Genomic DNA, 72,089 nt, shown 5'->3' on the forward strand with positions numbered 1-72,089 from the left:
AGTCTTCCTCTCTCCATCTCTTCTCTTTCATCGCCCGTTTATTCAATCTTTTAGCAAAAAACACCAATTTTCATCTCTTTTCGCTTCCTTTTACCTGTAACAATGGCGAAACTTCCAAGACCATTCCACAAAAGGAGAAAGCTTCTTCCTCTTCTTCTCGGTCGGCCGGTGACAAGACGCCGGTGGAATCGCTCCTTCACGAAATTGTTCCCGGCCTTTGTGTCCTAAAAACCGACTGTAAAGTCGAGAATCCTTCGTCGGTCCCCAGCCGATGTAAACAAGTATCGAGATATATCTGCTCGATCACGGTAAAACAGCTCGAGACTGTGAAGGAGGACTGCAATTGGGGGCCCGAGGTCGTGGTACATGTCCCCGCCCCGAAGAAAGTATCACCAATCACGCGGAAGGGTTTCTAAGCGTTTACACTTACCCCTTCACATTGGGTCCTTTTAACCCAGTTATCGTTGATTTTTGCAAGATGAACCAGGTTACCCTCGGCCAAGTGCATCCCTCGTTCTAGCGCATAGTGATTATGCTCTACTTCTTCTCTGGTAAGGCCAGGGGGTTGGAATTCACTCTCAGACACCTCATACGGCTATATCGACCTCAACTTTATCGAGGATTAATCAAGCTTCAACGCCGATCAACGAAGTCCTTTTTTGCAAGTATCGATGAGGACAAAGATCGAGGTTGGACGAGCTGGTTCGTGCGGGTAAGGACCTGCGACCTCACCCCCGAGGAGAAACTGTTGTTCCCCGAGAAGTGGAACCCCGATCGTAAGTATTAGTCATTAATATTCGTACTTTATTTTTTTCTTTGTGTAACACTTTCATCTGTTATGCAACAGTTTCTTGGATGCCTCACACGTTCCCGACCTTGAAGAGTGGGTTTAGAAGCTGGCTGCAACTTCCTCCCATGCCGAGCGCTGCTAGCGTGACTTGGCAAAGGGCAGAAGGGAGGCCAAAAATCATGGTAACTTTATCCTGTATGCTTACGACGTCCTTTTCTAAAACATTTCCTTTTACACATACTTGACTCCCTTTTACACAGGCCTCGGGGATGTTGCTGAATTGAGGTCGGGCCTGCCTGGGGAAGAGGTGGTTCCCAAACCGGCCGAGGACAAAAATAAGAGAAGGGACTCGCCTTCTAATACCCCGGAGCCTAAAAAGAGTAGGGCTCGTAAGCCGAAGGATGACTCTGCTGCTCTGTCTGCCGGCATAGCCCAAAAGCTACGAGTTAAAGAGGAGGAGAGGGAGGATGCCGGTTGTGAGTTGTTGCCTCGAAAGAGGGGGATCGAAGCTCCAAAAATATTTGGGTCGGTGATGGTCGAGAAGACTCATTGTCGGACCGAGAAGATCTCGAAAGGTACTCCGAACAAAGTCCCCATGCCATTGGGGGCCGAAGATATTTCTTGCCATGATGAACAAATGGCGAGTGTGCCCGAAGGGGCCGGTAGTAGGGCTCTTCAAAAGGGGGAGAGTGCCCTAAGTAACTTTCTTGGGGCAATCACTATTGATGATTCGCCGCCCAACCCTGAATTTTCTGAAGGGCAATTTCAGGCGGCTAGGTCCATGAAGACCCCCGATGTGGGAACGACCCATGACAGGGAAGACATATTTCGTGGCTGCCTTGCGGGGGTCAATGATGTTTCCGACCTAGATGCGATGATGGTTTTTGATGGGGCCCATCGTATCTGGGACCAGGTAAAATTCATCCCCCGTTATTACGTTTGCTTATATTTCCTTCTTGCTAATTTCTTTCCTTTCTCCATAGCCTATGGAGCTTCATCGAGAAGCGTTCTCCAAGCCCCAAGCTGAGTTGAGCTGGTGTGAGGCCGATCTCAAGAAGCTTACTGAGGAGAGAGATGCCCTCAAATGCCTCTATGTGAAGAAAGAAGAGGAGATCAGGGACCTCCGAGCAGACTTGGCCCGGGCTCGTAAGGAAGAGGCCGAGCTAAATATGGTGGTAACTATCCTTTTGAAAGAGTACGGTCTCAACTCAACTGTGGAGGCTAACACTTCAATATCTCAGTTGCAGCAAAAGCTGGAAAGAATCGAGCTACTCCGAGGGGAAGTCGATCATATCAAAGCCGACTGCAATTGGTGAAAGGAGAACATGGACCGCCTTGCTGCGGAGAAAAAGGCTTCCTTGGCCAAATTGTCATCGGCCAAGGTCCAACTTCAGGGCGTCAAATAGAAAAGTTCAGCCCAAGCCAAAAAGGAATTGAGGAGCTCGAGGTCGAGCTTGCTGAGGCCAAGGTAGAGGTTGGGAAAAGGAAGGTCGCGGCTGATAAGTCCATATCCGTGTACTTGGCCGATGGTGAGGCTGCTCAGATGCAGCTAAGGGAGGCTTCCGATCGAAAGTGGCGGAGCAATGACCTGGCGAAGTGCCAATCCTAGAGGGAAACCCTCAAAGAAATCCATGTTCGAGGTTTTGACCTCTCTAAAGAGATAGCTCAAGCTAAGGCGCTTGAAACTGACACCAGGTTGCTTGTCTCCTCTGATGATGATGACGATGATGAGGGCAGCCAAGGCGGATCCGATAACAACGAGGGGACCGAAGGAGAAGCTGCCCCCGAGGGAGAAAACAGCCCCGAGCACAGTTAGGATTTTCTTTTTCTTTTTCGTAAGACCTTTGTCGGTCTCTTGTACATATCCTTCTTCATCAATATATAAAAGAAAGTTTCTCTTGAATGCCTTCTCAATTTTTATAAACATGATTTTGCCTTGTAAAATTTTCAACACAACCCTATGCTTTGAACGGTGCATTCGAGACTTTGGTTTTGGGTGACTTCCTCGAAGTCACCATGGTCGAGTTCGAATAAGGTTCGAACTTGAGGCATAGGCTCTTTAGGGTTTGTGTCGGATAATGATGAGTCCCCGAGCCATAGTCAAGTTATTTTTTATTTGGTCTCGGGATAGTCGAACCCTTGGGTTCCTATGGAGTCAGAACAAGATCTAGAACTCTAAGTATATTGGCCCTTAGGCTCTTAAGATCCGGCCGATACGGCCTCTAAAAGATGGCTATTATTCCCCCTTTTCAGCTTAAATACTTAGTGAAAATTTCTTTATGCCTTAGCATGTATATTTTTACCGTTGCATTTTTTGAGGGTTCGATGTTGATTGAAACCCCTCTGCTTTTTGTGCCTTAGCACGTTTGTGTTAAGATAATTTGATACCTCTTAAGGTTTTTTGAGGGCTGATTTTATCGAAGCCTTTTGATTATTTGCCGAGGGTAGCCTTTTTTAACCGGTTTTTCAAAGAATTTGAAGGCTTACTGTGATTGCGAGATTCGGACGTCTCCGAGCCGCATTAATTTGGATGTAACCTTTGGGTATGCCTCTTGGGCTTATTTCCCAATAACATTCCGAACTTGTTTGAAGTGTTAGTCCCCAAGAATGATGGACTTGGCCTATAGATCAAGGGTGCCTCTTTGAGGTCTTATGAATTCGAGTTTAGATAACTCGAATATGTCGATCGTCGATGATAGTCCCCGAGTGTTCGAGGTATATTTGCGCTTGTCCCTTGAGCCATTTCTCACAAAATCATAAGTACGAAGCTCATGTAGTAGAAAGTTTTCTTTGAGACACAAAATGTTTGATATACAAAAAATGCTTCTTGAAATAATTTATACATGCATACATATTTTGCCATCGGGGCTAGACTATTCTATATGGACACGGTTCATTCAATTTGGACCATTACAAAGTTTCCCTATCGAGACCCTTTGACAGGAAGTATTTTCCTCGAAAATATAACCTCCGAGGGTGATGCCCCCCAGTATTCGAGTTTGATTGAAAAGAAGCCTTGGATACTGTTGAATTTTCCTCAGGTAGAACATGATTGTTGCTTCATTAAAAACCTCGTCGGAAAAAACCCATTTGGGATAAAAACCGATCTAAGGGAAAAAGAGTGCAACGCGTGCTTTAAAACCTAAGGTCCTCATGTTGAAGAGTTTCTCGACGTCTTCGATCGAACACCTGTAATAAGTTAGTATCAAATACAAATGGAAAGGGAGAAAGTCATACCTTAGCAATAATATCGTATGAGGAGTGTTACATTCCAATTGTTTGGCAATTGTTCGCCTTCCATTGTGCCAAGTTTGTAAGATCCTTTTCCGATGATACCGAGGACCCGATATGGTCCTTCCCAATTCGGGCCTAGTTTCCCTTCGTTTGGGTCTCGAGTGTTGAGGGCGACTTCCCGTAGAACTAAGTCCCTGATTCCAAAGTGGCGAAGGTTGGTCCTTCTATTATAATATCTCTTGATTCTTTGCTTTTGTGCAGCCATCCGAACAAGTGTAGCTACTCGTTTTTCATCCAATAGCTCGAGGCTAGTATTCATAGCCTCGTGATTTGATTCTTCCATTGTATGTCGAAATCTGGCACTAGGTTCCCCGACTTTAACCTGAATCAAAGCCTCGGAACCATATACTAAGGAGAACGGGGTTTCCCCAGTACTGGACTTTGATGTTGTTCGATATGCTTAAAGGACTTCGGGCAACATTTCTCTCCACTTCCCCTTAGCGTTGTTCAACCTTTTCTTTAAGTTTTGAATGATAGTCTTGTTCATCGATTTGGCTTGTTCGTTCCTACTAGGGTGGTACACTGTTGATAGTATCCTTTTTATTTTGTGCTCATCGAGGAATTTTGTTACCTTGTTACCGATACATTGTTTTTCATTGTCACACACTATTTCGGCAGGTATCCCAAATCGACATACGATGTGATCCCAGATGAAGCCTATAACCTCTTTCTCTCTTACTTTCTCGAACGCCTGTGCTTCAACCATTTAGAGAAATAGTCAGTCATAAATAAAATGAACTTAACTTTACCAGGGACCATTGGTAGAGGGCCGACGATATCCATCACCCATTTTATGAATAGCCACGGGGATAGGACCAAAGGAAGTTGTTCTCGGGGCTGATGGATCATCGGTGCAAACCTTTGACACTTATCACATTTTTGAACAAACTCCTTAGTGTCCTTTGCCATGCTATCCCAATAATATCCTGCTCTAATGATTTTGTGAATCAATGATTCGGCGCCGGAGTGGTTCCCATAAGTGCCTTCATGGATCTCTCGTAAAACATAATCGGTGTCCCCTGGTCCCAAACATATTGCCAATGGTCCATCAAATGTCCTTCTGTATAATGTTACATCTTCATCTAATGTGAATCGGGCAGCTTTGGTTTGTAGGGCCCTCGACTCTTTAGGGTTCGATGGGAGCTTTTCGTTCTTCAAGTATTCAATATATTTATTCCTCCAATCCCAGGTCAAGCTTGTAGAGTTTATCTCGGCATGACCTTCCTCGATCACAGATCTTGAGAGTTGAATGACAGTCCCAGAGCTGATCTCATCTTCTTTGACCGATGATCCCAGATTTGCAAGTGCATCGGCCTCACTGTTTTGTTCTCCGGGTATGTGATGTAAAGTCCATTCCTTGAAATGGTGCAAAGTTACTTGCAGCTTGTCAAAATACCTTTGCATTCTATCCTCTCGAACTTCAAAGGTTTTGTTTACTTGGTTCACCACTAGTAAAGAGTCACACTTGGCTTCAATGACTTCTGCTCCCAAGTTTTTAGCTAGCTCGAGACCTTCAATCATGGCCTCGTACTCGGCCTCATTGTTAGTCAACCTAAAAGTTTTGATAGACTGCCTAATAGTGCTACCCGTGGGCAGCTTCAAAACGATTCCTAACAGGGATCCCTTCACATTCGAAGCACCGTCTGTGAAAAGGGTCCACACCCCCGATGACGTGCCTGATTTTAACAAAAGTTCTTTTTCAACTTCGGGTATGAGGGTTGGCGTGAAATCTTCCACGAAGTCCGCCAAAATTTGGGACTTGATGGTTGTTCGAGGTTGATACTTGATATCATACCCACTGAGTTCAACGGGCCATTTGGCTAATCGGCCCGATAGTTTGGGCTTGTGCAAAATATTACGAAGTGGGTAAGTGGTTAATAAGCATATAGGGTGACATTGGAAGTATGGTTTTAACTTTCTAGAAGCACTTATCAATGCAAGTGCCAATTTCTCTAAGTGTGGATACCTAGTTTCTGTTTCTCCTAAGGTTCGACTTACATAATAAACGGGAAATTGTGGACCTTTCTCTTCCAAAACTAGGACACCATTTACCGAGATTTCCAATATTTCCAAGTACAAGTAAAGTTTCTCATCTGCCCTTGGAGTGTGAAGTAGTGGTGAGCTCGATAGGTATCGCTTTAATTCCTCTAATTCTTGTTGGCACTCTGGGGTCCAGGTGAAATTGTTCTTCTTTTTGAGCAAAGAGAAAAATTTGTGGCTTCGATCCGACGACCTTGAGATGAATCGGCCTAAAGTAGATATCCGTCCAGTTAGCCTTTGCACGGCCTTTACACTGTCCACAATGGTGATATCTTTGATGGCCTTGATTTTATCGGGGTTGATCTCGGTCCCTCGATTTGACACCATAAAACCCAGGAATTTGCCTGAACCGACCCCGAAGGCACACTTCTCCGGGTTGAGCTTCATGTTATATTTCCTCAAAATCATGAATGTTTCCTGCAAATGAGCCAAATGGTCCTCTGTATGTAGGGACTTAACTAGCATATCATCAATATAAACTTTCATTAACTTACCTATTTGTTCTTCGAATATTTAATTTACTAGGCGTTGGTAAATAACTCCTGTATTTTTTAGCCTGAAGGGCATTATATTATAACAATATGTTCCATACTTGGTGATAAATGAAGTCTTTTCCTGGTCTTTCGGGTTTATTTGAATTTGGTTATACCCGGAATATGCATTGAGAAAGGTAAGGATCTCGTGGCCAGTCGTGGCGTCGATCATGCGATCGATGTTAGGCAATGGAAAAGAATCTTTGGGGCATGCCTTGTTTAAATCTTTATAATCTACGCACATTCTAAGTTTGTTCCCTTTTTAGAGACTACGACTACATTTGTTAACCATTCGGGATATTTCACCTCCCGAATGGACCCTATTTTGAGAAATTTTGTTACGTCATCCTTTATGAATAACTTTACCTTAGACTGGGGCCTTCTCTTTTGTTTCACCGGTTTGAACATGGGGTCAAGTCTTAGCCGATGCGTCGTTATCTCTAGTGGTATCCCTGTCATGTCTAAATGGGACCAAGCAAAACAATCTATGTTATCAATAAGAAATTGAATAAGCTTTTTCCTAAGTTCGGGGATTAATCCCGTTCCTGGGTATACCTTTCGTTTGAGCAAGTACTTGATCAATATGACCTATTCCAGATCTTCGTCCATTGATTTGGTGGCGTCAGAATCTTCGGGAACAATGGAAGTTCGAGGAGTTAGAAAATCCTCTTCTTCTTCTATCCCCTGCTTTCCTGATTCAGTCGAGGTTGGTTGTTGTGATTGCTATTTGGCTTCCTGTTTACCTTTTATGCTCAACCTTTCCGAGGTGGATAGCGTTGATATCGGTGTTACCTCATCAACTGCAAACATTTCCTTTGCGGTGCTACTCCCCGCATACTGTTTTTACACCGTCCGTCGTCGGGAATTTCATCATTTGGTGGAGAGTCGAGGGGACTGCCCTCATGTTGTGGATCCAAGGCCTACCGAGTAGGGCATTATACCTCATGTCGCCCTTGATTATGTTGAATTTGGTATCTTGAATGGTTCCAGCCACATTCACCTACAAAATAATCTCCCCTTTAGTTGTTTCACTGACTATGTTGAAGCCGTTTAAGACCCGAGTTGCTGGCACGATTTGATTTTGTAGACCAAGTTGCTCCACGATCCTCGATCGAATGATATTCGCCAAGCTACCTGGATCCACTAAAACAAAATTAACTTGAACTTTATTTAATAATATAGAAATTACCAGAGCGTCGTTATGTGGCTGAGAAATGCCTTCCGCTTCTTTGTCGTTGAATGATAAAGAGCCTTCGGGCACATAATCTTGGGTTCGTTTTTCCCTAGTGATTGACACCTTAGTGCGTTCGAATATGGGTCCATGTGGAACATCGACCTCACCGACGATCATATGAATGACATGTTGGGGTTCCTCCTGTTCATTTTTCCTGTTGGTGTCCCTTTCTCTTAAATCATTCTTAGCTTGATCGCTGAGGAACTTTCGAAGGTGACCCTCATTGAATTGATGGGCTACCTCTTCCCTCAGTTGCTTGCAATCAAATCCTCAATTTTGTGACCATGCATGCCATGATACTTGCACATCAAATTTGGGTTTCTTTGGGAAGGAATGGTCTGTATGGGTCTGGGCTACCTAGTATCTTTGATCCTTTCGATTGCCGATACAATGCCCGATGCATCGATGCCAAAGTTATACTCCGATAACCGAGGTGCCTCTACTGGATCAGCATGCTTATCAAAACCACTTTTGCTCATAAGTCCCTGAGAATTCTGTCCTCGATCGCTTCTTCGATCATTCCGGGAGGGATTGTGTCCTGAACCATTGTTCCTTTGATCCGCGGTATATGGTTGATATCGTTCTCTGTTTGACCTTGTCTCCCTGTCTACATCCCTCGGGATTTTAACTGCCAACCTTTTTGGATGTACTGAACTGGAAAGGGCTCCTAATTGGTCATTCTCGACCCTGATCTTCGATTGATATCGATGATGCACACTGCCCAAGTTACAGCTGGATACTCGACCAAATTTTGTTTCAACTGTCGTGATGCTATCAAACTCCGCTCGTTCAACCCTTGGGTGAAAGCTTGAATGGCCCAATCATCTGTGACTGATGGCAACTCCATGCGTTCCATTTGAAATCGGGATAAAAACTCCCTCAACATTTTGTTATCCCTTTGTCTTATCTTGAAAACGTCTAATTTTCTTGTTATGACCTTTATTTCCCCAGCGTGTGCCTTCATAAAAGAATCTACTAACATGGCAAATGAGTCGATGGAATTTGGTGGCAGGTTGTGATACCAAATCATTGCTCTCTATGACAAAGTTTCCCTAATTTTTTTCAACAAAACGGACTCGATCTCATTATCTTCTAAGTCATTTCCTTTTATTCGGCATGTGTACGAAGTGATGTGTTCATTAGGATCGGTGGTCCCGTTGTATTTAGATATGTAATAACTAGGGATTTTGACGCATTTTATGCTCCTTCTTGCTTGCGCTTTGATTATAAGTTCATACAAAATAATCCCAAAAGGCTCATAAGTTGTGCTTGATTGCAGGTTTGATCAACAAAATGATAAGATGTCAAAGATCAGCTCAAAAAGAGTGAAACTTGCACAAGTACCAAAAACAAGATAAACTCAGGAAAAATAGGCCTAGTGCGACCGCACTACACTTTGTACGGTCCACACTAGAGAGGTTCAGAGACTCAGCATTTCAGGCTTCGAAGCAATGCGGCTGCACTACACTTTGTGCGGTCCGCGGTGGACCTAAGTGGCCGCACTCCCATTCTGTGCGGTTCGCAGAGACAAGGTTCAGAGAGATGCCAAGTTCAGAGGTTCAAGCCTGTGCGGTCCACGGTCGAGTTTGTGCGGACCGCGCTAGAAGCCTCCGTGGCTGCAGTCCATTTTGTGCAGTTCGCGGAGCCTGGGTTCAGACAGTCAAGATTGCAAGTTCAAGAGCCTAGTGCGACCGCACACCATTTTGTGCGGTCCGCACTAACCCCGCAGGGGCAATTTTGTCCAGTTTTTCCAGCTTAGTATAAATAGAACCTCTTTCCATTTTTTTGGCATCAGATATTATCAGACATTAGCTGCGCTCGTGAGAAGACTTTTCTTAGCCATTTTGGGCATTTTTACTTAGTTTTTATCATTGAATCTTTGTATTTACCTTAGAAATTAATTAATATGTCTTTATCTTCATCTATTTCTCTATTTTTCTCTTCAAGCATGAGTAGCTAGACCCATTAGCTAGGGTTGTGGCTCAACCCTAGTGTGGGTAATTGATGGGTGTTGTGATTTAAGGTTAGATTGACTATGGGTGTTTGTTATTTGGGTCAATTTCATGGTTTAATCTATGAATTAGTGGTTGCAAACACTAGTTTGTGCTAAGTTGACTTGGGTTCTTCTTGAGAAAGAGAGCCTAAGTCTCCGAAATTGACCCAACAAGGAATTGGGATGGACTCAAGAGAATTGATAGTCCCAATTAAAGGGTTAAACCTCGAGAGAGTAATACCCGACTTGAACCCCATATGCTTGAGCAAATTTGCCTACTCTATTGGTCTTGAGAAAGTCAATTAGGCAAAATCACTCTCTCTACCGAGAGGTGTGAGAGCGAGTAAAATTGTGCAACGGTTATAGCATATTCCCCAATCATGTCAATTGTGCCTTAGGTTCAATTACCCATCAATTGGCCACCTAGGAGGATGCCACTACCCTAGTGCCTTTTAAACTATTAGATACAACTTGTAGCAATTTACTCGTAGTTAATCTAGTAGCAATTATAATTTGTAGTTTGATAATAGTAGAATATAAAGATAACCCCAAAATGATTAGAAGTGATATTTAGAACAAATACGCAATTCCAACCTAAATAGATACTCGACTCCATTCCAAGCTCTCTGTGGAAATCGATCCTGACCCACAAATCGGGTAAAAGCTATTGCGACCCTCTCTTCCTACTTTTTAGTAGTGTGGAGTAGGTTGCGATCACTTTTTGGCATCGTTGTTGGGGAGCTAACGGTTTTGGATATCTATTTAGTTAGTTTTGTGTATTGTTCTTCTTTCCTTCTTTTTTACTTACTTGTTTGAGTCATTACTCGGGTACCAACATGGCTTTAAACAATGCTAATGACCCTCTTGGAAATGTGATAGCGGGGGAGGAGGTAGATGATCTTGAGCAAGATGAGGTGCCTCTTGCACCTCAAGGACAACACAGAGGCCGCAATGCCAATGCGAATCCAAATGACAATATTCCAGACCCTCCTCCACCACCTCCAAGAGTGGCTCCCAGAGTACTTCCGAACCAGGGTTATTCAAGTGCTATTGTCCCACCCAGAATCCAGGAGGGCAACTTTCAGATAACCAATGTGATGTTGACCTTACTTGAGCAGCGTGGGTACTTTACGGGCACTGCGAATCAAAATGCCTACAAACATCTCAAGGGGTTCTTAGATACATGTTGGGGGAGCAAGCAGACGAATGTGTCCAAGGATGCGCTGAGATTGAGACTTTTCCCGTTCTCACTTCGGGGGAAGGCATTAGACTGGCTCGAGAGACTCCCCAACAATTCCATCACAACTTGGGATGAGTTAGCGGATAAGTTTATTGCCAAATTCTTCTCTCCTAGTCATATGGCAGCACTTCGAGATGAAATATTAGCCTTCAAGCAAGAGCCAACGGAACCTTTGCATGAGATTTGGGAGCGGTATAGGACAATAGCGAAGGAGTGCCCAAATAATGATATGACCAAGGCCATGATCTAACAAACCTTCTACCGGGGCATAAATACTACAAATCAATACATTGTGAACCAATTGGCCGGGGGCAATTTTATGAAGCTTTCTTATGATGAGGCATGTGATGTACTTGATGAAATGGCGGACACTTCTTCAGCATGGCAGAGTAGAGCAATGTACCTCAAAGTGACCCTACGGTTATCCATTTGCACAAGGAATTACATGATCACGGGCAAGCGATAGCTGAGCTTACTACTACTACGAACCAATTGGCTAAGGTGCAATTGCAACAAGTTCAGAATCCTCGCCAAGTGAATGTCATGGAAGGTGTTAGTATGCTTGTCAACAAGAGAAGGCAAAGGAGGCAACAAAATCAAGGGAATTCTGAGCAATATGATGATACATGTGATGGGTTTCAAAATGATGGTTATGATGATCAAAGTGAAGAGGTACAATATGTCAACAGCTATCAAGGCAATAGAGGTAACTCTTCAAACCAACAATGGCGACCCCAATGAAATTGGGGCAATCAACAACAAGGTGGTAGTAATTGGAACAACAACAACCAAAACAACAATTGGGGTAATCAAAACAACAACCAAGGCAATTGGAATGGAAATAACAATAATTGGGGCAACAATAACAATCAAGGTGGGTGGAACAATAATGGAAACCAAGGCAACCGGGGGCAAGGCTTTCAAAGGCCCCCAATGTACCAACAACCAAACAATCCACCCCTTTTCCCTTCTCAAGGTCCTAGTTCTTCTGGAAGTGATTTGGGCAGAATTGAAATGATGTTCGAGCAGATGATAAAGAAGAACTAAGATTTCGATGCTCAGTTAGCTTCTCACAATACCTCTATCCGGAACTTGGAGGTGCAATTAGGCCAAATCTCTCAATCTTTGAACACTTGCCCTAAGGGTGCTCTAGCAAGTGATATGGTAGTGAACCTGAAGGGTGGGAACAACAATCATGTGATGGCAGTTACAACAAGAAGTGGGAGAGGCGGTGATGTGAATGCCTCGAAACAAAAGCAAGTTGTAGGTGATGATGTTGAGTTGCAAGATGATGACATACCATTGGTAGTTGAAAATGTGGTTGAAGAGAATGTAAACAATGAGGTGAGGATTGACATTAATGAGGATGAGGTGGAAACTCAAGATGTCGTGAACCCGTCTAGGGAACACGTGATTGACATGCCCGAGCCGGTTGTGCCAAAAGCCAAGGCACCTTTGCCTAGGTCACCTCCACCTTATCCTCAAAGGCTCGCAAAACAAAAAAATGATAATCAATTCAAGAAGTTTATTGATATAATGAAGAGCTTGTCCATCAATGTGCCTTTGGTGGAGGCTCTTGAACAAATGCCGGGATATGCCAAGTTTATAAAGGATTTAGTGACAAAGAAGAGGTCTATGGATTGTGAAACAATAAAAATGACTCACCAAGTTAGTTCTATAGTGCATTCAATGGCACCGAAGCTTGAAGACCCCGAAGCTTTTACTATCCCTTGTACAATAGGGAGTGCGGACTTTGCCAAAGCTTTATATAACTTGGGAGCTAGTATCAATTTGATGCCCTACTTGGTTTTCAAGACCTTGGGTATCGAGCAACCTAGACCAACTTCAATGAGACTTCAAATGGCGGATCGATCGATGAAGCGACCTTTGGGCATTATTGATGACGTGCTTGTTCGGGTGGACAAATTCATATTGCTGGCCGACTTTGTCATTTTGGATTGTGAAGTGGACTATGAGATTCCTATTATCTTGGGTAGACCTTTCCTTGCAATGGGGAAGGAATTGGTTGATGTTGAAGCGGGTGAGCTCACTTTCCGAGTGGGTGACGAAAAGGTCGTTTTCCATGTTTGCAAGTCTATGAAGCAACGCAATAGCACCAAGGTGTGCTCATTTGTAGACCTTGTCACAGCTGTGATTATGGATGATACCAGTGCTATGATCAACGTGGAGGATCCTCTTGAGGTCGTGCTATTAAATCTTGATGTCAATGAGGATGCAAGTAGAGTGGAGTGTGTGAATGCCTTACATGGGATGGGCTCTTATTTATATGAGCCTAGAAAATTGTCTTTAGATCTTGAAAACAGGAAAACTTCACCAACAAAACCAACAATTGAGGAGCCACCGGTGTTGGAGTTGAAACCACTTCCTCCACACCTCAGGTATGAATTATTGGGCTCAAACTCTACTTTACCAGTTATTCTTTCTTATTGCCTTACTAACATGCAGGTTGAGGCCACTTTGGCGGTACTTCAAAAGTGGAAAAGGGAAATTGGATGTACTCTAGCTGACATCCGTGGAATAAGCCCTGCATTTTGTATGCACAAAATTATCTTGGAGGATGATGCATAGCCTTCCTTGGAGCATCAAAGAAGATTGAATGAGGCAATGCAAGAAGTGGTGAAGAAAGAAGTAATCAAGTGGTTGGATGCCGGTATTGTGTACCCCATTTCTGATAGCTCATGGACTTCTCTGGTGCAATGTGTACCGAAAAAGGGTGGTATGATTGTGGTAACAAATGACAACAATGAAATTATTCCCATTCGGACAGTTACCGGATGGAGGGTATGTATGGACTATCGGAAGCTAAACAAAGTGACTCGAAAGGATCATTTCCCATTGCTATTCCTTGACCAAATACTTGATCATCTTGTGGGGCGTGCTTTTTATTGGTTTTTGGATGGATACTCGAGGTATAATCAAATCTTGCTTGTTTCGGAAGATCAGGAAAAGACCACATTCACTTATCTGTATGGCACATTTGCTTTCTCTAGGATGCCGTTCGGGTTGTGTAATGCTCCAGCGACCTTCCAACGATGCATGATGGCTATTTTCACCAACATGGTGGAAGATATCTTGGAGGTATTCATGGATGATTTCAGTATGGTTGGTGATTCCTTTGAAGAGTGTTTGAGAAGTTTGGATAGAGTATTAGCCCGATGTAAAGACACCAATCTCGTGCTTAATTGGAAAAAATGTCACTTCATGGTGGAGGAAGGCATAGTGTTGGGCCACAAGATTTCAAATCATGGAATTGAAGTTGACAAAGCCAAGATAGAGGTGATTTCAAGGCTTCCTCCCCCCATTTCCGTCAAGGAGGTGAGGAGTTTTCTTAGGCACGCGGGGTTCTACCGGAGGTTTATAAAAAAAATTTCAAAGGTGGTAAACCCCTTGTGCAAGCTACTAGAAAAGGATGAAAAGTTTGTGTTCGATGAGGGATGTATGCAAGCATTTGAGCTTCTCAAGCTTAAGTTGACCACTACCCCAATCATTACAGCACCAAATTGGAGCTTGCCTTTCGAGCTCATGTGTGACGCAAGTGACGTTGTGGTTGGGGCTGTCTTGGGTCAAAAGGTTAACAAGATATTTCATCCGGTGTACTACGCAAGCAAGACCATGAATGAGGCTCAAAGAAACTACACGGTTACCAAAAAAGAGTTGTTGGCTATAGTATTTGCAATGGAAAAGTTTCGGTTGTATCTTATTGGGGCCAAAGTCATAGTGCACACCGATCATGTCGCCCTTAGGTATTTGATGACAAAGAAAGACTCCAAGGCAAGATTGATGAGATGCGTGTTACTACTTCAAGAGTTTGATATAGAAATTGTGGACCGCAACGGTAGTGAGAACCAAGTGACAGACCACTTGTCCCGTTTGGAGGAGGAGGGGAGGCCTTCTGATGGCCTAGAGATTAATGATTCAATTCCCGACGAGCAACTCCTTGTGGTGTCAATGAATGATATGCCATGGTTTGCCAATGTTTCCAATTACCTTGTGACCAGAATAATCCCGTATGAGCTCTCTTCTAACCAAAGGAAGAAGCTCAAGCGGAATAGTTTGAACTTTTATTGGGATGAGCCATATTTGTTCAAGATTTGCACAGATGTTATGATTCGTCGATGTGTCCCGGAGGAAGAACAATTGAGTATCTTAGAGGCTTGTCATTCCTCACCCTATGGTGGCCATCACGGTGGGGTGAGGACCGCCTCGAAAGTTCTTAGTTGCGGGTTCTATTGGCCAACCCTATTCAAAGATGCGGGTGATTTTGTGAAGAGGTATGATAAATGCCAAAGAGTGGGTGGAATTTTGAAAAGGGATGAGATGCCTCTCAATACCATTCTTGAAGTGGATATCTTTGATGTTTGGGGCATCGATTTCATGGGTCTATTTGTTAGCTCTTATAGGAATACTTACATTCTTGTGACGGTCGATTATGTCTCAAAGTGGGTTGAAGTCGTGGCTCTGCACAACAATGAAGCCCGAAGTGTTGTTGCATTTCTTAAAAAGAGCATTTTCGCAAGGTTTGGCACTCCTCGCGCGATTATTAGTGATGGGGGGTCTCACTTTTGCGATAAAGCTTTCGACACGTTGCTTTCCAAGTACAGTGTCAATCTCAAGGTTTCTACCCCCTATCATCCCCAAGCAAGTGATCAAGTGGAAGTCTCCAACAAGGAAATAAAAAGTATATTCTCAAAGACAGTCAATGCTAATAGGACCGATTGGTCGAAGAAGTTGGATGACGCTCTATTGGCTTATCGGACGGCTTACAAGACTCCGATTGGTATGTTTTCGTATCGGTTTGTGTTTAGGAAAGCTTGCCATCTTCCGGTTGAGTTAGAGCACAAGGCCATGTGGGCTTTGAGGAAGTTGAATTTGGAATGGGATGTTGCAGCTAATCTTTATGTTGAACAACTCAATAAACTTGATGAATTTAGATTCCATGCCTACTCCAGTTCGTCCTTGTATAAGGACAAGATGAAGTATATTCATGATAAATATGCTCATGGAAAGGAGTTCAAAGTTGGTGATTTGGTTCTCTTATTCAACTCTCGGTTTCCGGGAAAGCTCAAATCCAAATGGAGTGGACCGTTTGAAGTTGTGTTTGTGACCCCTTTTGGTGCTCTTGATTTGAAAAACAAAAATGGTGAAGTCTTTAGAGTTAATGGGCACCAGGTCAAGCATTATCTTGGAAAGTTTGATGACAGCCACGTGGTGGCGCTTCTTCATCCCGAATGATGTGGCGGTAACATGTATCGTGCCGCGACATAAAATCAGGCGCTTTTTGGGAGGCAACCCATGTGTTTTTCTTCTTGTTCTTTTCTTTGATTTTCTTTGTAGTATAGGATTGATTTTTGGGCTAACTGGTTGTGAGATTTGCAGGGATTGTGTTGATGCAGTGCAAGACATAATGAAGAAATTGTTCAGTCTCTGAAGTTGCCAATGCGGACGCACTATACTTTGTGTGGTCCGCACTGGTAAAGGCCAAAGTGATACCTCTTTGAAGTTGGCCACTGCGGCCGCACTACACTTTGTGCGGTCCATAGTGGACCACTGCGGCTGCGGTCTGCTTTGTGTGGACTGCAGTGGGATAATTGGCCATGTTTGATCATAACAGCTCAGTGCGGACCGCGGTCCATTTTGTACGGTCCGCACTGGTAGGTGAGAATGGGCCCCAGGGGTTTTTCTATAAACAGACCCTGAGGGCCTCCTTTTTATCCTTTTCACAAAATTGAACCTCAGAGACTCTAAATATTGTTCCTCTTCTTCTTTGATCATAATTGTTTGATTGCCACTGTTTAACTTTACTTCATCTCATAATCTGGTAACATTACACTCATTTATTCTTTGTTTAATTTTGTAATTTTGTTTAATTTCCATTTTTCTTAACTTTTGTTCTTCTTCCTCCCGTAATTAGTTTGATTTCTAGGTTAGATTAGTTTAAATATTGATTCCTATGGACTTAGTAGTTTAATGGACTGGGTAATTAATTAGGGCCTCTAATTAGATGGAAATTTGACCTTAAAAGCAAAATCTCAAGCCCTAACTTAGTGCCACTTCTGGGCACCCTGTGCGTACCGCGGTCATTTTTGTGCGGTCCACGGTGCCCCAGTGCGGTCTGCAGTATCACTTTGTGCGGACCGCACTGATGAACATCTGAAAGATAACCCTTAGGCAGTGAGGCCGCACTACATTTTGTGCGGTCCGCACTGGCCCAGTACGGCTGCAGTACCATTTTGTATGGGCCGCACTGTCAAGATTCAGAGGGTGGGTATTCTGAACCCCACCCCTGTGCAGACTGCACTACCATTTTGTGCGGTCCGCACTGGGAAGCTTTTGAGGACTGTCTGCAACACTTTGATTCTGTTCTGCAATTTGTTCTGCTGTAATAACTTGAACTGCCTTGATTGATACTAACAAATACATTAAATGATGTTTGCAGACAATGGTAAAACAAAGAGGTAAGGGATCAAAACAACCCGGGAGAGGTGAATCCTCCCGGGGGAGGGGGGGCAAGGGCAAGAAGATGATTCGATTCACTCCCCAAGTGAGAGAAAACATAAAAAAGATGAGGAAAGCAATAAAAGCAGCTGATCGAGCCTGTGATCAGTCGGGGAGTGAATATGTGCCCTCCCAGGACATCTCTTCAGATTCTGTGCCAGAGTATGTGGAAGATTGCCCGGGCAGATTTAGACAAACAGATGATACTCCTCCACCATCACCCACTGCCCAAGCACCAGGGCATGTTTCTACTGAGTCGTCTGATGGCTCAGCAGCCGGCAATGGTGAATACTCCACCTCCTCCACAACTTCATTATCCGGGGAGGGTGCAGGCGGAGGTGAGGAGGAGGTACAAGGAGATGAGGAGGCAGCTGGAGGTGGTGAGCCTCAGGTGGGAGGTATTTCCAGAACAAGAAAACCTGATGTCTGGAAGGATAGGTTCGTGATCGAGGTGGCGTACCACAAATTTTGGGAGTGGTGGCCGGTGAGGAAGTTGATACCGGAGCGGAGTTTCATTGACACAGATCTACTACCCCACAATCCCAACATGCAGAGACAGTTTAGAACTAGAGTGGGTTGGGAGCACTTCTTAGATAACTATGTGGACGCCAACAAGCATTTGTCAAAGAGCTTTATTGTAATGTAGCCCACATCAAAAAGAGCTCCAAAGTGACCAAAGTTCGTAATGTGAAAGTTTTGTTCGATGAGAAGTCAATTAATGAATACTTGGGCTTCGATGAGGAGGATGAGACTCTATATATAGCGAAGATGGAGATGGGCGAGGAGGTCCGTCCATGGTTAGCTCAGTACCTGGCAATCCCAGGTACCATTCCTGATTGGTTGACAGCTGGGGTCAAAATATTGCGGAGGACCCTAAACTTTGAGGCGAGGGATTGGGAGACCTTTGTTTGCAGCCGGTTGGACCCGACCACTCATGACTATACCCTTCCTCTCCACCAGGCTATTTTGGTTGCTTCCATTATGGCGGGGTACCCCATCAATGTGGGGAATGTGATGTCTAGAGTTATCACCATTGTGGGAGCAGACCGAAACTACCCTTTCCCCAGCTTCCTCACTGAGTACTTCACAGATCTTGAGGTGGAGCCAAGGCAATATGACATCAAGGTCAAGGCGACAGCCCCATTTTCCTGGTATAGCTTGAAGGGGAATGACAACCCCAAGGATAAGAACTACAAAGCCCCTGTTTTTGCCCCAACTGGCCAGTCTGAAGAGCCAGTTGTGGTAGAGGTCCCTGCTGAGCCTACCTCCACTTCTGCTGACTTACCCCCTAGACCTTCCACATCTTCATCCATTCCTCCTGGCCCTTCCACATCTTCAGCCATTCCTCTTGGCCCCTCCACATCAGCAGACCCGGAGATCCCATCTACCCGGACCCATCCCATTACTGCCCACCGGCTGAGCCAGGCCCTGCTGAGTATAAACAACTGGATGCAGACTGTCTCATCCAAGTTGTCCACATTGACTACTATTGTAGAGGCTCAGTCGGCACCTCAACCAGCACAGGTCCCACAGTCGATAGAGGATGCTTTGAAGGAGATACTTGAGAACCAGAAGAAAATCCTCACCACTCAGGATGCATTGGCCAAGGCAGTTGATTCACACAGCAAGGCTCTCAAGGAGCTTGCTCGGGAGCACAAAAAGCTTAGGAAGACACAGGCCTCCAAGGAGTCCGTGAAGGAGTTGCGGGCAGATATAGATAGACTGAAAGCAGACCAGCTGCCTTTGGACCTGTTTCTTGATGATCCAGTCCCAGCAGCTCATCCACAGCCAGAGCAGACCTAGAGGCCTCCGAAGAGGAGGAGGATTCCTAGAGAACATGATGTCATCATCCAGTTGGCGGACCCACCGGAGACTTCCTCCAGTCAGCCACCGAATATACCAGTTCCACAGCCTGTCGAGGTCCAGGCCCCGGTCCTAGTAGCAGCAGAGCAGACCACCAGGAACCAGTTTGAGGTTCCCGAGCACACAAAGGACCCAAGGACCACCCATGATCCTATGCAGACAAACATGGCTTAGGGAGTCTTCTATATCCTTTTTCTCTATATTTTTGGTGCTTAGTCCCCAATGCCAGCTTTCATTTGAGGGGGTGAGCCATACATTTTTTTGGATGACTGTATATATTGATATATTTTTAGGTTTTCTAGATTTTCACATTTGGTCTGTATATAATTTGATATTTAGTTACTTTTATCGCACTTTTTATCTTTCTTTGGGTTTGTATATAAAGTTAGATCGCATTGTATATATTCATCCCTCATTGTATATTCAAATCCCCTATTGTATATATTCATTCTATTTTTCGCAAAAAAAAAATTCATTTTTAGCTTCTTATTTATGTTCGTGGCTTTTTGTTTTGTTTTGGACGTTTTCAATAAGCCTTTGGTTTTTTTAATGTCACGGTTCATTCCAAAGGTGGAGTGTTGTGTGAATCGGGTGGCTCTTCCCAATGATGGATGGTGTGACAACCTTCTTAAGGGTTTGAGTCTGTTTTTCTTTTTATTTTAGTAGTTTGTAGCATGGGTGTTAATCGGGCCGGGCTGCCCCTTTTCAGCCCGCTTCAACCCGAGTCAGCCCGGTTCAGCCCGCTACTGTTCACATTGGGACGGGTTGGGACGAGGGCCGGGTTGTGTACGTTCACGTTTAGACTAACGGTGCCCCGAACCCGTTAAACCCGAATTTCCTTAACGGGCTGCAGCCCGTTAGCAGCCCGGTTTCCGTTTGAATTTTTTTTTTAATTAAATTGGACTGTTCCCAATGGTCAAATTCAGAAATGACCATTGGGGAATGGCCAGAAATTGCAGAAATGGCCAATTTCGGCCCCCTATTAATAATATAGTCCTCCCACCCCAAAATCTATAAATAGCCCCTCTTCTTCTTCATTTTTTCTCACAAATTCACTCTCTTACTACTCTAATTCTCTCTCAAGTATCAAACTCTCAATTCTCTCTTGATATTATAGTTCTTAAATTCTCAAATCTCAAATTCTCAATTATTTATTATTTCAAGTTTCATCAATTATTTAGTTTAGCCATTACAAAATTATTATTATCAAATATCAATTATTCAAGTGAAGTGTGGTATCAAGTATTCAAGTATTATCAACTATCAAGTTTCGGTCTATCAATTGAAGTTTGAATTTTGATATCAAAAATTCAAAATTAGTGCGGCATAAGGAATCCGGTACACTCGTTCCATCTCTTTCTATTATTTGGTGTACACTTATTTTATTAATTAGTTTCTTAATTTAGTTTCTTAATTTAATTTCTTACTTGAATTTCTTACTTTAATTTCTTACTTTAATTTATATAATGGATTTACTTAGAGCGGCCAAAAAAGCGTGCACTAGAGGTGGTAGTAAGAAAACTTCAAAAAGAACAAGAGGTGGTGTTGGTTCTTCTAGTAGCTTTACACATATTTCTGAAAGTTCACCTGAAAATTTAAATGTAGATTATGAGCGAATGCAAGAAAATTATGGTGTAGATGATGATTTAGATGCTTTGTTAGATGATATTCAATCACCCGATAATCTTGACACACCACCACCTACACCTGGTAATGCTAGTCAAACTCAAAATGTTAGGGGTGCAGGTGCAACAAGTAGGCCTCCTCTCCCTATTAAGAAGAATCGACGATTAAGAAGTAAGTGTTGGATGTTTTTTGAAAGACTAGAAGATCAAAAAAAATATGTAAAATGTAAAATTTGTAGTGAACATTATAAACATGAGCCCGGTAAAGGAGGGGGAACGGGTCAACTTCGTAGGCATATGGAAGAGAAACACCCTCTTGAATGGGGAGTAGATGAGTTATTTGGGCAACAAAGACTTAACCCGAGTACTGGTGGGTTATTTGGGAAATACGATATTAAGAAAGATCGGGAAGAATTAGCTAAAATGATTGTTTTAGGTTGTTTACCTTGATTCTTCACTGTATCTTGTTACTTATATTCAAAGAATTTATAACCCTATGTTTAAAGGTATTCCTAGAAGTACTTGTAGAGCTGATATCTTTAGGCTTTTTGGACAATATCAGACATATATACGTTATTTGTTCGCAAGTCTTCCTTGTAAAGTTTCTCTTACTTCTGATATTGGTCGTGCTGTGAATGGAAATGATTATTTGACTGTTACATGCCATTGGATAGATGATAATTTTTGTATGCAAAAACGTATTATTGCTTTTAAATATGATGAAGATCAAAGTCATACTGGTGCATTTATAAGTAATACTATACATGAAGTTGCTATATTTTATAATCTTGCAGAAAAAGTTTTGTGTATGTCATTTGATAATGCTTCTAACAACACTGCTGCTATTACAATATTAAAATTGCATCTACACCCACTAATTCCTGAAATATTTCATGTTAGATGTGCATGTCATATTTATAACTTGATTGTGAAGAGTGGCCTTGAATTATTTAGAGATGAAATTACTTTAATTAGGAGAGCTATTGGTATAATTCAAGGAAATAATAGAAGTGCTAGATTAAATGCATTTAAGGAAAAATGTGTACACTATGGACTAAAACCAAGACTCATGCCTGAAGAAATAGTTACTAGGTGGAATTATACTTATTTGTTCTTAAGATGTTGTTATAAATATAGAATGCCTATAACTGAAGTTGCTAATTCTCATTGTACCGATCCTAACCGTTTGTTAACATCTAGAACTTGGGAAGTCATTCATGATGTTATACAATTTTTACAAAAATTTTATGTGGCTACACTTGAGTTTTCTGGAGCTTATTATCCTACCATTTCAAATGGTTTAGTTCATATTGCTGAAATTTCTCTTTTACTACATAATTTGAAGCAGAAAGAAGGATATGCTACTGTTGTTGAATCTATGCTAGATAAGTTTAAAAAGTATTTCTACCCAATTCCCTATATTTACCTAATTGGTGCTATTTTAAACCCTACTGTCAAAATGATAAAGTGTCGCCAATTAATTAGAGCTTTATATACTTATATGGATATTGGCCCAACTGAAACTTCTGATATTGACACTTGTATTTCTGAGCTACACACACATTTACAAACTTTATATAATTATTATGCTAACATTGTTGATGCTTCTTCGGTTGTAGATGCAATTCCTTCAACTAATCCTTCAACATCTGGAACAACTATGGATGATGATGATTGTGTTCAAGATTATCAGATTTGGTCTACACTAGGAGAGCATCAACAAACCAGTGGCAGGAATATTGATGAACTACAATTCTACTTGCAAAAGTCACCAGAGCCCCTCACAAAGGATTTTCTACCGCTGAGATGGTGGAGGAGCAACTCAAATCAATTTCCTGTTCTTTCGGCTATGGCTCGAGACGTGCTAAATGTGCCGATTTCAACAGTCGCATCAGAGAGCGCATTTAGCCAAGCAAGGCAGCAGCTAGGAGATACCCGTCATTCATTGGGCAGCAACGCTTTAGAAATTCTAGTGTGCTTCAGAGATTGGATAAGATCATAACGGCAAAATCAAGGGCGTGACGAGGTAGACGAAGAGGAGGACCAATAAATTGGAGATATAATAATTTATGGTTCCGATTCAACCAATCCCGGAAACCAAGAACCTCATGTTGACATGGAAGAACTTACAAAAATGATGCAAAGCATGTGATGTACTATTTCTTATTTTTTATAATTATTGTAAACTTTTAAGTTTTAATTTGCAAGTTCAAAAAAAATCAAAAAAAGAACTTGCAAATTAATTTGAAATATTAAAAATTTAAATGAAAGCCTTCGGAGTTTGTTATTTACATTTCCTTATTGGTCTTATACTCTTATTAAATAATTTTTTGTAGCCACTTACTTTCCAATTTCAATTTTATAATTATAAAATACAAATTTCAAATTTAAAACTTTAAACTTTAAACTTCAAAGTTTAATTCTAACCCTTAAAAGTTTGCAAATACTTAACTATCAATAACATTGAATAAGAAAAATAAAATTTAAATTAAAAAAATAAGAAAAAAAAATTGAGCCCGGCCCGCCCGAGCCCGTGTGAGCCCTAACCCGTACAGGCCCACGAAAACCCGAAAAATCCCAGCCCGTTATCCCCAGCCCGGTAACAGCCCGCCCGCTAACCGAACGGGCTGGGGGTTTTCCCGTTCAGCCCGTCCCAGCCCGCCCGATAAACACCCATAGTTTGTAGTTAAGGGTACCTCAAGCAAAGCTTCACTTGGGCCTAGTACATTTGCCTTTGATCCCATGGTCAAAGACAAACTGTTGTGTTTAGGATGGTGAAAGTCATGACCTTGAGACTCTTGTATTGACCGATAATCATCAAGTGATTTTTCGGGACCATTGTGTGCTCAAATCATATCTAAGGTCGTTGTGGGCCCCCGACTATATGTCTTTAGCAATCCTTTAGCTTGTGTGGTGAGTAATTGAATTCCAAGTCCGAGTCCCAAGCCATTGGTCTAGAACTTGCCCTGAATGTTTGTTGAGGCGAAATCATAAGTGAATTTTGACTTGAGGCATGATTATAAGCTCTCCTTGATCCAAATGATAGTTTGAACAAATCCATAGCCTACCAATGATATGATCCCTAGTTAACTCTTTTGAGCCTTAGACTTTCATCTTTCAAGAACCATGATACAAGCCTATACCCGTTCTAAAAGATACCCTCTCTTGGCACCCGATCTTTCCTTTAGCACATGGCAAAAGTATAAGTTTGGGGGGAGAGACGAGGATGGCAACAAAGTGGTAAAAAGGCACAAAAAATGAAGAAAAGAAAAGGCAATGAAAAAGAAAGAAAAGCAAAAGACAAAAAGAATGATCAATGTGAAAAGGAATGAAGAGGGATTCAAGAAAAGCAAAGAATGAAAGGTGTGGAAAAGTTGAAAAAAGAGAAAAGGTTTGAAAAGCATAAGAAAGAGTGACAATGTGTCTCTCTAACCCCTTAGAAAAGAAGTGAAATAACTCAAAGAGTCAAGAGAATGTTTGTCAAATGAATCAAAAGAAGTGCTTAAGGGAAGATGGAACCCACTTAGACCAAAACATTTCCTACCCTGAACCAAATGCCTTCACAATGACTCCACAAAAGCCCTATATGATCTTGAGTTGAATGAAGCTTACATTAGTGGATACTCACATAAGGGGCAAGCATATGGTACTTAGAGCCGGACTTGTGATTTTTTCTTGAGAGTGATGAGTGAATTTCTATTAACCTCGATTTGTGTGCCAATATTCTAAAAAGGTGAGGTTTGCTTAGGAAGAGTTGAGGATGTGTGAGTTTGGGTTCCACAATGACCAAAGTAATTGAAAGAGTTCTTTGATGTGTTGAGTCAACTCTTGATGCTCTTGTGTCGCACTTTATCCATAGTTTTTCAAAGGTTAAATGTTGTTAATGATTCATTTGTATTGAGGGAAATTGTTAGTCCCAATTGATGCTAGTTGAGGTTGCTTTAGGATAGCTGAAAATTTCTTGGATTTTCCCTTAAGGGGTGGGTCTTATTTTATTTGCTTAAGAACAAGCAAAAGCTTAAGTTTAGGGGAGTTGATAACTAGGGATTTTGACGCATTTTATGCTCCTTCTTGCTTGCGCTTTGATTATAAATTCATCCAAAATAGTCCCAAAAGGATCATAAGTTGTGCTTGATTGCAGGTTTGATCAACAAAGTGACAAGATGTCAAATATCAGCTCAAAAAGAGTGAAACTTGCACAAATACAAAAGACAAGACAAACTCAGGAAAAACAGGCCTAGTACGGCCGCACTACACTTTGTGCAGTCCGCATTAGAGGTGTTCAGAGACTCAGCATTTCAGGCTTCAAAGCAATGCGGCCGCACTACACTTTGTGCGGTTCGTGGTGGACCTCTGCGACCGCACTCCCATTTTGTGCGGTCCGCAGAGACAAGTTTAGAGAGATGCCAAGTTCAGAGGTTCAAGCCTGTGCGGTCCACGGTCGAGTTTGTGCGGACCGCGCTAGAAGCCTCCGAGGCCGCAGTCCATTTTGTGCGGTCCGCGGAGCCTGGGTTCAGACAGTCAAGATTGCAAGTTCAAGAGCCTAGTGCGGCCGCACACCATTTTGTGCGGTCCGCACTAACCCCGCAGGGGAAATTTTGTCCAGTTTTTCCAGCTTAGTATAAATAGAACTTCTTTCCATTTTTAGGGCATCAGATATTATCAGACGTTAGCTGCGCTCGTGAGAAGACTTTTCTTAGCCATTTTGGGCATTTTTACTTAGTTTTTATCATTGAATCTTTGTATTTACCTTAGCAATTAATTGATATGTCTTTATCTTTATCTATTTCTCTGTTTTTCTCTTCAAGCATGAGTAGCTAGACCCATTAGCTAGGGTTGTGGCTCAACCCTAGTGTGGGTAATTAATATGTGTTGTGATTTAAGGTTAGATTGACTATGGGTGTTTGTTATTTGGGTCAATTTCATGGTTTAATCTATGAATTAGTGGTTGCAAACACTAGTTTTTGCTAAGTTGACTTGGGTTCTTCTTGAAAAAGAGAGCCTAAGTCTCCGAAATTGACCCAACAAGGAATTGGGATGGACTCAAGAGAATTGATAGTCCCAATTAAAGGGTTAAACCTCGAGAGAGTAATATACGACTTGAACCCCAGTTGCTTGAGCAAATTTGCCTACCCTATTGGTCTTGAGAAAGTCAATTGCGAAAAATCACTCTCTCTACCGAGAGGTGTGAGAGTGGATAAAATTGTGCAACGGTTATAACATATTCCCCAATCATGTCAATCGTGCCTTAGGTTCAATTACCCGTCAATTGGCCACCTAGGAGGATGCCACTAGCCTAGTGCCTTTTAAACTATTAGATACAACTTGTAGCAATTTACTCGTAGTTAATCTAGTAGCAATTATAATTTGTAGTTTGATAATAGTAGAATATAAAGAAAACCCAAAAATGATTAGAAGTGATATTTGGAACAAATACGCAATTCCAACCTAAATAGATACTCGATTCCATTCCTAGATCTCTGTGGAAATCGATCCCGACCCACAAATCGGATAAAAGCTATTGCGACCCTCTCTACCTACTTTTTAGTAGTGTGGAGTAGGCTGCGATCAATATGCCCGACATACAGAACTTCTTAGGAATGGGCTTCGAAGCCGCACTGTGAGGAAAAGGTTTCTGCACGAACTTTTTTGAATCCAAACCCTTTAGGATTGGGGGTGCACCCAGTATCTGATCAACTCGGGAGTTGTATATTTCCACTTTTTTATCGTGATCTTCGATTTTCTTCTCTCCCGACTCAATTTTTTTGGTGAACTCCTCGAGCATTTTCATTATTGCAGGATCAGTTCCTGATTCATTACCATTCGGCCTTTCTGGCACTGGCTCGGTACAGCGAGTGATTTCTGGCTCGACCATACTTGGAGTCCTATGTTGATTTTGCAATTGAGTAATAGCGGCCTGCTAAACCTATAGCATCTTGAATATTACCCGGAGGCTAACTCCTCCGCCTTCTCTGCACTGTGTACCTTGGCCACCAGATCGGCCTTCCCTGCGTACACTCTCTTCGGGGTCTGCCCCTAGGTCCGCATTTAGAGCAACGTGCGAACTGATATCGACTGGATCGGTGACCGGTGCTTTCCCGAGATTAGCCGGTGGCACCCCGGCTCCTGGAGCAATTACATTATCGTTTTCCCCGTGAAATCTGAGACCATCATCACCATGTACGGGTGCGTTTTGTGAGTTTGACATGCTTTAACCTAAGAGCAAAAATACTTGACAAGAACAAGTGTGAAAATAACGTGTGTTATCAGAATCAGCATTGAAACAATCACTATTATCCTTAGCTCCACGGTAGACGCCAAACTGTTTACCCTAAAATTTGAGTAACAATAACTTATATTGTGCTTTTAAGGATATGTGATTTAATCTAATACCAATTGATAAACAAGGAATTAAATAGACGAATTAAAGAATAAAGTAGATCAAACTAGTGCGTAAGCTAAATCTCAACCTCAACCTGTGATAGTCTCGAGGTATGATGATGGGAATAACAAATGATAAAACAACTCTAATGAACAGTAAGTGAAATAACAAGAGAGTAATGTGCGTATATTTTCTTATCGGTGAACAATGAAATCTTTACAAATGAATGTGATCCCTCTTTATATAGTAGGGGAGTTCTAAATAAGATACACTTCTAATTATAGTAGAAAATCATATTTGACAACTATTTAACCGCAAAAGACCAATCCATTCTGAAATTCACGCCGTGATCTCCGGCCCGTCGCAGGTATCTCGCTCTTTCCGTTACTGAATTATACCGGCATCATCTCTAAGCATGCTTTCTTCTTACCTCGGTAAGTGTTATCGACCTCGACCGCGGAAAGGAACTTCAACCCCGAGCTCGACGTCCTGGTCTTTCGACGTGGTATCACTTTTTTCATCGAAGGACGAAATCGGATAGCCCCAATTTCTACCGTATACACACATGCCACTCTCTTTCCAACATATCCTTTTCTTCTCTCCTACTAAACTTAATTATTTAAAAATTTGGTTGAGAAGACAAGTTAAGGCATGAATTTACAATGTAAAGATTATTACTGCATAAATTTCTGATAATTAATAATAAAAAAATTATGATGCAATAATTAATATCGAGACCTTTATTAAATGTGGAGATTCCTTGGTGGTTCAGAATGTCACATTTCAACTTGTTAACCTAACCTACTTGACCAACTAAAATTTATGAACGGTCACATTTGCGTCTCAACTATCATACTATTGTGTTTTGCCCAATATTTAATTTTCTCCTTTTACAAGACGACAAAGGTCAACTACGCATATTCTCTGCTTCTCATAGTAGTACAGTACCTTTTGGGACAAGTATTTAAACTTGTGTGGAACACAATTCCCTGAACTAACTTTCATCTCTTTTTCATTGCCGTCGTAGAACTACAATTTTTAACCCCCTAGAACCAATGGCTGTCTCCAGCTTTGCTAGGGTAATTCCGTCATTCGAATGCCGTTCGGACCCCGATTTCTCCGGCAGTCTTCCTAGCCCGGAAGCCGGCGTTCGATTCTCCGGCAAGGCTAGCTTCTCTGATTTTCAGGTTTCCTCCGAACTTCGCGAGGCAGCTGTTGCGGAAGCCAAATGTATGTAGTGTGAATAAGTCACAACTACTATACCAAAAATTATGACAGCCACCAAATAATAAATAAGACAATAAAACAACAATAAAGGAAACACCAGAATTTACGAGGTTCGGCTAATTTTGCCTACTCCTCGGACACAACCAATATTTTATTCCACTCCAAAAATACAAGTGAAATAATACTAAAGAGAGAAGATACAAATGCCTTAAACAGATGAGAAGGCAAATGAGAGGTGTGTTTCAATCCTAAACATTAGGCCTTCTTTTATAGGGGAAAAATCCCCCCCAAACTTAACTCCCAACCAATGTGGGACTAAAAATTTGTCAAACTTCAACAAATCTCCACCTTGGCAAAATTCCACATCTTCAATTTTCTCTCAATAACAAATTTTGATTGTGTCTTCATCTTTAATCTTCAGTTTTCAACAATGTTGATCAAATCCAAACAATGTTGAAACTTGACCGCAGTCACCACCTTTGTCAGCATATCAGCAGGATTCTCTGTAGTATGAATTTTCTTCACTGTGACTCCACCTTCTTCTATGATTTCTCGTACGAAATGATACCGAACATCAATGTGCTTCGTCCTTGCATGATAAACTTGGTTCTTCGCTAATTGAATAGCACTTTGACTATCACAAAAAATTGTGATACCTTTTTGTTCAACACCAAGCTCCTTTAGCAATCCTTGAAGCCAAATTGCCTCTTTCACAGCCTCTGTAATAGCCATGTACTCTGCCTCTGTTGTAGACAAAGCAACTGTTGACTGCAAAGTAGACTTCCAACTAACTGGTGCCTTTGCAAAAGTAAACACATAACCAGTAGTTGATCTTCGTTTGTCCAGATCACCCGCAAAATCTGAGTCACAATATCCAACTACAGACTGATTGTCTTCCTGCTCAAAAACTAACCCGACATCTACAGTATTATGAATATACCGTAGAATCCACTTCACAGCTTGCCAATGCTCCTTCCCTGGATTGTGCATATATCTGCTAATAACTCCAACAGCTTGTGAAATGTCAGGCCTTGTGCAAACCATTGCATACATCAAGCTACCAACAGCATTTGCGTATGGTACCTTTGACATATACTTTCGTTCAGCTTCATCCATTGGCGACATAGTAGTACTTAGCTTAAAATGGGAAGCAAGTGGAGTACTAACTGGCTTAGTCTTGTCATCTATGCCAAAACGTTGAAGTACTCTCTTCAAATATTCCTTTTGAGATAAACAGAGTTTCTTTGAACGTCTATCTCTAATTATCTCCATGCCAAGAATTTTCTTTGCCTCACCCAAATCCTTCATCTCGAACTCCTTCTTCAGTTGAATCTTCAACTTATCAATTTCTTTCGAATTCTTGGAAGCTATCAACATATCATCAACATATAGGAGAAGATATACAAAGGAACCATCTTTAAGCTTGTGCAAATACACACAATGATCGTATTTGCTTCTCTTGTACCCTTGCCGCAACATAAACTCGTCAAATCGCTTGTACCATTGTCTAGAAGATTGTTTCAATCCGTACAACGATTTTTCAAGTTTGCACACCATATTTTCTTTTCCAGCAACTTTGAATCCTTCTGGCTGAGTCATGTAGATTTCCTCCTCCAAGTTTCCATGTAAAAACGCAGTTTTTACATCCATCTGAACTAGTTCCAAATCCAATTGTGCTACCAAAGCCAACATAATTCTAATGGAGGAATGTTTTACAACTGGAGAAAACACTTCATTGTAATCAATTCCCTCCTTTTGAGCATATCCTTTGGCCACCAATCTTGCTTTGTAGCGAACATCTACTTGGTTAGGAAATCCTTCTTTCTTTGCAAATACCCATTTGCACCCAATTGCTTTCTTTCCCTTCGGGAGATTGGCCAATCTCCATGTATGATTCTGATGAAGGGACTGTATTTCATCATTCATGGCAATCCTCCACTTATCTTCTTCTGAACTTTGGACAGCGTCTTTATAAGTGGTAGGAACATCATCAACTACAATTGAGGTTGCACAAGCAACCGTCTCTATGAGACGAACAAGTTTCGTTATTGTTCTTTTTGGCCTGCTGGTTGCTATTGATTCAAGTTGTTGTTGAGGTTCCTGAGTTGGAATCTCCTCTACTGGCTCTCCTTCCAGAGGGTAATCTTCATTTGTTTCCTCCTCTGTTTCTTGTGTAGGAAAAATAAATTTTCCCTCAAACTCCACCTGCTTAGAAGCACCTTTATTTTGTTTGGTATCTTCTGTTACCTTATTTACCATAGCAGATTCATCAAAGGTAACATCCCTGCTGAATATTACTTTCTTTGTCATAGGACACCATAAGCGATATCCTTTGACTCCAGAAGTAATTCCCATAAAAATAGCCTTCTTTGCCCTTGGATCCAATTTTGACTCCGTCACATGATAATATGCAGTTGAGCCAAACACGTGCAAAGAGTTATAATCTACAGCAGGTTTTCCATACCATTTTTCAAATGGTGTCTTGCCATCAATAGCAGCAGATGGTAGACGATTAATGAGGTGGCATGCATATGTAATTGCCTCAGCCCAAAATTCTTTGCCCAAGCCAGCATTGGACAACATACACCGTACCTTCTCCAGCAAGGTCCGGTTCATACGTTCTGCCACTCCATTCTGTTGTGGTGTATGTCTAACAGTGAAGTGTCGGACGATGCCATCATTTTCACAGACCTTATTGAAATGATCATTTTTGTATTCACCTCCATTGTCTGTGCGAATACACTTGATCCTCCTGCCTGTTTGATTCTCCACCATCGTCTTCCATTTGAGAAAAATTCCCAGCACTTCATCTTTGTTTTTCATTGTATACACCCACACTCTTCGAGAAAAATCATCAACAAAGGTTACAAAATAGTGCTTCCCACCCAATGAAGGTGTTTTGGAAGGACCCCAAACATCAGAGTGTACATAATCCAAAATGCCTTTAGTATTATGGATCGATGTACCAAATTTAACCCTTGTCTGTTTCCCTTTAACACAATGCTCACAAAACTCCAAGTTGCAAGCCTTGACTCCTTTTAACAATCCTTGATCGATAGAGTTTTCAAGGATTTTCCTCCAGCATGTCCTAAGCGCATGTGCCATAGCTTGGTTGCTTCTGCCTCTTTGTCGTCACTGGATGTCACTGTCGCTGTCCCAATAACTGTACTGTCACGATAGCGGTACATATTATTATTCTTCCGATTAGCCTTCATTACCACTAGTGCACCGGAGCATACTCTCATCACTCCATTTTCTGCAATGATTTTGAACCCTTTTGATTCAAGGGCTCCCACAGAGATGAGATTCTTCTTCAAATCTGGTACATATCGAACATCTGTTAATGTTCTGATCATTCCATCGTGGTTCCTTAATCGTATTGAACCAATCCCATATGAGGTAAGAGGGCTGTTATCCGCTGTGTGAATAATTCCATATTCTCCTTCTTGAAAATCCACGAACCAGTCCCTGTTGGGACACATATGATAGCTACAAGCCGAGTCCATCAACCATATGTCTGATGATGTTGATGACTCTGTTGTAACTAATGAGAAGTCTGAATCATCACAATCAGCTACATTTGAATCCATAATGGCCTTTCCATTATTATATTTGGCCTTATTCTTCAACTTCGGACAGTCTTTCTTCCAGTGCCCTTTTTCTCGACAAAAGGCACATTCATCTTTGCTGGGTCTGGATCTTGACTTGGATCTTCCCTTCTTTGTCCTCGTTTGATTTTGAGGACGACCCCTCACAAATAGTGCTTCTCCTTCTCCGCCCTTCTGTTTTTCTCGCTTTCTTTGTTCATAGCTGTACAAAGCCGAACAAACTTCTCTGAGAGAAACTTCGTCATTTCCATGGAGTAGAGTAGTTTCAAGGTGCTCGTACTCATCAGGAAGTGACGCCAACAACATCAAGGCCAAGTCACCATCTTCATAAGTTGTATCCATATTTTGCAAATCTGTGACCAACTTATTGAAACTGGTGATATGTTCATTCATCGTGGTACCAGGAACATAGGTGAAGTGAAACAGTCTCTTCTTCATGTACAATTTATTTTGACTATTTTTCTTCAAAAATTTATCCTCCAGTGCTTTCCATAATTTACTTGCAGAAGTTTCCTTTGTGTATGGATATTTCTGCTCTCTAGCAAGGTAGGATCGAATGGTACCGCAAGCAACACGGTTGATAATTCTCCAATCTTCTTCTCCAATAACATCTGGTTTCTTTTCTTCAATGGCCAGATCTAGCCCTTGTTGAAAAAGGACATCTAGAACCTCGCCTTGCCACATCCCAAAATGTCCGGACCCGTCAAATATTTCTACCGCAAATTTCGCATTTGACACAATTCTTGTCATAAGCGAAGATGCCAATGATGACGTATTGTTGACACTTGATGTAGATTCTTCTTGTTTATTGTCTCCCATCTTTGACACAAATATTATTTAATAGCTGACGACACAAATCAAGATTATTTCCTTTCTGGTGTGGAAGATCAGACTAAGCTGCAACCACAGAGCATACTCAGACAGAACCTTGACTCAGTTACCAAGATAAATCTTTTCTGATGTGGAAGATCAGACTATGCTGCAACCACAGAGCATACTTAGACAGTACCTTGGCTCTGATACCAATTGTTGCGGAAGCCAAATGTATATAGTGTGAATAAGTCACAACTACTATACCAAAAATTATGACAGCCACCAAATAATAAATAAGACAATAAAGCAACAATAAAGGGAACACCTCTCATTTGCCTTCTCATCTGTTTAAGGCATTTGTATCTTCTCTCTTTAGTATTATTTCACTTGTATTTTTGGAGTGAAATAAAATATTGGTTGTGTCCGAGGAGTAGGCAAAATTAGCCGAACCTCGTAAATTCTGGTGTTCCCTTTATTGTTGTTTTATTGTCTTATTTATTATTTGGTGGCTGTCATAATTTTTGGTATAGTAGTTGTGACTTATTCACACTATATACATTTGGCTTCCGCAACAGCAGCTAAGTATTAAGGCTCGGAGGAACTGCAGCAACAACGGCGTGGCTCAAGTTGTGGCAGCTTCGTGGTCTAACAACCACGCCGTTCCTGACTTCACTCCGGCGGCTAATGCCGTCGATTCCTCCGCCTTTGCTCCGCTGGTGGAAAATGCGGCTTGTAATGATGAAAATGTACAGATTGAGGGTTTGACAGGTGTTAATAAATACGCTTCGTTTTTGAATTCCGATGGAAGCGTCGCTATTCATGCCGGTATAGTTTTATGGCCCTCTCACTTTGCCGTCTAGTTTGTTCTCGGTTTCCCCTGTCGTTATGCCTTGGTTCGTGGATTATATTCTGAAAACTCTGATTACTATTACTGTCCGTTCCAGTTTATGCGACAACATTTCCTTTTCTGTTTGTTCCAAAAAGAACAGCAAGTTTCTAAACTTGGAAAGCTAACTGTTATCACACCTTTTAAGACCACAAATTTCAAAATTCATTTTTGTAAACTCCGTGCTTTCAACTTTTCCACATAATGTGGAATGCCGGGAGCATAAAATAGGACGGTCCATCATCCATGCAATGGCGTGTAATGAATATATTTTATCTTATAAGGGTCTCAACAGATATAGAGAGGAAGGGATATAGAGAATTTTATAAAGCATCTGGGATTGAGGTGTAGTTGATTGATTAATTGAATGGTTTAAACCCATAGTTTACTTGACAATCTTGGAAGAGATGCATGAAATGAAATTTGTCTCAGGCCTTATCAGTTTCCGTTGATGTTTAGACTGAAGATGACGAGTCACAGTGAAGGCTCTCAAATTGAGGATAAAAGTATGTAGCACTTCAAATTAAAATTGGATAGATTTTTTTGGATATAAGGGCTTGAAAATAGTTCAACTTTATCTATCAGTTTGTTGAATTAGCTCATAATGCTCAGTAGAATTGAGGTTCTACCAATTCAAAAAAAGAAAAAGAATTAAAGGTTCGACTTTGCACTCTGAGCCAAATTTCAAGGTATTGTGAGTGTTACTGTGTTAAAATAAAAAATTAGAAAAACTGTTAAAAGAATAAAGAAATGTATAAAATAGTAAAGAATCAGAAATATTCCGAGTCCACAATTTTCTTGTGCGTCCTTAAGGAATTTTAACCCCCTCACACGTTGTCAAGGTAATGGATTAAATCCTCCCAGGATAAAACGGAATAAACCTTCCTGCAACAGTGGCAATACAAACTGCAGGATACCAACGAACTCAAAGAACGGAGCAAAATCACACTTACGAATTTGAGAGAGAGAGACTGCGAATTAGGAAGCAGTATATTCAGAAAGAAAGAAGTTCTGGAGTGTTTTTCGTATCTAGAAGATGCAGCCTTGCCTCAGAATTTATAGGCAAATATCAGAAGAGGTGTCTGGAAAGGTGCCTTTTCAGAAAATACGCGGCCTGCCGCGGTCTCTGAACTTTCAGCAGTGATTTGGTCCGAAGCCAAAGCCGAGCGAGCGACGACGACGGCGCGAGGGTTCATTCTCTTCAACTCCTTTTAAGAGCTTTAAGAAGTGAATCTATATATAAGCACACAAATGTGAGGGACAAAGTGCAAGACAAAAGTTCACTTCTTCAAATTTTCATTTTCCCTTCATTTTATTTCCCTCCATTTCCAATTCACACTTCTTCTGCTTTAAAGCCCAATGGCTTGAGGTCCAACAGGTATTGCAGTTAAAATGTCATATCTGCTGAAAAATATTGGTGTCTTGGCTTAAGGATGAATCTCTTTACATTTGCTACATGCGAATTCTTGCTGTATGTGTTTATGTGGGAAGGAAGAGAAGGAGGAAATGAGGGTTTTCTGTGTATTCCCTCCGAACTTTTTCTTTTACCCTAACTCTTTATTGGAAGCCAAACCCAATAAATAATGGTGGGTTGGAGTGGAAAATGAAAGAAGTGGTTCTTTCATTTTCCATTCCAACCACCATTTCTGACTTGGATTTTGATTTCAACACTGTTAATTCTGTCCTTTTCCTCTTCTAGCAAACCACAACAAAATGATAGAATGAAAAAGGAATCTTGTTCCCTGAATATTGTTGCCCAAATGCATTGGGGTTGTTGGGTTGCCTCCTGTGACAAAAAAAAGTTTCTTTTGTCGAATAACATATACGTATTTTTATGTATATTCTCTTCTTTGAATGAAGAATATTTCAAGAATTACCTTTGTATAGTGCAACTGGCAACAATAAGGTTTTGAGAGGATGGGAGTAATTCTGTGCTTTCATTTCAGCTGTGTGAATGGAGATAAAAACATACTTTGTTTGTTCTTGTTCTTCTTCAGGTGAAAGGTTGGGACGCGGTATTGTTACTGATGCCATAACTACCCCAGTGGTTAACACGTCTGCTTACTTCTTCAACAAAACTTCTGACCTTATTGATTTCAAGGTATTTTTTTCCATCGATTTCAAGGTATTTACTGTTGTTGTATTTGATTCATGAGTTGAGTTAAAAATATATTCTCTCTCTAGTTCCAATGAAGAGTTCCTGGCTTGAAAGGGGAAGTCATAGCACAGCCCTAGCCACTTGCTGTCACCTTTTGTTAAATATACCATCATATTGGTAAAAGAGAATATTAAGCACATTTTTTCAGCAAGCTGAATTTGTCTTTATGATTAATTTCACTTTATGATAATTTGGCAGGAAAAAAGACGTGCAAGTTTTGAATGTGGGCGCTATGGTAACCCCACTACTGTTGTTCTAGAGGAGAAAATAAGGTTAGCTTTATCTTTGATTAACTAGTTTTTCATTTTTTTATCTGTTCTTTTTACTTTCTCTAGTTGTCTTATGGGATCGTTACTAAGTGGCGATGTATTCTAGTAAATGAGGTATTTGTATCTCTAACAGTGCACTTGAGGGCGCTGAATCAACCTTGGTAATGGCATCTGGAATGTGTGCCAGTACTGTAATGCTGTTGGCCTTGGTTCCTGCTGGTGGCCATATTGTAACAACCACAGATTGTTACAGGAAGACCCGTATTTTTATTGAGACGATACTGCCTAAAATGGGAATTACGGTACTTCCGCTAATCCAAATGCTTAAGATACCTGTCATTCTAGTTTTAAGTGTAGAGATATTACAAGATTTCTTGACAAGAGAAAAAATTGTTATTCAGAATTGAGGAGTTGTCTTTATTTGGTAATGAAAATGAATGACATAAATTCATTCTAGACAACACTCTAAAAGCTGCTGGCGAATAATATAATCGAACCATAACATTTCTCTTCCCTTAATTAATCTAAGGGGGAAATGCTGAAGTGTTCCATTCCTGCAGGCCACAGTCATTGATCCAGCGGATATTGGAGCTTTGGAGTTAGCACTAAATCAGAAGAAAGTCAGTATGCAGACACACTGTTGCTTATCACTCAACATTTCTGAACTTAAATAGATAGAGAAGTGAAGATGGTTCCCATTGTCCGGTACCTTGTTCAATGCAGGTGAATCTTTTCTTTACCGAGTCTCCAACAAATCCATTCCTGAGATGTGTTGACATTGAGCTGGTTTCAAAGCTTTGTCATGAAAAAGGAGCCTTGGTTTGTATGGATGGGACGTTTGTGACTCCTCTCAACCAAAAGGCCCTTGCTCTAGGTGCTGACCTTGTTCTGCATTCTGCTACAAAATTCCTTGGCGGGCACAATGACGTAAGTGTTGCGGAAGCCAAATGTATAGAGTGTGAATAAGTCACAACTACTATACCAAAAATTATGACAGCCACCAAATAATAAATAAGACAATAAAACAACAATAAAGGAAACACCAGAATTTACGAGGTTCGGCTAATTTTGCCTACTCCTCGGACACAACCAATATTTTATTCCACTCCAAAAATACAAGTGAAATAATACTAAAGAGAGAAGATACAAATGCCTTAAACAGATGAGAAGGCAAATGAGAGGTGTGTTTCAATCCTAAACATTAGGCCTTCTTTTATAGGGGAAAAATCCCCCCAAACTTAACTCCCAACCAATGTGGGACTTTGGCATTTTGCCAAACTTCAACAAATCTCCACCTTGGCAAAATTCCACATTTTCAATTCTCTCTCAATAACAAATTTTGGTTGTGTCTTCATCTTCAATCTTCAGTGTTCAACAATGTTGATCAAATCCAAACAATGTTGAAACTTGACCGCAGTCACCACCTTTGTCAGCATATCAGCAGGATTCTCTGTAGTATGAATTTTCTTCACCGTGACTCCACCTTCTTCTATGATTTCTCGTACGAAATGATACCGAACATCAATGTGCTTCGTCCTTGCATGATAAACTTGGTTCTTCGCTAATTGAATAGCACTTTGACTATCACAAAAAATTGTGATACCTTTTTGTTCAACACCAAGCTCCTTTAGCAATCCTTGAAGCCAAATTGCCTCTTTCACAGCATCTGTAATAGCCATGTACTCTGCCTCTGTTGTAGACAAAGCAACTGTTGACTGCAAAGTAGACTTCCAACTAACTGGTGCCTTTGCAAAAGTAAACACATAACCAGTAGTTGATCTTCGTTTGTCCATATCACCCGCAAAATCTGAGTCACAATATCCAACTACAAACTGATTGTCTTCCTGCTCAAAAACTAACCCGACATCTACAGTATTATGAATATACCGTAGAATCCACTTCACAGCTTGCCAATGCTCCTTCCCTGGATTGTGCATATATCTGCTAATAACTCCAACAGCTTGTGAAATGTCAGGCCTTGTGCAAACCATTGCATACATCAAGCTACCAACAGCATTTGCGTATGGTACCTTTGACATATACTCTCGTTCAGCTTCATCCATTGGCGACATAGTAGTACTTAGCTTAAAATGGGAAGCAAGTGGAGTACTAACTGGCTTAGTCTTGTCATCTATGCCAAAACGTTGAAGTACTCTCTTCAAATATTCCTTTTGAGATAAACAGAGTTTCTTTGAACGTCTATCTCTAATTATCTCCATGCCAAGAATTTTCTTTGCCTCACCCAAATCCTTCATCTCGAACTCCTTCTTCAGTTGAATCTTCAACTTATCAATTTCTTTCGAATTCTTGGAAGCTATCAACATATCATCAACATATAGGAGAAGATATACAAAGGAACCATCTTTAAGCTTGTGCAAATACACACAATGATCGTATTTGCTTCTCTTGTACCCTTGCCGCAACATAAACTCGTCAAATCGCTTGTACCATTGTCTAGAAGATTGTTTCAATCCGTACAACGATTTTTCAAGTTTGCACACCATATTTTCTTTTCCAGCAACTTTGAATCCTTCTGGCTGAGTCATGTAGATTTCCTCCTCCAAGTTTCCATGTAAAAACGCAGTTTTTACATCCATCTGAACTAGTTCCAAATCCAATTGTGCTACCAAAGCCAACATAATTCTAATGGAGGAATGTTTTACAACTGGAGAAAACACTTCATTGTAATCAATTCCCTCCTTTTGAGCATATCCTTTGGCCACCAATCTTGCTTTGTAGCGAACATCTACTTGGTTAGGAAATCCTTCCTTCTTTGCAAATACCCATTTGCACCCAATTGCTTTCTTTCCCTTCGGGAGATTGGCCAATCTCCATGTATGATTCTGATGAAGGGACTGTATCTCATCATTCATGGCAATCCTCCACTTATCTTCTTCTGAACTTTGAACAGCGTCTTTATAAGTAGTAGGAACATCATCAGCTACAATTGAGGTTGCACAAGCAACCGTCTCTATGAGACGAACAGGTTTCGTTATTGTTCTTTTTGGCCTGCTGGTTGCTATTGATTCAAGTTGTTGTTGAGATTCCTGAGTTGGAATCTCCTCTACTGGCTCTCCTTCCAGAGGGTAATCTTCATTTGTTTCCTCCTCTGCTTCTTGTGTAGGAAAAATAAATTTTCCCTCAAACTCCACCTGCTTAGAAGCACCTTCATTTTGTTTGGTATCTTCTGTTACCTTATTTACCATAGCAAATTCATCAAAGGTAACATCTCTGCTGAATATTACTTTCTTTGTCATAGGACACCATAAGCGATATCCTTTGACTCCAGAAGTAATTCCCATAAAAATAGCCTTCTTTGCCCTTGGATCCAATTTTGACTCCGTCACATGATAATATGCAGTTGAGCCAAACACGTGCAAAGAGTTATAATCTACAGCAGGTTTTCCGTACCATTTTTCAAATGGTGTTTTGCCATCAATAGCAGCAGATGGTAGACGATTAATGAGGTGGCATGCATATGTAATTGCCTCAGCCCAAAATTCTTTGCCCAAGCCAGCATTGGACAACATACACCGTACCTTCTCCAGCAAGGTCCGGTTCATACGTTCTGCCACTCCATTCTGTTGTGGTGTATGTCTAACAGTGAAGTGTCGGATGATGCCATCATTTTCACAGACCTTATTGAAATGATCATTTTTGTATTCACCTCCATTGTCTGTGCGAATACACTTGATTCTCCTGCCTGTCTGATTCTCCACCATCGTCTTCCATTTGAGAAAAATTCCCAACACTTCATCTTTGCTCTTCATTGTATACACCCATACTCTTCGGGAAAAATCATCAACAAAGGTTACAAAATAGTGCTTCCCACCCAATGAAGGTGTTTTGGAAGGACCCCAAACATCAGAGTGTACATAATCCAAAATGCCTTTAGTATTATGGATCGTTGTACCAAATTTAACCCTTGTCTGTTTCCCTTTAACACAATGCTCACAAAACTCCAAGTTGCAAGCTTTTACTCCTTTTAACAATCCTTGATCTGATAGAGTTTTCAAGGATTTTCCTCCAGCATGTCCCAAGCGCATGTGCCATAGCTTGGTTGCTTCTGCCTCTTTGTCGTCACTGGATGTTACTGTCGCTATCCCAATAACTGTACTGCCACGATAGCGGTACATATTATTATTCTTCCGATTAGCCTTCATTACCACTAGTGCACCGGAGCATACTCTCATCACTCCATTTTCTGCAATGATTTTGAACCCTTTTGATTCTAGGGCTCCCACAGAGATGAGATTCTTCTTCAAATCCGGTACATATCGAACATCTATCAATGTTCTGATCATTCCATCATGGTTCCTTAATCGTATTGAACCAATGCCATATGAGGTAAGAGGGCTGTTATCCGCTGTGTGGACGACTCCATATTCTCCTTCTTGAAATTCCACGAACCAGTCCCTGTTGGGACACATATGATAGCTACAAGCCGAGTCCATCAACCATATGTCTGAAGATGTTGATGACTCTGTTGTAACTAATGAGAAGTCTGAATCATCACAATCAGCTACATTTGAATCCATAATGGCCTTTCCATTGTTATGTTTGGCCTTATTCTTCAACTTCGGACAGTCTTTCTTCCAGTGCCCTTTTTCTCGACAAAAGGCACATTCATCTTTGCTGGGTCTGGATCTTGACTTGGATCTTCCCTTCTTTGTCCTCGTTTGATTTTGAGGACGACCCCTCACAAATAGTGCTTCTCCTTCTCCGCCCTTCTGTTTTTCTCGCTTTCTTTGTTCATAGCTGTACAAAGCCGAACAAACTTCTCTGAGAGAAACTTCGTCATTTCCATGGAGTAGAGTAGTTTCAAGGTGCTCGTACTCATCAGGAAGTGACGCCAACAACATCAAGGCCAAGTCACCATCATCATAAGTTGTATCCATATTTTGCAAATCTGTAACCAACTTATTGAAACTGGTGATATGTTCATTCATCGTGGTACCAGGAACATAGGTGAAGTGAAACAGTCTCTTCTTCATGTACAATTTATTTTGACTGTTTTTCTTCAAAAATTTATCCTCCAGTGCTTTCCATAATTTACTTGCAGAAGTTTCCTTTGTGTATGGATATTTCTGCTCTCTAGCAAGGTAGGATCGAATGGTACCGCAAGCAACACGGTTGATAATTCTCCAATCTTCTTCTCCAATAACATCTGGTTTCTTTTCTTCAATGGCCAGATCTAGCCCTTGTTGAAAAAGGACATCTAGAACCTCGCCTTGCCACATCCCAAAATGTCCGGACCCGTCAAATATTTCGACCGCAAATTTCGCATTTGACACAATTCTTGTCATAAGCGAAGATGCCAATGATGACGTATTGTTGACACTTGATGTAGATTCTTCTTGTTTATTGTCTCCCATATTTGACACAAATATTATTTAATAGCTGACGACACAAATCAAGATTATTTCCTTTCTGATGTAGAAGATCAGACTAAGCTGCAACTACAGAGCATACTCAGACAGAACCTTGACTCAGTTACCAAGATAAATCTTTTCTGATGTGGAAGATCAGACTATGCTGCAACCACAGAGCATACTTAGACAGTACCTTGGCTCTGATACCAATTGTTGCGGAAGCCAAATGTATAGAGTGTGAATAAGTCACAACTACTATACCAAAAATTATGACAGCCACCAAATAATAAATAAGACAATAAAACAACAATAAAGGAAACACCAGAATTTACGAGGTTCGGCTAATTTTGCCTACTCCTCGGACACAACCAATATTTTATTCCACTCCAAAAATACAAGTGAAATAATACTAAAGAGAGAAGATACAAATGCCTTAAACAGATGAGAAGGCAAATGAGAGGTGTGTTTTAATCCTAAACATTAGGCCTTCTTTTATAGGGGAAAAATCCCCCCAAACTTAACTCCCAACCAATGTGGGACTTTGGCATTTTGCCAAACTTCAACAGTAAGTGGCATCAGCTGGAGTTTGGACAATTAAACAACTATACCGCCATTAGCAATATCAAACTGACTGCTTTGCTGTGTACTTCATACAGGTTCTTGCAGGTTGCATTAGTTGTCCTTTAGAATTAGTTTCAGTAGTTCGAAACTTGCATCACATCCTGGGTGGTGCTATCAATCCAGTGAGTTTCCTTACTGATGTCTTGCTTGACTTAATTCCGTGGCTTACTATGCTGTATATGTGTAAGTTAAATTTGGTGAAGGAAAAATTGCTCTTAAAGTGGACTTTAGTACTAGTACGGTATTTGGGTTGTTTAAAAATGTATGAAGTGTATTCCCGTAAAATAAATAAATAAAATGTATGAAGTCTAGGTATTAAGGCCTAGTCATGTTGATCAACTTACTTTAGGTCCAATATTCACTAGGCGCCTTTTACTCTTGTTAGAGATTTCTGTGCCAGTAGAAAATGTATGAGAATTTTCAGCTTTAGAGAACCAAGAACCTATATTTTTCAATATTGGATCGAGACGGGTCTAAATGGAGTGACATGGATAGAGAGTATTCATAAAGCTGGGTCAACTAGCTTGGGATTGCGGCATAGTTGTTGATGTTGTATGAAGTGTAGTTGGCATTTTAAGCTTGTATTGTATTGTATTGTATTGCAGTTTGATTCAATTTTCCCATCTACCAGAATGCTGCATATCTTATCATCCGAGGCATGAAGACGCTGCATCTTCGTGTACAGCAACAAAACTCAAATGCATTGAGCATGGCCGAGATTTTAGAGGCTCATCCCAAGGTATTCTAGGCTTCAGTAACTCCATCAGTCATGATTTGAAATTCAAACTTGGAACAGAGCACAATCACCTAATGGATACGCATGAGATTTCATATGCATGAGAAAAGTAAGAATGTTCCACTTGATATTGATTAAAGCAAATGCCAATCTTAGGAGCCTAACATCGGTCGGTATCAGGATCTATGTTCTCTTACCTCTGTAAAATTCTACATCATACCTGCTTGACTTAAGCTGTAGAGCTTCTATTTTCTTATACTCCTGTATAATCCACCTTAAGTCATGTAGCTACTTCGTCCTAATGCATGATTGCCTGATTAATGAACATAAAAGTTGCTGTCATCCCGCACTTTTCTTTTCTTTGTGCAGCTCAGTTGGAGTTAAGAGGTCTTGTTTTTCCTGCTCTTCATTAGGATCTGTGCCGTTCTTGGAAGTGCTGTTATATCTGAAAGAAATGAATTGCAGGTGAAACATGTCTTTTCCAGGGTTGCCGAGTCATCCAGAATATCATATTGCAAAGAAGCAAATGACTGGCTTTGGTGGTGTGGTCAGTTTTGAGGTTTGTATTTTATGATGAATCTATGATCCTTGGTCAACCAAGTATTCCTTTCATTTCCTTTTTTACGTGCAGTAAATCAAAAGGCTACATTTTTTGTTAGGTTAACTACTGCAAAATTTGTGGATGCTCTGAGAATTCCCTATATTGCTCCATCATTTGGAGGTTGTGAAAGCATTGTGGACCAACCAGCAATAATGTCTTACTGGTATGTCAATATTTTATTCCATGGTTAGTTATCCAAAATATATATTATTCTATTCTAAGGCTGGTGGTGTTGTGTCTCTGTTCCCCCTTTACCTTTCTCCGAGCATGTTTGGCGAAACTTTGGAAACTCAAAGAAGTTTGATATCAAGGATTAATATCTTGAGAGGTGCAACAATAAAAATAAAATAAAATCATTGATACAAGAGAAGTCAAGGTAAATTAAAAATGAAAATATTTTGTAAATAATATTGTTGTACATTCCGAAAACAGGGATCTTTCCCAGTCAGATAGAGCTAAGTATGGGATCATGGACAACTTGGTTCGGTTCAGCTGATGTTCTTCAGGCTTTGGATTCCATATAGGCTATTTCACCTGCAACGATTTTCCTTTTCTTTTTATTGATTTGAACTTCTATTATTGTTGACTTTCTCACTTGACCAATGGTTGGAATGTAATGAAAGGATCGTCAAGTAGATGATCCAACCCATTAGATTATCTGGATAGGTTAAGGAAAAATTTACTTGGTGAATGTGTCGGTATTTTTCGTAACAACCTCCTTTGTCCGTACATTTTGATGCCTTTCATAGCGATTGGCTACTACTCCCTTTGTCTTAATTTGCATGATTTAAGTCAGATTCAAATATAATAACATATTATCATATTTAATAATCATTTAACTTTAAACTTTTTATTGATTTATACCGAGAGAATCTTTAAAGCTCTATTTGGATCACAAGTTTTAAAAATCTTTCTTTCATCCTTAAATTTTAGGCCTAGTCAAAAATTATGACATCAATTGGGATGAAGGGAGTATACAACTTAACAACATTTGACTTTTAGATTTTATTTGATTGTTTTACACAAAAATACCCAGGAGCTCCTTTGTTCAATTTGTTTATATACAAAAGATAATAAAAATATTTAATTTTATAATCTCAAATGATATCCATATTATACTAATTACACTTTTAGAAATGCTAGTACAATATTAATGAGGTGAAGTGTGTGGAAAAATGGCAGAACACAAAAAGTCTCAAACTTTATCTCTCAATTTCTCATTCCAAGAATGAATTTTTGACGTTCCATATTCCTGGTTGAAACTTACAGATTTAGTTAAAGTTATGTCTCAAATAAATATTTTTTGGTTATAATAAACTAATAAATAATATAGATATTTGAGTAAGGTTATTATAGAGATAATTTTGCAAAAATTATACCATTATAATGACAAAATATTGTTGTTATAAGTGAAAGATAATTATAAAAAGGTAAAATATAATATAAAACGTCGATTTCAAAAAAGAAAAGTTTCTTTAATAGTGAAAATAATATTATATAATTATAGAAAGGTTTGAATATATTATAATATTATGAAAATGGAATAGTGAGAAATAAACGAGCATTAATTGTACGGGAGACTCACAGTTAGCACCAGACCAAAAGTTTTGATGTATAATAATGTTTATTCTTTTAAGGAAAAAATCTTTTTGAGTAAATTATATTCTTAAAATCCTTCTTAATGAAAGAATTTGCACTTATTCTATTATCTGATTCATAATTTTTGGGATAATTTAATAAATTTGTCTTCATGTTTGGCTTCATAACCCTAACCAGCTCCTTTGTCTTTGCAATATTATGCTTGCCTTCTGTATTTTGATTTATTTGTAATAGTTGTTTAAAACTATTTATAATTAATACAAATATTATGCTTGCCTTTGCAATGACAATTGAGATTTTGAATAATGGTATCTTGAACTATTTTATGATTTGACATTTAGTTCTCTTGAAATGATTGTACCTTCATTAAATACTTGACGGTGATTTTGATAAACTCTTATCTAGAGTTTATTCCTTGTATTTCTTACATAGTTTACATTTCTTTTATTATAAAATATTAGGTAAGTTTATGTCACTAAGCTTTACACTTAACGATAGTTTGTCACTATTGTAGGTGATGTACCGGGAGAGACTTGAGGGTGGCCATTTGAAGTAGACTCTTTGGTTGCATAAATGAAGATCACACTTGCATAAGCGTATGTATTCTTTTTGTAGACTTTTGGGACTTGTATATGATCCATATAATACACTTAGATATGCACTTTTGAATGATTATTCATGACAATATTATTTTGGTAACTTAATTTTAGTGAATGATTTGACTATTTTGGGGATATTCTGCCCAAGTCTTGTAATATATTAAATTTGGTATTTGAATTGAACTTGAGAACAATGATTGGAGACTTAATAGTTATATCTGAGTCTTGGAGTTGAGTTTTCTGCTGAGTCCTTAAAGGTATTGTATGAAAAATATCCATCTTTTAACTTCTAAGTATTTGATAAATTCTAAAGTATTGATTTAATCTAAATAAGTGTTGCCATTTTCTTTTTCTTTTTTTATAGTTGCATTTTGCACTTTTTAAGGAGATTTTTAAGAAAATTTTCTAAGTTGAGATGTCGTATGTTGAATTTTATTTATGGGCCTATTTTTAACCAATAGATTATAATAACAATTTGCTAAACTAGTTTCACAAGTCTTGAATACTTGAATTCTTTGCCCAAATCTCATGGAAGTATTGAAATTAGTTCTTCTTTTTTTTCCTTTTTTTTTGTTAGTTTATTTTACAAAAGTAAATGTTTAACTTTATAAGTATTACATTGATATTTATAAGTGGCATCCTACTAGGGGGTTGCTACAGGAACCATCCAAACCCCGATCCGGGATTAATTACGCAAAAAGTCAAATTTGGTTAATTCTCCCAACTTAAAGCTTCTAAATGAGAATCATTCTTCCAAATTAATTCCGAGTCGTCCGAAATTGACCATACATGCAAGTCATAATACATCATACAAAGCTACTCTAGATCTCAAACTACCGAACGGAATGCTAAATCTCAAAACGACCTGTTGGATCATTCCAGAGGTTATTTAACCTATAAGCATTCCAGTCATTTCGAGCTCTTTATCGATCATTATATGAACATACCGAGTTAAGTATTTTGGTGATGCCTAAACTTGTCCACATATGCGCCAAGAATGATCGACAGAAGCCAGCAGTAAATCTGTCAATGAAGTTTGAGTGGCAATCTAGAGCAACTGCCAAAGAGAATGGGCTAAAGTTTGCCAAGAAAGGCCAGAAAAGAGAAAAAAAAAAGTTGCGATGCACTAAGCTTCCGCTGTGCGTGATGTTCGAGAAAGCACAGGACTGCAAGGGTCTATATTACGCAGCCAGATAAAAGTAAGCATTTTTATTATTGTACCCTCTTACTTGAGAGTGCATTCTCAGTTAGCCTAAGTGGCAATCCTTTTAGAGTTTAGAATGTGTCTTCTTCAGCTGCGTCTTCTTCGGAAGATGAAGTAGTTAACTCACTTATATATATAATTACATGTTAATTGTAGTAATTAATATTTTACAAATTTAAAATTTTCAAAAAATAATGAAGTTTAAGAAAAGTATCACAATGGGACTTTTAAAAATTTATTTTGTCTTTACCTTTCTGTTAAATTAGTTATCATCTCGTTAAACCTTATAATATTCAGAAGTGTACCATCATACACTTTGTCAACTGTTTTTCAATAAAGTGGATGAAACAGATGTAATGACCCGACTGGTCGTTTTGCTTTCTAGAACTCTATTTTCCCTGTCTGAGTTTTTACTGTTTTATTACTTGCGGGGATGTTTGGTTTGGGTTTGGAAGGGTTCCGATCGAAATCGAAACACTTGGTTCCTTAATAATGACCTAACATGACCAAGTTTGACTTGAGTCAACATTTTAAGTAAAAGACCTCGGAACCGAGATTTGATGGTTCCAATAGGTTCATATGATGATTTTGGACTAGGACGTGTGTTCGGATCGAGTTTTGGGTGATCCGGGAGCGTTTTGGCGCTTAATGTTGAAAGTTGGCACATTGAAGGTTTTCAAGTTCTTTAAATTTAGTTTGAGGTAGACTTCAGTGTTATCAAGGTCCGTTTGGTATCAAGATATACTTGAAACACAAAATTTGGGGTGTGATTCTTAGTTTCGATATTGTTTTATGTGTTCTGAGGTTCAAGCAGGTCCGTATTATATTAATGGACTTGTTTGTGCATTTGGACGGGGTCCCGGGCGGCTCGGTTGTATTTCGGACCACCCAGAGCTAAGTAAAAAATTTGCAGAAAATGCTGTTTTGATTTCCTTTTTCGCGAACGCAGAAGGACCATCGCATTCGCGATGAAGAATTTAGGGACTAGGTGATTTTGTTCTTCGCGTTCGCGAAGTAAGGGTCACGTTCGTGAAGGCTTGGGACCAGTGACCTTCGCGTTCGCAATTGCCTCACTGAGTTCGCGTAGAAGGTCTGGGCCTGGGCAAGTCAGATGCCCTTCGCGAATGCGAAGGGAGGCCCGCGTTCATGATGAGAGGGCGGCTCAGTGCATCGCGTTCGCGTAAGTCTTCTCGCAGTCGCGAAGAAGACTTTCAAGGGCCTGAGTAGTTTTGCCTTTGCAATCGTTAGGGCATTTTTGCGATCACGAAGGACGAAAATCTAAGCAGTGATTGTTTTAAATCGGGACTTAGGTTCATTCTCTCATTTCACTTTGGGTTAGCCGATTTTGGAGCTCTTGAAGCGGGATTTTTCACCTATCATTGTCAGATAAGTAATTACAACTTAGTGTGAGTTTAATACACAGATTTTGGGTAGATTTTAACATGTAAATTGTGAAAACTATAGGATTTTGTTAAAAAGCTAGATTTTGATAAAAATGGGATAGACCACGAAAATGACGATGGAATTTAGTAGAAATTATATATTTGTGTTCGTGAGATTATGGGTAATATTTATTTACGAAAATTTCCAAAACCCGAGTATGTGGGCCGGAGGGCGAATTTTAGTTATCTTCCAATTTGGGTTGGTAATTACTCTAATAGTTAAATTATAAACTATTGAGCATATATTGATTAATTTGTACAACATTTGACTAGTTTTGGATTGCGTGGCACCGATTTTAGGCTTTTAGTGAGAATTGTGGACCGGGAGGAGGGCTTAGAAATGAGGTAAGTCTCTTGCCCAACCTTATAGGAGAAAATTATCCCTGTAAGTATTGTAAATGGTTATTTGCTAATAAATGTGGGTTCTACATGCGCACGATGTGACAAGAGTCTGTACGTAGCTAACATTATGCTTATGTCCCGGGAGTTTTAGGACTCTGCCATGTATTATTTGCACCCAACTTGTTAGTTTAATTACATAAATATATACTTGAAATTGGATAAAAGACTTGTAAAGACTGAGCTTTATTATTTTAAATTTTGTCGGGATACTTGATAGTAAACAGAATTTACGTCTTCTTTGAGTATTATCCTTATGTAGTAGTCATTAATCGAAGTTTGTAGAGTATTCTCTATTCCCGTGGATCGGGCCGAACGCCTAGGCAGTATAATAGATGTATCTATGGTTCGCGCCAATCGATCCTCGACAGTGTACACACTATTCTGGATCGAGAAATACGACCTTGGCATAATCGTGCGTGATATTGCTCGGAGTCCGATTATACTTGATATTTCTTCTTGATATGAGACTAGAAAATTACTTGGTGGTTCTTATGTGTTTAATACTTGGCCTGTGATAGTTGAAGACTTTAGATTAATATTACATTTAAGAATTATAAATTTTTGTTTCTTATATCACTATTATTGCTGTATTTCATGCCCACTTATGATTTCTATATTTTATTTATTGACTCTTAGTAAGTGTCGATATGGACCCCCCGTCACCACTTCTTCGAGGTTAGACTAGATACTTACTAGGTACATGTTGTTTATGTACTCATGCTACACTTCTACACTACTCGTGCAGAATCTGAGGCAGGTGCATCTGGTGGCCAGTCAGACGCGTACTCCCGTTAACTAGAGACTTAGTGGTGAGCTGCTCCCTATGCTCCATTCTGCAGCACCCAGAGTCTCTTCCTTGTTGTATTTATTTTTCTGTCTATCTTACTCCAAACAGTAGTATATGGGCTTTATATATTCTACTGGTTTTTCTGTATACTTGTGTCACCGAGTTTTGAAAAATTCTAGTAGATATTTCATGATTTTTAATTATTAAATTCACTATTTTACTCTTTCGTTTATTTTTATGCTTTACATCATTACGGTCACCTACTAATCGTTTACTTATCAAATAAAATCAATGACTTTAAAAATATTAAAATGAATAATTAAATGGATAGTTCACCATTGGCTTATCTAGTGGCGACGTTGGGCTCCATCACGGTCTATAGTGGGAATTAGGTAGTGACATCTTGGTACTCTACGCACTTTTCGCATCCATTGCTCCAATATCATTGGTATATATCGTTCTTTTATGGGGTAAAATTGATTGATAACAGTTAGTCGAATGGTGAGGTGACACGTGGAATCGAAGACAGGTGAAAAGTGAACCAACACATAGCTAATACCGAGTACGGGTGTGACTAGTGCAGGATGTATCCCAAAGGGAATATAAGCTGACAATTAAGATTCGAAGGTTTGATATCGGATAGCATTTAATGAGCAGTCGTTACAGAAAATATGTGCATTCAAAGCCAGCCATTATGCACCCATCAATGGTGATTTTATTCTTATTCAAGAAGAGCTTGATTTTAGGATCTTGTCTCCCTAAGTAAGGCTATAAATAGGAAGATTAGCATCTATTATAGGACACGAAATACTCTGTACACAAAAAACTATACTCTATTACGCTCAATTTCAATACTTGAATATTGCATCGACGCACGTCATCGGAAAGGCTAAAGTTCTTAGTCAGGATTGTTTAATTTCATTTGATAATTCTATCTCTGTTATAATTTACTTATTGTTTTTGGATCAAATTGATTCACTTATTTATAAACCATGCTATAATTCAATTATAATATTTTACGGATAAACTATTTGGCGCCCACTGTGGGGCATAGAAAACTACATAATTATTTTGATCCATTCGTTTGTTACTAACAAGTTTTGACTTTTTCCTTAGTAAAAGTCAGATATGGAAGCTAATAATGTCAACTCTCACAACGTTGGAGCACAAGATGAATGAGAAGAAGTGTCCAAGCGTGATGATTCCATCAATAAAACCCGCAATAAAGGGGATGAAACAACCCCAGTTCGCCAAGGACAATATCCTCCACATGTGCGGTGCCCAACTCATGATGATGCGGAGGATGAACACGTTGCTAAAATGGTTAAACTCCTGAGAGAACATCAAAGAGCAATCATGGACCACCTTTCGAGGCAAGATCGTGTGATGATGGAATTGAAGAAAGCATTATCGGGTGCTTCCAATAATGCTAATGAAAGGGCTCTGGTTCTTCCTAGAGCTCCCACAAATCAGACGACACAAAGGACTGATAACAACACTCCAAGGGATGAGGTCGGTTTCGACGAAGCTGGAGCGACCGGTAGTGGATCTGGAATAGGTTGAATTATCCTTTCAAAATAGAGCTCATAATATTCATGAGAGAGATGAATAACCGAATGGATCAGAATTCGAAGGAGATTAACGCCCGGATGGATCAGATTCTGGGCGCGCCGCCGGTGTTAAAGTGTGCGGATTCAAAAAAGTACACGCAGTTGCCATTTAAACTAAGTGCGGCACCAGAGTTGATCCCAAAGAGGTTCAAGATGCTGGATATACCAAAATATGATGGCACTTCGAACCCACAGGAGCACATCATGACCTACACCACGACTGTGAAAGGAAATGACTTGGCTCAGCATGAGATCTTTGTTGAAAAGATTCAGCAAGACCCTTACGAAGGGCCCCCTGACATGGTATTCTCTCTTACCCGAGCATTCCATCGATTCCCAAAGCTCATACTATAGCAAGAAAGGCCCAGGCAAGAAAGACAGATACATTCAAAATTTTGCAAGGAGAATCCAAGATGCTGCAATAATTTGTGATCCAGTTCCAGAAAGAAAGGGTGCTATTACCAGCGGTTCCGAATGAGTGGGCAGTGGAGGCATTTATAAAGGGTCTCAATCCAATGAGCTCCGATGCCTCTCAAAAATTTAAGGAGAGCCTGCTCGAGTTTCAAGCAACCACATGGGTAGATGTTCACAATCACTACGAGCCGAAGATCGGAATAGAAAACGACCAATTTGGTTCTTCAGTGTCTTGCAAAGGACGGAATTGGAATACAGATAGATTCAAAAATGATTTTGACGTAGATCGAAGGCCCTCGAAAAGTCATCCAGTCATACAAGAGGGTCGATATGCATAGTAATAAAGGTTTCCAGTCATCAAATAGGTTAATTTCCAATAGAAGAACGGATCGTGATCGGAGTAGCAGATCATTGCAGGAAAACGTGGCGTCAGGGTCCCGAGATCCCTCATATCGTAGGTTATTCGATTAGAACTTTAATATCAGCTTGTTGGAGTTGGTGTCGGCAATAAGGAATATTAAAGAATCTAGGTTCCCGAAACCAATTCGATCGGATCCTAGCCAAAAGGACCCTACCTTATAGTGTGAATTCCATAAAACTCACAGCCATAGGACTGGGGACTGCTGACATCTTCGAGAAGAGGTGGACACATTGCTAAAGAATGGTCACCTCAGAGAATTTTTAAGCGACCTCACCAAGAACAACTATGAGAGAAACCGGGACAATGCAGATCCATCGAAACCGGAAGCAGGGTCACCCCGAATGACAATCAATATGATCTTCGAAGGAAATGAAATCAATAGGGTGACATTTTTGGCATCAAAGAAGACGAAGATATTTGTGACTCATAGCAAAAGTATCTGAGAAGTGTTAGAAGTTGATATCACTTTCACGGAGGAAGGTGTTGATCTTTCTACCGCACAATGATGTTTTAATAATATTTCTTAATGTTCTAGATTTCAAAATTAAACATGTTTTGGTTGATCCGGGAAGTTCAGCCAATATCATACAATGGAGAGTCCTGGAGCAAGAAAAGTTAACCAGAAACATTATTTCGGCCACAAAGCTCCTAGCTGGCTTCAACCTAACGAGTGTAATAACCCGAGGAGAAATTCTGCTACCCACTCACGCCGAAGGTGTAACAAAGACCACCTTGCTCAAAGTGGTAGATGTCGACATGGGTTATAATGTAATCCTCAGGAGACCGTGGATACACGAGATGAATGATGTGCCCTCGACTTATCATCAATTATTGAAGTTTCCGACACCAAAGAGGATCAAACAGATAAGAGGAGATCAACCGGCAGCAAGGGAGATAAACACAGCAAACAGTTCCAATAGCAAGGGTAAAGAAATCGGTAAATAGCAATTACAGGAACCGGTGCCTTCTCCCTTTCCAATTAAAGATGATGAAGGAGAGGAGTCATCAAAATTCTATCAAGAACCGAGGTCTTTTCAGGTACTAGAGGATATAGATGCAACCAAGTTGACTGTAGAAGAGCTTGATCAAGTGGATTTGTTCGAAGAGTTTTTGGAGGGGAATTTCCATTTAGGAACGGGGCTGAGTCCCGAATGCAGGTTAAAACTTATAGATTTTCTTAAATCTAATGTTGATTTCTTTGCTTGGTCGCATTCAGATATGATAGGTATTCCATTAGAGGTGGTGGTCCCCAAACAAAGTCTGGATCCAAACTTCCCTTCGGTGAGGCAGAAAATATAACCGTTAACAGAGGTCAGAAACATATTTGTTAAGGAAGAGGTAACCCAATTACTTAACATTGGTTCAATTCGAGAGGCAAATTATTTGGATTGGCTAGTTATATAGTAGTAGTGCCTAAAAAGAATAACAAATTTAGGATGTGTGTAGAATATAAGGATTTTAATAAGGTGAGCCCAAAAGAATCTTTCTTGTCATCAAACATTGATCAAATGCTTGAAGCCACGCGAGCACGAGTTGATGAGTTTTCTTGATTTTTATCCCAGATATAATCAAATTAGGATGAACCCGGAGGATCAAGAAAAGACTTCTTTCACCAGAAACTTTGTCACATATTGCTATAATGTAATGCCTTTTGGGCGTAAAAATGTCAGATCCATTTATCACAGGCTCATTAATAAAATGTCAAAAAACGGATAGGTAAGATGATGAAAGTCTACATTGACAACATGTTAGTTAAATCTCTTAATGCAGGAGATCATCAAGAACATCTCCAAGTGACGTTCGATATTCCGAGAAAGTACATGAAGCTCAACCTGGAGAAGTGTGCCTTCGGGGTTGGCTCCAGTAAATACTTGGGGTTTCTAGTCTCACAAAGAGGGATCGAAGTAAACCCTAACAAAATCAAAGCCCTCGAGGATATCCCGGACCAGCTAACAAATTTAAAAGAAGTACATAGGTTGACCGGCAAATTGACGGCTCTAAGCAGGTTCATATCAAGATCCTCGAAAAAGTGCCACCACTTCTTTTCACTTTTGAAAAAGAAGAACGACTTCGTGTGGACTCCGGAATGCCAACAGGAGCTAACAACCTAAAAACATACATATCTAGCCCTATGTTACTACCAAAGCTGGGAGAAGGTAAGCAACTACTAATTTACCTAGCGGTCTCGTAAGTAGCGACAAGTGTCGTCATGGTCCGGGAAGAAGAAGGTACGCAATTTCCTATTTATTATGTTAGTAAAATATTATCAAGAGCGGAGACACGCTATCCGCACCTCGAAAAGCTGGCCTTAGCTCTCATTATCGCCTCTCAAAAGCTTAGGCTTTATTTTCAGTGTCACCCAATAGCCATTGTGACAACCTTTCCCTTAAGAAATGTCCTTCATAAACTTGAGTTATCAGGTCTTTTGGCTAAATAGGAAGTCGAAGTTAGCGATTTCGACATTGAAAATAAACCCAAGACTGCAATTAAGTCACAAGTTTTGGTCGACTTTGTGGCTTTCAGCCCATGATTAATGCCTCTAACTGCTAAGGAAGAAGTGTTGGTTTCAGAAATGACATTGGGAGTTTGGACTTTGTTTACAGATGGATCCTCCAGCGTAAAAGGGTCTGGTCTGGGAGTAATTCTAATCACCCGTTCGGGTAATACCCTAAGACATGACATTAGAAAATGAGGTCGAGTATGAGGCTTTGGTTGAAGGACTTGAACTATTTCGGGGACTAGGTTTCGAGGTCATTGAGATAAAGTATGACTCCCAATTGGTGGTAAACCAAGTGTATGGAATTTTCAACACAAAGGAAGAGCGTACGCAATAGTACTTGTGCAAGGTTCAAGCATTACTTGCACGATTTAGAGAATGGTCGATCGTCCACATTCTGAGAGAGGAAAATTTGGAGGCAAACACATTGGCTAATTTGGGTTCATAGACAGAGATGAAAGAATCTGATTCATGTACGATCATCTGATTGCTGCATTCGATGTTGGATGTGATGGCTATTGTGAAATAAATTCAACCAACTTAATTTGGGACTAGAGAAACGAGTTCTTTGAATATCTTAGACATGGTAAATAACCTAAAGACCGAAAAGCATCCCCGGCATTGCGAATCGAGGCAGCTCGCTACTATCTTGTTGATTGATAGTTATATATGATATCGTTCCAAAGACTATTAGCTCGGTGTCTAGGGGCCTCGGAGACGGACTACTTGATGAGAGAAGTCCACGAAGGAGTCTGCGGAAACCACTCCATGAAGACTCGTTAGTTCTCAAGTTAGTCAGGGTTGGCTTTTATTGGTCCCAGATGGAACATGACGCAAAGACAGTCGTAGAAAAGTGCGAAAAATGTCAACGTCATACATAATTAGTGCATCAACCAGCAGAACTTTTGCATTCGCTGGTGTCCCCATGTCCATTCATGAAATAGGAGATGGACATAGTCGGCCTCTTACCACAAGGGTCCGGGAAGGTAAGATTTCTTTTAGTTTTAACTGATTATTTTATTAGATGGGTTGAAGAAGGTGCTTGCCAAAAAATCGGAGAATGAGAAGTGATTGATTTTAAATGGAACAACATCATTTGCCGATTTGTAATACCAAAAATTGCTTGTGACAACGGGCCACAGTTCGTAGGTTCAAAAGTCACAAAATTCTTGGAACGGTGAAAGATCAAACAAATTACGTCCTCACCGTACCACCCGAGTGCTAATGGAAAGTCGGAGTCAACAAACAAGGTAATTATTCAAAACCTTAAAAAGAAGCCAGAAGATGCCAAGGGCGAATGTCCAGATGAGCTATCAGGTATGCTAGGGGCATATCGGATCACGACAAAGTCGAGCAAGCGTGAAATACCCTTTTCGCTCGTATACAGTTGGGAGGCTTTGATACCGGTAGAAGTAGGGGAACCAACCTTAAGGTTCTCCCGATCAAACAAAGAAACAAACACGGAGTTACTGATCAGGTTAGATTTACTCGAGGAGTATCGGGATCTGGCAGACGCAAGGATGGTGGACCAAAAGCAAAGGATGGAAAGGTATTACAATCGCAGGTCGAACCTTCATAATTTTAAAGTTGGAAATATGGTTATGAGGAAGGTTACTCAAAGAACTTGGGAAGTTAACATCAGAAAGCTGGGATCAACGTGGGAAGGACCTTACCGTATTTTGCCTATAACCGGTAAAGGATCATATGAATTAGAAAATCAAGATGGGGTCAAACTGCCAAGCAATTGGAACGTGACTCACCTCAAAAGTTATTATTGTTGAAGATTCTTGTTGGTACTGAAAGTATGTGCTACGCTTGTTTATCCTTCGACCAGTTTTGCCCCAATCGGATTTTTATAGCAAGGTTTTTAACGAGGTAGCAACGTAAAGCGTGATCATCGGCAAAGGCAAGACCTTCAATATCAAAGCACTAACATTAGTGTGGAAAAAAGCATGTGGATGGTTAAGTAATCTTTGGTTTGATGGCAAGTCTCACCTCCCAAGACTGAAACAGATTATTTAACCGTTCACAAGTTGTCTCCACTGATGAAGCAGTAATATAAAGTATAAAATGAAGAAAAAGCCTTCGGTGAATGCAAAAATTCCAGTGCTCGAATTCTCATACTTAGCATTCGAACACTGGGGGACTAATACATGATACAACACAAAGATTGCCAAAAAAACCGATGACTGTTAGAGTCGGGATCAATGTCTTATTAAGATCGGGGACTACATGTCAGCTCCGTAGAATAGGTTATACAAGTTAGCCACATGTATTGGCAGCTTTATTTACTTAAGCAAATGAATGTTTATGTAAATTTACTTTAAAGGATAGAGGGAATAAATCAAGGTCCTTTTATTCTTATCTTATTTCTTGTTCGAATGATAAGTTAATTTATTTTATCATTTGAAAGTTAACAAAAACTTCAAATACTTGTGATGGAACGAACAAGAGATGTCCTCTTCAAGAGTACTGTAAACATAAGGTCTCTCTCTTATGAAACCCTCATAATAAACGGTAGATTCCGGAAGAATTTTTGCCCGGATCAAAAGCTATCAGATGCATAAATATTCCTGAAGTTTTATCAATTAAACGTAAAAAGAATTTTTGCACAACACTTAAGCAAAATTTTCCTTTATTGATTAAATCTCCAAACTTAGTAAAAAGTTTTGGCGTAATTAAAAAGGGTGAAATAAAAAATTTATACATCATTCTTTGTAGGCGGAACCGAAGAGAGAGAAGGGTCTTCATTTTCTCTAGTGGAAGAAGGTTGTTCTGTTGCCGGTTCGGGGCCTTCATCTTCTTCGATCTCCTCTTCGGTTCTCAAATACTCAGAATTAGTATTCAAGGATTCAGATACAGCGAGCCGAACAGGAAGGTTCTCACGAGCGGTTAACTCCAGTTCCCATGCCTTGGCAATACTGTCATCAATGTTGACAATGCCCTCTTTGGTCTCCTTCAAAATCTTCATCTTCATATGATACATGGTGTAGGTTTTATTGTAAGCAAGGGAATCTTCTTGGTCCTGTAGTTTTGCTCGCATCTTATCAATTTTGTCTTGGAGCTCTTCATTTTCAGCCTGCATTGTGTTGATCTTGGAATCAAGCTCAACGTTGGTGGTTGAGTGAAGTCGGTTCTGCTCCATGACTCTCTCTTCTATTTTTGCCTCTTCTCCTCGGCAGCATTGGTCTCCTCGGTTTTGGTACACAAGCCAGCCTCCAAGAGTGGCACTTCGCCTTTTACGAGGATCTTGAGAAAGGGTCGAGAATTATTTCCCAAGTTCCCGTGGTCTGGAGATCGTAGAGGAGAAGCAGTCGGTGTTAGTGGAGAAGGGATAGCTGGTATCGGTGGATAATGAGTTATTACTGTAGATGGAGAAGAAAAAACCGGTGTAGAAAGCGTGGCAATTATGGATGGCTCAGTAGTCGATGGTAAAGGAAGGTTAGAGGCCAAACTCCTCTAATCAGAGACTTCGATGGGGATCGGAAAGCGGGAATCGACATTTTCAACCAAGCCCATTTTCCCTAGAGCGCCTGGACCTCCTCTGCTAGTGGATTTTAAAGCTCCCCCAGCTAAGAACCCAGTTGAGCTGATGAAGATATTTTTCTCCTTTGGAGGGAAACCTCTTCATCACTAGTTTCCCCTTCATCATCGAGGACCACTATGGTCGGCTCAGTTGATGTTCTCTTTATTATTTTCTCCAGAGTCCCAGCCAAGGAGGAATATCTCCTCTTCGGTTTCTTATTATTAGGCTGGGGACATTGGGAGGAAGCACCTTCATCGGAGGCGCGAGTATATTCACGAGCCCTCCTCCGGTGAAGGGCACCTTGCAGCACCTGTGCAGCCCCCGCTGGGTCATCAAGAGCCTCGACGTTGGGACACACGATGGAACTCCTCGAAAGTCTTGTGTGGGGCAAAAAGACAATTAACAAGTTGTTCCAAAGTTACCATGGCTCTGGGCTCTCCATCCATACTTGGGAGCCATCTCCTTTCACTGTCGGGTTTCAAGAGTAGTAATATCTAGAATTTTCTCGACTCATCGGTCCAGCCTTGAAACCGTGGTGGTTCTTAGTGAGTAGCTGAAATGAAGGGAGTAGAAAATTAGCAAAGAAAGAAATTCTCTTTTTAGGAAGAAAGGATACCCGAAGACTTATGAAAAGATTCCATGATTCGGGAAAAGATGGAGTTGTGATCAGGATGATGTCTCTAGTAGCAACAACAATGAAATTTTTCATCCATCCACGACCGTTATCATCATCTACATTGGTGAGAAGAGCGTGGTGACCATGCTTGCTGAGGTTTAACAACCCCCCCCCCCCCAAGGAAAATTTGGATGAGTAAAGATTCATTATATGTGCAAGAGTAAGAGTTTCCCCAGTCTCGACAAACAATTGACGGAGGCAGTCCATCGTACGCCATATGGATGAGCCTACATGTGCCAAGAAAACTTGGTACCGATGGCAGAATTCCAAAATTATTTGATCAATTCGTTCACCCAAGTGAAGGGTTATGTATAGACATATATGAACCCCGCCTTGGAATATGTAACTCGTTCTGCCCCATCTTGGGCGAAGATTTCAAGATTGCTATAAATGAAGTCCTCCTTCACAACGAGGATGGTAGGAGGATGAATGGAGGAGGGGTACCTACGAACTAGCCAAAACCTGGGAATTTATATGTGCTTTTTGCTCTTGGAGATTGGATGTGGTGCTAAGATGGAGTGGTATGATGGTGTTTACAGTTGGAGGTTTAGATTCAACATCAACCTTTTTGTTTTTATTTTTCTTTAGACCTCCACCAAAGAGAAAACCAGAATTTCCGGAGACAGCGGTACGAGAAGATATGATGATAAGAAATATGTGAAGAAGTTTTTTACTGAAAAGGTTGAGTGTTGCAGAAAAGTTATTAGGAAATTCGAAGAAGAAGAAGAAGAAGAAGGAGTTATGGAAATAATGAAAGTAAAGAAGTAAAACTGATAAGTGGCGGAGAAGTTATAGTCGAAAAAAGTGTAGTCATAATTACCTTGAAAATTGGTGAAAATACTTGTTGAATCATGGAGCAATACGTATTCGGGTTATTAAATGCGAGAAGACGTGTGCCCTTTCAAGTGTCAGAGACCGTTCAGGAACTTTTCCGACAAGAAAAGAATTCTTATCTACTTTCCGGTAACGCTGAGCTGCATCACTGGAAAGTATGGGGACTATCTGTATGGGATAAAATTGATTGATGACAGTTGGTCGAATGGTGAGGTGACACGTAGAATCGAAAGCAGGTGGAAAGTGAACCAGCACATAGCTGACACTGGGTGCGGGTGTGTGACCGGTGCAGGAAGGATTCTGAAGGAGATATAAGCTGACAATTAAGATTCGAAGGTTTGATATCAGATAGCATTTAATGAATAGTCGTTACAGAGAGTATCAACATTCAAAGCAAGCCGTTATGCACCCATCAATGGCGATTTTATTCTTATTCAAGAGGAGTTTGATTCTAGGATCTTGTCTTCTTAAGTAAGGCTATAAATAGGAAGATTAATATCTATTGTAGGACACGAAATACTCTGTACACAAAAAGCTATACTCTATTACGCTCAATTTCAATACTTGAATACTGAATAGACGCTCGTCACAGGAAAGGCTAAAGTTCTTAGTCAGGCTTTTTATCTTCTTTAATTTCATTTGATAATTTTATCTCTTTTTTATTTACTTATTGTTTTTGGATCAAATCGATTCGCTTATCTATAAACCACACTATAAATTTAACTATACCGTTTTAGGGGTAAACAATTATTCCAAACAAAATGACTTTGCATAATACCTAATACAGATAACTGCCAACATTTCCTTCTCCCAACATACAAAACACTGAATACATAGATAAATTTTATTTACTACTCATTAACTAGTAAAATGGCATGAATCTTGAGCACATGACAAAAGCACTCTACTTAATGGTCAGTGTTTGCAATAGAACGAAACACTATGAATAGATGCCAACTTTTATTTACTACTACTATAATTTCTAACAAAGGATGAATATGGAGCAGGTGACAGAAGCACTCTACTCAATCATCGGAGTGTTTGCGATGGTGGCGCTGCTTATTGCGATGTTTCTTCTCTTCGTCATCCCCGGAGGCATCATCATCATCACCCTGCCAATTTATAAGATCAAATCAATGGAAGCAGAACAAAACTCAAGGTTTTATGCTGCTGAACAAAGATAAGACACATAAAAAGCATAAAACTGAGGTGCATTCCATTGGTGTTATGCTATTTCAAAATTAAAGAAGAGTAATCAAAGTATTTACATATTTCATGCGACCATAGCCTTCATCAGCATCGTCACGCCTCCCATAACTAGGCTTCTTGTAGTCCTCTTCCTCGGACCTTCCATAACTAGGCCTCTCAATTGTTGACCTCCCGTACCCTTCGCTCTCTGTTGTCTCGTAGCTTGAACGGCCATAACTAGTTGATTTTCCTCCATAACCATACCCACTGTCCTCTTCCTCCCCGTAGTTTTTCTTCTTCCCGTATCCACTAGATCCATATTCATCAGAGTCGGTCTTTCGCCCATATGCCGACCCATATTCTGAGTTTTTCTCCTCATCATCATCACTTTTTCTTCTGTACCCTGATCCATACCCGGATGCGGTTTTACTCCCATATCCACCAGATTCATTTTCATCCAAATCGGTCTTTCGTCTGTAACCAGACCCGTATTCCGAATTCTTCTCCTCGTATTCACTTTTCCTTCCATACCCTGATGCGGGTTTACTCCCGTATCCACTAGACCCGTACTCATCAGAGTCCGTCTTTTGTCCATAACCAGATCCATATTCCGAGCTTTTCGCCTCGTAATCACTTGTTTTTCGATATCCTGACCCATACTCATCAGAATCAGTTTTTCGTCCATAACCGGAGCCATATTCTGAACTTTTCTCTTCATACTCACTTTTCCTTGTATACCCTGATCCATATTCATCAGAATCGGTCTTTCCTCCGTAACCAGACCCATATTCACTTTTCTTACCGTGCCTTGATCCATACTCATCAGAGTCAGTTTTTCGTCCATAACCAGACCCGTATTCCGAACTTTTCTCCTCATTCTCACTTTTCCTTCCATAACTTGATCCATACTCGGATGTAGGTTCTTCATCATATTTACTCTTCCTCCCATACCCAGCAGATCCGTAATCGGAACTTGGCTTCTCGTATTCACTCTTCCGCCCATAACCTGATCCATATTCTGAATCTGGCTCACTCTTCCGTCCATATCCTGATCCATATTCGGATTTGGGCTCCTCATCCTCGTCGCTCTTACGTCCATATCCCTTTTTGGGTTTCTCGTACTCAGTCCGGCTTCCATACCCGGTTTCATCAGATTCAATTCCACTCCCACCATCGCTAGGACGATTCATTCCGGGGTTGCGCCGAGGCTTCTCATTTTCGTCATCCCCGTCCTTAGATGGGCGAGGCTTGGTCTTGGGCTTGGAATAGCTCTGGTACTCATTATCCAGAGCTTCATCAGCATAGGCAGATGGCTCTGCAGAGGAAGAGTAATGGGGGCGATCATAGTCAAAATCGTCGGAGGCGGACGACGTCGGAGGATAGCAAGTTTCCTCTGAAGGCGGAATCGGTCGGCCGTATGTCAATGAAATATCGTACCCACCACCATAGGGAGTGTGATCATACTCGTCAAACTCAGGGACATCGTCACTGTCGCGGTGGCCTTTCGGGTAGTAAGACATTGTTTGTGGTAATTAATTTCTAGATTCTTCCGTAGATTAATTTATTGTTGATTAGAGATCCGAGAAGATGGAATTGTTCACACGAAGAAGAAAAAGGAGCAGTTAGTTGAAACATAAAAGGAGGGAAAGACAGTTAGAAGTCGTTGGACTCGGAAACAAGGTAGGAGTATTTGTTTAGAGGAAGTTGTTATCCAGTACACGTGTGCCTTCTGAAATCACTCAAATAAATTTTAGTGATAGATGGTTTCATAATAAACGGCAATCATTATTTGAGTTATTATACAATCCCACAAGGGAGTAAATCTTATGGCGCTCATTAAGCTTTATATTCATTATCCAAATATTATTTATTTTGTTACGTAAAAGTTATTTAACTTTGTATCCATTATCCAAAAATTACTTTTTTTTCTTTTGTTACACAAAAAATATTTTACTTTGCTATATTTACCACAATAGTCACCTTCACCAGATTTTATAATACTTTTACTTGAAAACTATGCCCTTAACATTATAAATCCTCTTGTTTATGTAATACCTTATATATAATATATTTCACATAGGTATGTTACTTATAATTGAAATAGATTTATATTACTTTATTTATTATTTTTATAATATATCCGTACATTTAATTTTTTCATGACACTCAATTTGTTTAATCATATTCAAACATGAACATATTTTAAAATATAAATATGACAAAACATATTCATTTTTTAATATTTATGTGAAATATCATAAATAAAGTTTTAATAAATGAGTTTTGTATAGTCAGTAAAACTTAAAAAAATCAAAGATATTTTGTGCTTAATATTAGGTTTTAAAGATTTATCTATTAATACTATTATTTATTTAAAAGTATTAATTTGATGTGCCAGTGTTCTGAATATGGGTATTTTGTTCATTAGATTAACAAATATGCTTGGCTGATAAATCTGTGAACTTTGATTTTATAATTTTCATTAAAAATATTTCATTAGGCATGGTTAAGAACATTAACTTGAGATTTATTCAAAATACTGTTACTGCAAATTTAATAATACTATCTATATATTTTGAAAATTAACATTAAGGAAAAATCATATGCACAAATATTATAAAATTAATAAATAAAATAATATAAAGTTTATCTCCTTGTAAATATCTTGGCATTGACTATATGGAGACATATTCTCCTATGGCATATGAAATCACTTTTGAGTTTTAGTTTGGTAGTACATGAAATACTTGATATGATTATAATAAAAGTCCCTGAAGGATTTTAATTGTTCCGAAGCACATAAAGGTTCCTGAAAATTTTGTTAAATTAAGCTTCTCCAATATATGATTTGTCTAATGTCTTATTGCAGTTGGTGCACTTATATTTCTTGCTAGAACTATGAGTATAACAATATTCTAGCAAAATTTGAATTTACTCCTATTTGAAGATACTGGAATGTGATCAATATTATATTGCAAAAGGAAATCATTGATAAAGATTTGTTTATCCTAATAAATATTGTTAAATTTTGTTGGTTATGCAAATGCAGACATTTTCTGAAGTGTGTTCTTCAAATAATCTATTTGCATATGAAGGAGATGTGTGACTTTTCTTTAAAAAGAAAATGGTACTTGCTTGTCTTAATTGAAAGACAATGTTGCTTGCTTATCTCAATTGAAAGAAGTATATATTGAAGAAAGACAGAACAAAGCACATTTCAGCAAAGTTCTTTATGAGACACAATTCAATAGAATGATGGACGTTTGCCTGATATTTTGGTGGATATGTTAAACTTACCAACCTCAACGTTTGAGGAGTTCGCTCATACACGCTCACTTTATCTTTGCACGAAAACTCTTCGTGTTTCCGAACAAAGAGGGGCAGCTGTGAGCACGTGATTTTTGTTTCACACGACAATCGCTCCAAAAAGAAATAAAAACAAATATAATTGGCCCTGCTGTACAATTTCGGATTTCTGTGCGGCACCTTGTTGATTTATTTGTGACTTTGGCCCATTTTTATTTATTTACTTTATTAAAATAAAATTCAAAAAAAATATATGTGTCCTGCATAATTCAAACCGTAATCCGGTCGTTAAATAGAAAATCATGAATAGGCATTTTCGTCCGTGATTTTATTTGGTTTGACTTTACCTGTTTTGAAATATTTTAGTGTGTGTGCAAATAATTGTATTGAGTGTGTATTTAATTTTAATTTGATTTTTTTGGCTTAGTTTTGTTTTTAAAATAAATAAGAAAAGGAAATAAATAAATAACAAATATAAAAAAAAAAAAAAAGAAAAGACCCCTTTCCTTCCGGACTTGGGCCAATTTTAACAAAATTGGCCCAAACAAACTCAGCCCAAACCCAGGCCTGCCCGGTCCAACACCAGCGGATGCCCAGGGTGTCTAAACGACACCGTTTTAATCCAGTGTGGTCTGGGCCGTTGATCTCAGATTGATCAACGGCCAAGATCATTTCCCCACAACCCACTGAGGAACCCGACCCGTTTCCACCCGGACCAACCCAAACCCCTTACCCTCGAAACGACACCGTTCCACTTAAGCCATCAGATCCAGACCGTAGATCTAAATTGATCTAACGGTCGAGATCCGCCTACTCATTCCATATATAAGCCCTTAACATACCCTACCCCCCTATCCAATACCCCGACCTCCGTCTTCAACCTCATCCCCCATCAAACCCTAGAGCCGCCCTTGTATCCCCCACCATGAAAGCCGGCGGCATGAACGCCGGTGACCTCGCCATGAACACCATAGAACCCCCTCACCACCCTGAACATAGACCTGTTAACCGTTTGGTTCGAATCACCCCCAGGTCCTCGAATCTTCATTTGAAGATTCGAGTCAAAACTCGATCTACACCAAACAACCCCAGCTTCATACCAGACCCCCCTCGTGACCAAACCATACTTGGTTTGGTCCGAATCTGATCAAGGAAGCATGAATCCCAGATCTGAGTTTTGGAACTTGGTGGTTCTTCGTCACTGGTCCGTATCCGTTCAAACCGAAGCGGTTAAGGTCTAATGGACTTTAATCAAAGTGTTTCTCATTTGAGAAACACTTCGATTAAAGTTCGTTCAGCCTTAAGAAAGGTTTGTCCAAGTCCGAGTCAAGTTTTAATTTTTCAAGGTTTAAGGTGAGTCTTTTCTTTTCTTTATTCGTTTTGGCCCCTCTGATTGTGGTAAAAATCGGTTCATACTTTGATTTTGTGTCTTTGAATTTTGTCAACTGTGCCCCGTCCACTTTGCCTAAACCTCTGCTTGTTTGAATGAGTCTTTCTATTTGCCCTGGTATAAGTAGTGTGCAATTAGCTGATTCTCAAAATTTGAACTGATCAATTGACTCCTCGAGCACCACTTTGTTTAGCCAGTACAATTCAAGTCATGTGCCCTATACTTTGAATGTCTGATTTTTGGCTACGATTGTGTATGTTAATGCTAATATAGTCGAGTCGACATGAGTCGTCAATTAGTTTCAACTGCCTGAACAAAATAAATCGATTCGCTTCTGTTGAACATTTGCCTGAATCAATTAAGAACCAAGTTCAGTTACTTATAGTTGTTAATATGATTTCAGAAACCTAAGGCTTGATCTATAATTGAAATCTGAGTTGATAGCATGTGCACTTGTGCACAGCATGTGCATTGTGCACAGCCTGTTTTTTCCTGCATAAAGGGCTTTCAATTTTAAAACAATCTGACAGTATATGCTGTCAGATATATTCTACTGCCCATACTTGCTTTTAGATAATAAAATGAAAAGTTAAAGCCTGCCAAGGGAATGTTGATGGGGGTTAATACTTAAATAACTAATTGGAATCTGAAAAATGAAAAGGGCACATGGGAGGGGTACTGTGATATTAAAAAGAGGCTGTTAAAAGGAGTAGGAGGGAGGCTTATAAAAGGGGACAGACATAGAGGACACACACAGAGATATAGAGAGGGACAGAATTAGGAGATAGACATAGACAGAATTAGAGGAAGAGAAAGAAAAATACAGATACTGTGAGGAGTTTTGAAAGGGAGATACCATCTGAAGGAGAGGAGATACACACTAGACCTTGAGAGCTAAAAAGGGAGTGAGGCATAGGAACAAATACAGAATTAGAGGGGAGGGGAAATCAGAAAATACAGGAAGAAAGAGGGAACACACTGTGAGGAATAGAGAGAGAGCAAGAAGAAGATAAAAACAGATTAAGAAATCAGAAACTTGGTCTTGTTTGTCTGAAGTTCAGCTATTGTCAATACGTTAGGCAGTGTTTCTTCTTCTAAATTTCAATTGAGTTCTTTCTGTGGTGCTGTTCTGATTACTGCTGCTATCTTGCTCACTATTGTTGCTGCATTTCTGCCCTGCTGCTATTTGCTAGTCCTGCTTCTTTCTGCTGCTGATTTCCACATCTTCTTCTTCTTCTCCTTTGCATTTTCAGCATTTCCAGGTACACATTTCAAGTCCCATATTGATGTAATTAAAACAGTTGGAAAGCATGAAATGAAAAAAGGGTTGAAGAAGTTCAAGTATTTGTTGTAATATTCATAGTACATTAACAGGCCTGTGAAAATTGATTTAGTTTATGATTCAACAGTTCGAAAGTATGTATTGATATTTGACTGAGTTTACCCTGTTGTACTTTAACTCTGTAGTTGTTTGTCAGTAGGGGCATGTATATTTCGGCCTTATACAATACTGTTCTTGTTTCATTTGGTTTTTGTTTAGTTAAGACTAGTCCACACAAGTTTAGTTAAGTTCGACTCGAGAAGTGTTCGGATTAAGTGTTGTATTTCGTTTAGCTCGTACATGATTCCTTGCCAAACTAAAGTATTTTACTTGCCAGTTATCCTTTAATCTAGGCCAAATAAGTTCAGTTAAGTTCAACTCAAAAATGTTCGGATTAGGTATTGCATTTCATCAATCTCATATGTAGTCTTTTGTTCGACTGAAACATCCCTGCAAGGCATGACGTTTTTACTTTATAAGTAGTTAATCAGAAACTAACAAAAATCCGGATTAGGCCAAAGCCTATAATTGAATTAGCATGTACCTTTTCTTCTAGTTTTAGAGACAAATGCATTAGAAATTTAGCCATTTTAGGATATCCTTTTCTAAAATAGAGATGAGCCTCGCCAAACAAAGATGCAAAATTGCGGGGCCCTCAATAAATAACCATGGTAATTATTTAGAATTCAAGATAGGCCATTTAATAAATTTCATGGCCTTCTACGAAGATAATAACGCGTTTAGATTCTTTAGGCGCGACCTTTAGTAAATTATATTCTTAAAAATCGGGTGCACATTGATGTGACCCAAGTCCAAGTCCCAACGGAGTCAAAATGTGTTAACAACTACGGGTGCATTGATTGTGACGTGGTTCGAGATGCATTTTCACGACATTGTAATTCCATAAAAATAAATGATAATAATAAAAGCGGTTTAAACTTAATAAAGGCACATAAGTCACAACCTGTATTTAAATCAAATCTTTAGCCATTATAACAATTTAAGCGACCGTGCTAGAACCACGGGATTCGAGGGTGCCTAACACCTTCCCTCGGATCAACAGAATTCCTTACTTAGAATTTCTGGTTCGCAGACTTCATTTGGAAAAGTCGAAAATTTCCTCGATTTGGGATCCAAGATAAAACCGGTGACTTGGGACACCAAAAAGCCAAACCTTTCCCAAGTGGCGACTCTGAATTAAATAAATAATCCCATTTCGAATATTGTCACTTAAATTGGAAAAAACTCCACCCGCGCGTTTTAACCCTTCGGGGCGGGCGCGCAAAAAGGAGGTGTGACAGCTCTGGCGACTCTGCTGGGGACGATTTGACCCAGAACCACTGGTTCAGGGTCCAAGAATTCGAGCTTAGAATAATTGTTATATCTGGCTTATTATCTGATCTTTATTACATGTTTTGCATAAAAGTGCTAAATGTTGTCTTTTACCGCTTTTGATATTATCTGAACTGTATATAAACTGTGCCGAAACCTTTCTTTTCTTACCTCCGGGGAGAAGCTCGCTGGTCGAGACTCCCTATTCTGTTAGTGTCAATACTTGAAATAAGAAAGAGGTCGGACAAGTTACAAAGCCGGACGATCTCGCGGGTCCCCGGTACGTAGCCCCCTCCTCGACTCGAGTTGTCCGCTCGGGTACACAGTCTAGGGCAAATACCAAGGTTTAAACCTAGTATAACGAAACTTCATGCCGGATCCCTAGTAGGAACGCTTATTTGCATCATATGGCATTTGACTTAGGGGACTCAACACAGGGGTTGGGTCCGTCTAGGACAGGCAACCTGAAATGGAAAGACCATCATGCTGCATTCCTATCTGTGTTATGCATTTATTCGCTTCGGTTCCGCATGTCGACCGGTTCTTAAAAAAAGAAGGGAAAATAGCAGCGCAGGGGAGATAATTACTTATTTTTGGAAAATAAAACCAATGTCCAAGTAGTGTCAAAACCTCGCCGGAATTTTTCTAAAAAAAAAAAACTGTTTTGTTTATTGAGAGTTGTTAAAAAAAATATATACAAAAATTTTTCTTTTATCACTTTCAAAGATCAAAAAAAGAAAAGGTATTTATTTTTAGTACCCCTTTTATGAATTCATAATCGAAAATTCATAATTCAAAAAAAAATGAGTTGTTTCTTTCGTAGTACCCCTTTTATGAATTCAGACTAATAGTCCAAATTTTTCTTAAAAAAAATAATAATAATATATAAAAAAAAATAAAAAAAAATATAGTTTCTTTAATCTTTATCTCTTTTCAAAAAAAAAATGTAAAAAATACGCATTCCTGATTTCTAGGTTTATTCGATTTTTTTTCCTATGTTACGATACCCCGAACTACGCCGGTTTGATTCTCACCGGATGTGAGATACGTAGGCAACCCTCGTCGGGTTCAACCCCCATTTTGCTAAAATAGCCAAAATCAAAAAAAAATATGTTTCAAATTTTTAAAGAGTCATAAATAAGTCAGGTGATGCTGTTTTGACATGAATAGCCGAATGTTCCCGAAAGGGACGCCGGAAGGCTGACTTTGCATAAATAGCCACTTTTGGGTTTTGCTTAGCATTTTTAGACCCACACAGCCTTAAAATCTTCGTCCCCGAAGTGCTTAAAGGCCGTGTTCAAAGCTTGGTCCCCTCTGTAAAATATTTTGAGTCAGTCATTTTTGTTAAAATCACCTTAATAAATGTGCAGGATGAGCACGATGCAAAATGAACATTTTTCAATAATGACCAAAATCCCTATCAAGTTACGGCTATGGTGGAATGATCTAGGTGTTGAAGGGCAAAATGAGGTTAAGAAAAATCTGAAAGGTCTTGTGGGTCTGTTGGAAATCCAGCCTCGGGGAGATATCATAAGAGCTTTGGTTACCTATTGGGACCCGGCGCACAATGTTTTCCATTTCTCTGATTTTGAGCTCACCCCAACTTTGGAAGAAATGGCCGGATACATCGGGAATACTGAACTTCCGTTGAGGGAAAAATACTTGGTCGCCCCAAGAGTCGTCACGGTACATCGGTTCCTGGATTCATTGAAAATACCTAGAACAGTCCACAACCCGGATCTAGCAGCCGGATTCTGTACTCCATGCTTCATATATGATAGATACGGTCACGAGGGGGGATTCAATAATCCAATCAACAAACTGTGCAGCAAAGGAGTTCGTCAGAAGTGGGACGAGCACAGACGGGTGGCGTTCATGATAACGTTTCTGGGTCTTCTGGTATTTCCCAGGAAAGATGGAAACATTGATTTGAAGATATCTGGGGTCGTCAGCACTTTACTCACGCAAAGTGACAGTACTCTCGCGCCTATGGTGGTATCCGACATCTTTCGAGCTCTCACAGCTTGTAAAGCTGGGGGAAATTTCTTCGAAGGTTGTAACATGCTCCTGCAGATATGGATGACCGAGCACCTTTGCCATCATTCCGAGATTTTGAGCCATGGTTCCCCGGAAAAGACCCGCATAGAAGAATCTTACGCGAGAGCCAAAGAGATCAGTCTGCCCGAAGGAGTCCTGGCTTGGACCTCGTTCTTTCAAGCTCTTACTGCCAGCCAAATACAATGGAAGTTGGGATGGTTGCCCGTTGATGAGGTCTTATATATGTCAGCGGCTAAAACTCATTTCTTGCTGATGGGGCTTAAGAGCATTCAACCTTACGCACCCTGCCGAGTTTTAAGACAGTTCGGAAGATGCCAGACAGTACCTCATGAGGAAGATCTAAGCACTCAAGCAATTGAGATAAGTCCTAACGGACAGTTCCCAGAAGCAAAGATTCGCCAAATCTGGAATGAGGGTCAATATTTGAAATCAGATACTTGCGTGCGGGATCAAGCCAAAGGAGAAACGGCGCCAGGTTACCTTGCATGGTACAGAAGGGAACTCGAGCATGAAAGGCCAGCTAAGAGACCCCACATCCGGAATTTTACCGAATCATCACAAAAGCAGTGGGATTGGTTAGCAAAAGAAAGAGGCTATTGCACCGAAATCAGCAGGTTAAAGCAACAAGTGGAAAAATTGAAATATGAACACAACGTGCAAGTTGCTACCGATCTGGGAGAGCGGAACAGGTTGATTCAAGAAAATGAAATGCTCAGAGCCCAGATCAAACAGATAAGGTTGGATGCAGATAGACAACCAAGGCGTCGATCGGACGAGCAGCTGATAAAAGGGCTAAAAGGTGAAATCAGGGAATGGCGAGATGGTTTGGAGAAATCTGAAAACATCATAGCAGAGCTCAAAGCACAGTGGGATACAAGAACGGATAAGCATCGCAGGTACCTGAATCGATTGAAAAGCGACCATGAGAAGACTGTTGCTAAGATAAAGAGAGAGATGGCTGCACTTGAGATCAAAGCAGCTAATCAGGCCAAGGATTTCCAAATTGAGAGCAGATACTGTATGACTCAATAGCCCAGATGAAGTTGGAAGTACGACGACTGAAGCATCAGCATGTACAAGATGCTCAAGTTTTCAAGATATGCAGCGATCAGACAAAACGCCTGCTCGTAGAGAAGAAGCAAACCAGAGATAGGATCAAGGCCATTGCCCATGCCATCACCAGACGATGCCTACGATGTGAGAACATGTCCAGCGCTACCGTCCTCTCGGCAGTAATGGGTTATGTCAAGCAGACTATGCACGAGCTAGAGCAACTTGAGAGGGATCTCACGCCTAGGACCGCGGCGAGGCCGAACGACGCCCCGCGGAAACCAATTTTTAAAACCATAATGCATTCATAGGTCAAATCTGTATCTTAGCATCTTCTGCCTGTTTTTTCATCAGGGTGATTTTTAGTCTATTTTTGAGTCTAGGTTTATTTTCAAAGTTTGCTTTTTCTTTTGCAAAATGTAGTTTGTAATAGACTGCTTCAATAATAAAGAGTTTGCTTCTTTCACGCTCATTTGTGTTTTCGAACTACGTAATGATCTGATTCACGTGAGTATCGTGATACGTAGGCAATCCTCATCGGATCCGATCGCATGTTCTTTTGCTACAAAAAAAATATAAAAGAAAAATAAATGTAAATAAAATAAAAGGAAAACAAAAGAAAAGAAGAAAAA

At 40.0% G+C, this 72,089-nt stretch overlaps 1 protein-coding gene and 1 pseudogene across 1 annotated transcript; one reads left to right on the forward strand and one right to left on the reverse strand.

Annotated features, from left to right (window-relative positions):
- Nucleotides 1-28,565: 28,565 nt before the first annotated feature.
- LOC104223192 (cystathionine gamma-synthase 1, chloroplastic-like) lies at nucleotides 28,566-44,441 on the forward strand (annotated as a pseudogene).
- A 16,121-nt stretch (nucleotides 44,442-60,562) lies between these two features.
- LOC104223190 (uncharacterized protein At5g39570-like) lies at nucleotides 60,563-62,617 on the reverse strand. Its single transcript, XM_009774565.2, has 2 exons — nucleotides 61,081-62,617; nucleotides 60,563-60,924 (listed from the first exon to the last, which is right to left on the reverse strand). The coding sequence occupies exons 1-2, from the start codon at nucleotides 62,518-62,520 to the stop codon at nucleotides 60,838-60,840; spliced, it is 1,527 nt and encodes a 508-aa protein (XP_009772867.1). The 5' UTR covers nucleotides 62,521-62,617; the 3' UTR covers nucleotides 60,563-60,837.
- Nucleotides 62,618-72,089: the final 9,472 nt, after the last annotated feature.

This window comes from Nicotiana sylvestris, chromosome 2, assembly GCF_000393655.2.
Source record: "Nicotiana sylvestris chromosome 2, ASM39365v2, whole genome shotgun sequence".
NCBI lineage: Eukaryota > Viridiplantae > Streptophyta > Magnoliopsida > Solanales > Solanaceae > Nicotiana > Nicotiana sylvestris.

Bases quoted from the DNA above. Each gene is read 5' to 3' on its own strand.
- LOC104223190 (XM_009774565.2), bottom strand. From the start codon at position 62,520: ATGTCTTACTACCCGAAAGGCCACCGCGACAGTGACGATGTCCCTGAG. The intron at 60,925-61,080 runs GTAAATACTTTG...ATAAATTGGCAG, and splicing joins GCTATGGTCGCATGAAATAT to GGTGATGATGATGATGCCTC.